General features: G+C 39.5%; 2 protein-coding genes across 3 annotated transcripts; both read left to right on the forward strand.

The window, feature by feature from the left end:
* The first annotated feature begins 715 nt into the window (after nucleotides 1-715).
* On the forward strand, nucleotides 716-9,851 carry LOC139638452 (cordon-bleu protein-like 1). The gene is made up of 11 exons (XM_071512590.1): nucleotides 716-1,109; nucleotides 1,220-1,445; nucleotides 1,607-1,651; nucleotides 1,741-1,835; nucleotides 2,048-2,284; nucleotides 2,412-2,541; nucleotides 4,980-5,202; nucleotides 5,299-5,387; nucleotides 5,569-7,037; nucleotides 8,998-9,147; nucleotides 9,313-9,851. Exons 1-11 carry the CDS (start codon nucleotides 882-884, stop codon nucleotides 9,361-9,363), a joined length of 2,943 nt encoding a protein of 980 aa, XP_071368691.1. The 5' UTR covers nucleotides 716-881; the 3' UTR covers nucleotides 9,364-9,851.
* Nucleotides 9,852-10,808: 957 nt separating this feature from the next.
* Nucleotides 10,809-42,193, forward strand: grb14 (growth factor receptor-bound protein 14). 2 transcript variants are annotated; one of them, XM_071512588.1, is made up of 15 exons: nucleotides 10,809-10,869; nucleotides 17,193-17,407; nucleotides 18,824-18,953; nucleotides 31,101-31,257; nucleotides 33,883-34,004; nucleotides 34,185-34,259; nucleotides 34,419-34,556; nucleotides 36,100-36,210; nucleotides 36,418-36,513; nucleotides 37,188-37,250; nucleotides 38,479-38,595; nucleotides 39,241-39,310; nucleotides 39,405-39,492; nucleotides 40,434-40,527; nucleotides 40,718-42,193. In XM_071512588.1, exons 2-15 carry the CDS (start codon nucleotides 17,220-17,222, stop codon nucleotides 40,862-40,864), a joined length of 1,596 nt encoding a protein of 531 aa, XP_071368689.1. In that variant the 5' UTR covers nucleotides 10,809-10,869; nucleotides 17,193-17,219; the 3' UTR covers nucleotides 40,865-42,193. The 2 variants fall into 2 exon arrangements, with proteins under 2 accessions (XP_071368689.1, XP_071368690.1); XM_071512589.1 differs by lacking the exons at nucleotides 10,809-10,869; nucleotides 17,193-17,407; nucleotides 18,824-18,953 and adding an exon at nucleotides 25,574-25,636.
* The last annotated feature ends 28,178 nt before the right edge of the window (nucleotides 42,194-70,371 follow it).

A 70,371-nucleotide genomic window follows, 5' to 3' on the forward strand; every position in this document is an offset into this window, starting at 1 on the left:
TGCACCATTTAATGTCAGATTTCATGGTTTATCTTGTGAATACATGTAAATTGTTAGGATATTCAATGCGGACACATGTAAGTGGAAATCTTACGGTTGAAGTTTTCAACTGTGACTACACCACCTAATCAGATCAACATGTGTCAACATATCTCCACGTCAATGAAGTTTTTCAGTACAAGGTCTTTGTGTCCTTCTACGAGTCTCACTCTCTCACACAGCTCAGACTTTCCATCAGCAGAGTTTACTTAAGATATCATTATCCCTTTCTCACAATGCACACAATTTACAAACATTCCTTCATAGGTATCTTTTGCCCCTTGGCCTCTTGAGAAATGCCTCAGACCAATTCAATATAAAGGGATTAAGCATCAAATTCTTCACCTTCTTTTCTCCTTCTGATTTTGTTCAAAGGGCCCGCACAGCACAGTGAATGCATTATTATAAAGATTAGATTCATGGCATTATATTTCAACAGCTCTCTCAGTGTCAGGATTTTTTGAACTGGAGGCAAGCTTCATGCGGTTACTGTTGCTACTGTACTGTTAAATTACTGTATGGTATAGTATTAGCACACATTCTGCACATGACTTCTTTAAGCTGAACTTTTATTACAAATACACTGAAATCAGCTATCTTTTTAACTCAAAGCATTCACATAATTATTGCTAATACAAAGCATGTAATGAATGACTAGACACAACTGCTTCCAGGTCCTTTTTTTCCACTGTGACATCAAGCATGTCAAATCATATTTTTCATCAGTCCCCTAATTGGTTTAACGAGGAAGTCCTATTTTGCATTGTGGAACTGGCCCCTAACCGGATTTCACCACCCTTCCTCCCTTTGATGGCCAACATTCATTTTGGTTTTGTTTTGTCATGTCTGCTGTGTCTTTCAGCAAACCCCTAATGGATCTGTTAGTGATGCTTTGCGCAAAGTATCACCTGAACCCATCCAGCCACACCTTAGAGCTGGTCACCGCCAATAGAAACCACATCAAGTTCAAGCCCAACGCTCTGATAGGAACTTTGGAGGCAGAGAAGATCCTAGTTAAACCTAAAGGAGTGGAGGATAAGAATAAGAAGACAGGCCCTCAGATGCCTGAGGTACTGTACACGCTTGAGACATTTTCCTGTCGGATAAATATTTGCTATTAATGCTCTTAAACTTTATATGTATTACAGTACATCAAAGTGGCATTTTCTGTATTCTCCAGGCAACTGTTCGGATGGTGATAAACTATAAAAAGACTCAGAAAACAATACTACGAGTCAATCCTCGAGTTCCGCTGGCTGAACTCTTACCAGCCATCTGTGAGAAATGCGAGTTTGACGTGGAGACGACAGTGCTGTTGAGAGATGTCCAATCCCTGGGCCCTATGGATTTGTCCAGTTCTCTTAATGATTATGCGATAAGGGAGGTTTATGCAAGAGACACAAAAGGTAAGTACTGATCTATTAAAAGATCAAGTCTGCTGCATATTCTTGCGTGACATTTTGTGCTTTAGCATATTGACTATGCACTGTTCTTTTATAGCTCTTCAGCTTATTCATTGTGCGTTGTATTTGCTCTGCTCCCAATCTCACACTTGTTGACTCTGCAGACCAGCCTGCCTGTCCTGTGTGTCCAGCCTCACCGACTCATGCAGGTAGTTCAATCTGTGTGCTATATGAAATATATATCACCAGCACTATCAGAATTCTGACTAAGGTCATCTCACAATGTTATTCCTTGCAGGTACAGTTACACCGAGCAAAGATAAAAACCAGAAAGAGAAAGAAAACAAAGGCCTCTTCAGCATGTTTAGAAAAAGCAAAAAAAAACCTGAACAGGTAGGTGTTTTTCAATAATGCAACAGTGTTTAATTTTTGCCTATCTTAAGATTTACTGTGTCATTATGTACAGATACTGCTGTATTGGCAAATCAGTTTTAGTGTACAGAGGGAGGGTTGTTTGCTTAGGTTTGCCATTGGTTGACATGCACTGTGCTTTTTCGGGAAACAGGCCTCTTATCATGTTCTGATTGGATGTTTGTTTTTTAAAGGCAATGACAGCCAGTGCCCCAGCTTCTCCAGTCCTCGTGAGCAAGCCTCGACCCCTCAGCATGGCCTTGCCCAGCTCGAACTCTTCTCCGTTCATCTCCCCCACGATGCCCACCGATGTGCCAAAGAAGAGACGAGCACCCCAGCCCCCGATCCTTGTGTCCCAGAGCTGCCCTTCGGACCTCAGCACTCGCCAGAGACTCAGCTCTGAACCTGAGGCCCAACTGGACAGCGACCAGGTGAGTGGACCGATTATTGACAAGACTCCTCTCCAAACATTTATCTGTATGAATGTTCATTCCGTGAACGATTTCTGTGTTTAGATGTGTTGATTATATTACTCAGTAACATCTTGTTGTCATGTAGATGTCTGGTTTAAGTCGCGGCTCCTCAGCAGAGTCTTCGCTGAAGAGAACCAAACGCAAGGCTCCTCCACCCCCCACATCCCCTAGTGTTGCTGTCCAAGACAAAGCTCCTCTAGATGGGAATTTGCAAGGTTTGTCTTTGTTTACATTTCTCCCTATGTTTATTAGTGTTTGATATTAGAGTCATGATCACTCTGCATTCTGCTAGCCTGATGTCTGTCTTTATTTAGATTGTTTCACTGCCGGGAAGAAAATTTAATATTTCTCAATGTGTGATATTTAGACATGTACTTTGGTCTCAATGTCAACAACTAAACACCATAGCAAAGCAATGCCTTTGCAAACATTGCAGCTTAATGCTAGTCTTTTAATTTCATTTGGCTCTTGTGCCACCTAGTGGTCATTATAAAACAGTAACCATTTGAAACTGAAGGAATACAGAACATTTGCGCTTTTAGGACTTTATGTTAGAGTGAACAGTTATGATCTTTTGGAAACTGCATGCTAGTCAGAGAATGGAACACGATTTCATTAAGTAGGCTCTTTGCTTAATCTTACAGACTCTGAATCATCAGTGGAAAGTGAATAAGAATCTGTACTGCACTGCTCCTGCTGCCATCTTCCTCTACCTGTCCTGTGCTGCCTCTCTCATTCCTTCAAACCTCAAGCATGTCAACTCCTGTCTGTGATTGCCTACTTCTTCACTTGCTCCTCCACCTGCTCTTTACCTTTTGTGTCTACATGTATTGACTTTCTTCAGGCAGACTTTCTTTTTTCTTTGTGTATCTCCTCTTTCAGTAAACAGACTCATGCCATCTAGCTGGAAATGCTTAAGCAATTCATGCTTATACAAATACTGTAAAATGTCTTGTCTCACAGCCATCAAACCATCAAATGTACATTTTAAACTTGAGAAAAAAATACTGTTTCAATATAAGCTCAAACACTCAAAGGCTCAGTGTTCGCACATTCCAAATTACTGTTTACCTAAATTCCTCAGTATTCCTCTAAATATCTACCTTTTATTATAGTTGTTGAATGTAAAATTCTTATTTGTGTGTTCAAGGTTATCTTATTTATTTATTTTTTTTACATTTTGACCAGAAAGTTTGCGAAATTGTGCTCCTACTATGAAATTGAGTGTGTGTAGTTCTGGCTGTTGCTCAACTGTTCAACTGTTTGTCTTAACTTGTTTGGAGTATTAAATGGGTGTGGTCTGTCATATCAGTACTATTTAGATACTGTTGGTTCAATATATTAATTTCACTTTCATAGACTTTGCTGTGATTGTCTAATCACGTCTGGCACTCATTGTATTGTCTCATGTGGTAAACCTCACTAATCCTGTACACTCAGAAGTGTAATACAAAAACAAAGTATCTACAAATACTCTTAGTAATCTTACTCTGATAATCAGACATACCATTTTATTTTGGGATTACATTATTGAAGTGATAAACATAGGAGCTAGATTATCTAGAGCACTAGTGCACTTACAGCCTTAAATAATGTTTTTTTTTTTTTTTTTTTTTTTTTTTTATAAATTTGATATATTTTATATATATATGTTTTTTTTTTTAACAAAGTGCATTCTAATCAGCATTCAATCAATCTAATCATTGCAAAAAACATAGTGTATCTCCCACAGATGACCCCTAAAGATGGCAGCTTTCTTGTGAACTATTCTTTTTATTTTTAAATCATTGGAAGATGTTTTTACTTCATCTCTGTCTCTTATCATATGCCTCTGTCTTTCAGTTTCTTGCATTCTTTACATGTTTGTACAGTGTTATTGCGTCATGCACAGTATCACACAGCTCCTCTGTTAGCTATTCTGTAAGAGGGTCCAGTCCACCCACTAGCAGCATGTCTCCCAGTTCTCGTTAATAAAAAGTGTCGGCATAGAAATTTGACTGCTCTCTGCATCTATACACCAGCATCTCCCTCCACTCCCATTGCTCCTGATTTTTCAGCTCACAGAGAACGATCACTGGCTCTTGCTGTTCCCCCAACATCCCAATGCTGCTCAGCTGATATAGAGATCACAGGCTGAAGCTCTAGCTTTGTTTAAGTAGCCTTGAATATTCCTTCTGCTCTCTGCTCCTCTGTGTCACTCTCCCTTGAAGTGCTGAATGAAGAGCTAGACATGGGAGAATGAGATGTTAAAAGTTACTAAAAAAAAGTTAAATGTTACTTCATTAAGCGGAATTCAATCGCAAGAAGTATTTATTGGAAAAGATGGAAGTGTTTACCCATGAGTAGGGAAATTAATATTTAGGATACTAACCAACAGCTTTCAATATCAAAGTTTCCTGCTAACAGGGGTGAGGGACGGCTATACAATAATTTGATTCTATTGAAGGAATTAGAGTTAAATTAGAGTTAAACAGAGAGTATACGTTTATGTTCAGTTATTTATACATTACTGGCAACAGTCTGACCTTACCAATGTGAATTTAATGTGATTTTGAATAGTCCACTGATCACCTAGCAACATTTCACCTGTAACGCCTGTTTGAGTCAATGGACAATGCCTTCACCTGAGCTTCTCTTTGCTGTTGTTTTACAGAGGGTGCAGCTACTAACACACTGGAGGAGATTATGGAGCAAGAGGAGACAACTGCCTCCGTAATCTCTGGAACTGTGAGTGACACCCAGGGAGAGGACAGCAGTCTCAACTTGTCAGCTGATGTCTCATTGCACTCCCCGTCCCCAGACACTGAGATACTGAGCACGCCGTCCATCGAGGGCAGCGGGGAAGATCAGTCTGGTGATCTGTCCTCAGATGGCAAGTACGAACTCTCGTAAGATTTCCCATAGCTAAGCCATGTTTTTTTCGATGGTATTTGCAATGCTTTGAATGCACCCTGTTTGTCTGCATCCTATAGTCAAATGCAGAGTGCAGTGAATGATTCTGCAGAGCACAATGATCCGAGGACAACTGCTGAGACGGACTCATCTCAACTGCAAGATATTGGTGGGTTTACACTTGGATTATACTCGCATTCGTCATGTCTGTTCAAATATTTCAAACATGACTACAAATATATTTTTTGGAATTTGCCATAATGTGCTTTTTAAGTTTATGTGTGTTGTTGTTCCTCAAAGTAAATGAAAACAAGTTTGTCTTAAATCACAAATGCTTTTGGTCTACACAGATAGTGGTCCATGTCAAGTTGAAGATGTGAGTCAGCAGCCCACATGTGAAGAGTCCGCAACTGAAAGTGTCAAAGGTGAAAGCAGTACTGTATGTAGCGCCCCTCGCTTACTGGCCCAGCCTGTAATGCAGGATGCAGAAGCACAGGTCTCTGTTCAGGCAAACACTGAAACCCCCTGGGAGGAGACTGACAGGTTGGAGAGCCTAATGGCCACCAGCACATCATGCCCCACTGGAGAGGATGCTCAAGTGCAAACTGATTTCACACTCCCTATGCCTTCACAACAACACAGGGACAAAGTTCCTTCCTCAGCTAAGCCACCTGGCTTTGGATCTGTCGGGGAGAAGAGAGATATGGCCACTTTCACGGAGGAGCTGAACCCCCCTGACCTCAAACCTGCCTTATCTCACACCTCAGAGACCTCATCATGCCAAGAGTCAACACCGTGTGCCCCTGCTATAACAAAGGCAGCTTCTGTTTATGCCACAGACTCTGAGCCAAAGCCCAAGCCTTCCAACGAGCTGACAAGGGACTACATTCCCAAAGTGGGGATGACAACATACACTATCGTGCCTCAGAAATCTCTGGAGAAACTGAGATACTATGAAGTTGAGCTGACACTGGAGTCCCCTGCTGCGGCTCTAGAAAAGGAAATAGATATTGTTTCTCTTCAGCTGGAGGAGTGCAGCATGGCACAGAAGGAACAGCCGGAGCCGGAGGTCTCAGTGGAACAACCAGAGCTGCAGTCTACAACACCCAGGGACGACTCATTGACGTCTAATAGCACTACTACTACCCAGAGCACTGTTAACGGAAGTATACCAGAATCCACTCATTCCCCGTTGACACCAACAGGTTTACCTGCAGCAGATGACAAGATCTCATTACCATCTAATGGGGGATCCCAAGCAGGTTCACCAGCAGAGGTCAAGGAGATGAAAATTCCACCCGCAACTAAACCCAAGCCTGGTTCTTTCCGCTTGGCACAGCACAAAAGAACACCTGGGTATTATGTAACTTCAGCGGCAGTCAAGAGTGCCAGTGCCAGTCCTGGAGTTGGCCAGAGGGAGGCTCAAGGAAGTCTAGAGAGAGCAAAGCTGCCACCTCCTCCTCATCCACCTCCTGTGCAGTGTCAAGAGGAGACAACAGGGGGCACTCACGTTGAGCCGAGCCGGAAAGAGGATGACAACAAGAATGTACCCGTCATGCGAGTGACTAGGCAAAGCAGTTTGCCATCTAAAGAGCCAGCTTTAGGGTTAAGCTTGGACAAACTGAGGAGCTTTGCAGCCCCTAGACCCTATTCTCCCACCACCCCGTCCCGCTTTGCCCAGGCGGTGTCCTCTGCTGTCAAAAGGACCCAGTCCTTATCCCATGGGCCAAAGTCACCTGCCTCACCAGGGTCACCTCCCTTCTCTCCAGTTGCAGGTCACTTTTCAATCAAAGAGTCAAAAGGATTTTCTAAGTCCAAGGTGAGTTCTGTTGCACGTACATGTTATATAGCATAGCATTTTTATATTTAAATATCTAACACAAGATGGAAGCAGCAAAGGACTGGTCTCCACTCTAATCTCCACTGTAACTGCAAATCGATTTTTTACATTTATTCATAATAGTTCCTGTGACCCTTTGACTTGAAACAGTTAGGGCTTTAAGATGAACTGTCTGCTATGTTCCCAAGTCCACTTGGGTCAGCACTGACAATGACACAAATTATTAATATTATTACACAGTTTTTTGTTTTGTTTTGTTATTCTAATGCATTAGCCAATTTAACCTGTATTTATCCTGGTTAATCCCTTTGGAATCAAGTATCTCTTTTACAAAGGAGATCTGGTGTAGCAGTATATCAGTTATTAATAATAATTCATAGACAATCTCAGAAAAGAATGAAAGAGAAACAGAAGGGGAGAGATGGAGAGCTTAGAGAAAGAGGAGATAAGTGGCACAATCCTAAATAAACTTAAAAGTATTGACAGTGTTTGATTGATTGATTGATTGATTTTATTTTGACAGATTTTAAAATACACATAGGTTTGAAGGCCCTTAGGCCACAACCATACACATATAAAATTGTCAAGGAATTCAACACACAATAAAATCAAGAAGGCTTATTTCCATTGTGGTCTTCGTAAGTCCTCGTAACAGTGTCCACTACATTTATCTTTCATAGTCCAAACAACTATTTTAAATTCAGTAAGAGTAACCACTTCCTTAACTTAATTCTTTCTGCAGGCTGTTCCACGCAGAAGGGACAGAGATCATGAAGGCTTTATTACAAATCTCTATCTGAGCTTTAGCGATCAGCAGAAATTACTCTTGGGATTTAAGACTATACTGTAATCCACATTTTCGTGTAAAGTAAATACAGAAGTAGCTTTTCCATTATGCCCTTTTGAATTATGGTATAACTATGACTGCACCTAAAGATGGCCAATCAGCCCTGGCATGCAATGTACAATGATGAGTGTTTTTAACACGTCTCAATTCAGTCTGCTGAACATATCCAGCATGTGCAGACACTGACTTGATATATTCAATACACAAAACAGACTTTGAATGAAATACAGGTAAAAAAATGTGTTTCTTAAATATAACCTACCTTCACGCTCATGCCTTTACTGACATCTAATAACAAACCAAAGTACATCCTGATCTAATAGACCAATAGTGATCAACTTGACCTTCATTGTATTCTGTTCAACAGTATTGAATGCCTTAGATCAGGGATAAGCAACCATGTGCTATGGAGGGCCCAGAGTCTCCAGGTATTCATTCCAACCAAAGACCATGGCTTTCTTTCATTGAAATACAAGTTTTTGTTATAGGGACAACAGTGAGGCTGACTACATGGCCTGAATTGTAACTTAATGGAATAATGCGTGGATGCACATCCAAAGTATGTTTCACAATTGGTGCTGGTGAGAAAAAAAAAAAAAAATCTGTCAAAAAAAAAGGATTGTCTGATGGCATGATCGCATGATGTAATGCAAACCCATGCATTATTATTATTATATACTAAAGAGACATTTCCCTTCACACAGGAGGTTTTGCGTCTAGCCTACATTTTGCATTATATTGTGCAGACAATCCGTCTCTTTTCTCTGCCAAAGAACTGTGTCTACAGCTCATCCCTCCTCTTAAACACCTTGACCTGTGGCACTGTCTGCTTCCTGAGAGCCATACGTAGTCTAAGATGAAGCTGTAGAAACACTGTAGCTTCATGATGATAGAATCTATAGAGCTCTCTTGCCATGTTTAATCTTGAAGGACTCTGTATTAGTATACAATGTTGTTCTGCAGGTGCTTAAAATACCTGTAAAATAGGTACGGCAGGGTGTTCTTTCTTTTTGCTGCTTTATGTTGACTGGCACACTCAGAACTCAGTCTTCAGTGATTGCACGGTTTGTGTCTCTTCTCTGCCATACACAGGAGAGTGACAACAGAGAGGTGGATGGAGACAAAGGCCCCACACTACAGGGAGGAGTGGTTGAACCAGCATCTCCTGGTGGGATTGTTCAAATGGAAGGAGAGAGCAATCCGCAGCAGTGCCTTAATCCTTCTGAAAATATATCATCTACTGTAAGCAAAATACAACATATTGATGTGTGATTGTTTGAAGATGTTGTGATGGTTCCTTGTGGAAAATAGCAACAGTCTGATATATTACTGTATACATGCTTGGACAATACAAATGCACACTGAAAAAGAAAAAAATGAACATTATTGTATCTTGTTTCCTTCCAGGAAGAGCCCGTCCTGTCTTCTATGTGTTTGCCAGAGCCCATTAGCCCATGACACACAAGTAGAAGCTGGCTTTTGTTTTACCTCTTTTGGTCGTCTCAGCAACAGTGTACATATGAAAAGAGGATGTGTTTTGATGATTATTAATTGCTGTAATTTGATTTTATTTTCTCACACCATATGTTATCAAGTAACGTTATTCTTGGCTGAACTGCATATTTTAATGCTTCTATTTTATTTTGTGTGATGACTGTCATGCATTTAATGCATCACTGGTGTGAATGGACAAGACATATTAATTAAGAACCATTCTATAAATTATTAGACTGAATTACTGAGTTGTAATATTATTGAGTTTATCCAGAAAATTCACTATCTTAATAATACTGGATATGTGGTACTTAACTTTCTTAGATTACTTCAAATCTATATTTAAGTATTACACACTTGGTTTTGATGAAACTATGTGCAGACACACACTGACATGTACAGTAGGACAAGTAGTGTTGTTATGAATAAAGGTTTTATCATTAAAGATGCCTCACAACCATTGCTCTCATTGCCTGCATTTTATACATAGACCTTACAGACTGTCTTTCGTGCATCAACTGCCGAAAACAGATCCTTTGGTGTTGTAGCCTGCTGAATATTGTACTCTCGGCAACAGGCACGTGCTGGGGGGGGTTGGGCTGCTGCTAACTTTCTTAGCCCAGTAGCTCGGATTCTCTCATTCGCTAACATTATTTTTTCATTACAAAATAGAAACAGGTGCGCTTCTTCCAAAAGGCTACTTTATAGCTGGGTGCTGGACTTCAATGATCAGAGTTCAAGTTGGAAAAAAAGCAGCACACCAATATTATAATGGAAAAGACAAAACAAACAGACGTTTATTTTTTGGCCATGACTGCTAACACGTTTCGGTAGTACACCTTCATCAGAGCATCCTTTTATTGTCATTATTTTTTCATTATACATATTATATAGCGAGTGGCTGCAAGATGCCAAAGAGAAGGTAAATCAGAAGGCAGCTAGAGGGACTCAAGACAACAGAGAGGCAGACTGGGGAGTCAGACAGTGGCAAGGAAAGCTAACTTAACTTCATATTCATCATGCAAGGGAAAAAAATAAATGAACAGGCATAGAAAGTATAGTATTGTTGCTGAATGACACGAAATAAACTGAATTAGACTTATTACCCAGGTTTGAGTGTGTGTGTGTATGTTTTATATTTTAATTAATATTCACTCCAACCCAGTTGGGGGGCTATATCAGCATGCACTTATGCCCCCCAAACCTAGGTGGCTTCAGGTTGATGCGGGCAAAAGAGGTGCCCCCTTTTCATTTTTTGCCCCTGCCCCTTAGAGTGTCTGTGTACGCCACTGCTCGGCAAGGTACACAGGTAAGACGTGATGTCTGTGTGTGACGCAAAGCACGTCGCCTCAGTAGACTGTAACACCTGTCCCACACGTGTAGACAAGGAGTGCCATTCCTGACAAGACCAGCGATATGAAGACCAGGGTGCGAGGCTCAAAAAGGCAGTTGCACTTAAGCAGGCATGAGGTAAGAATTATATCAACTCTAGTAGGTTATGCTAATCAAAAAGTCCACAGAGCCTAGTTGCCTTTCATTTCGAGCAGACATTGAGTCTGTATTCAAAAAATAGCTGTAATCTATTATAATGATTGTGGGAAGGAGAGTGCAGAAAGGGGAACAGTCAGCATTCTCACTGTTACATCCTTTTTGCTGCAGTTAGACAATTTTTTTAATAGCATCTGGGAAATGAAAACTAGCCATGCTAAGAAACACACTCTCTAGACGGTTGTACATCTCCAGCCTCATCAACATAGTTGTTTGACCTATAAGGTCCTGAGGAGTGGGACACCCGGACTTAACTTTGGCATCTTATAACTGGAAATATTTCGACGCTGTTTATAATTATTACTAATAGCCTTAATATGTGCACTTGTTGAAATTCATTAAAGGTCATGTTTCTCCAACACAGCCATGCACGTTTATAAACAATGGATAGCCTACGTAGGCAAACCTCGTTGATGTTCAATATAGGCAATTCCTCCTAGCGTTTACTCGATAAGGAGGGATCTGGTTTATAAAAATAAACGCAACTCATTTCACGTTAACACAGCCTGCATTTGTCCGGTTTACTATAACTATGAAATTTCAGTGGCTTACAAAATTGTCAGCGTTAATTTAACTCTGAGGGGTTAAATTAACGCTCTCAGGGACTGACAGTGTGTCTCACAGTGTGTCTTACTTAATAGTGAGTTTATAGTGACCTTATCATACTTAATGGTGTTTCTTTTAAATCATACAGTATCACTATAACATCACTATACTATCCATATAGGGACTTATAGTTTTGGCGTGGCATTTGTATAGTATCTTTCTGAAATTATAATGGAATTACTATTTTTCTTTTTCATTAGGGCTGAATGTTCAGCTTATCTAGTACTGTGCAATTTATTTAAAGTGCATTATCACAAGTACCAACACACTTTACAAAAGAGCATATCACATATAATACTAAATAATATCATATGAGATAGTATAAAACAAGGATGAAACAATGCAAAGGAAATAAAACAGTACATAAGGAAGACAAATGTTACATGATATCGGATATTGGACCAGCTAGACTATTTAGGTTACACCATAGCATTTAGAGAATAAGTATGTTTTAAATAAACAATAAATAAACATAATGATGACAACATGCATTAAATACAGTACATAATAGCTGTGTTATTTAACATTAAATGCTCCAGGGAATAGTACTTTAAAGTACAGTATTTTTCTGTACTTTAAAGCCAAGACACTTGCAGGATGGAGTTTCAGTAAAAGTGCTGAGTAACATTGACCTGTTTTGTCACAAGGCTTTGCCTATTACTGTAATCCAGCAGCATGAGTTGTTTTGGTTGTGCAGTCATGCACACAAAACCATACACAACCATACAAGCTCTGATGCAGCATAACAGCATCAGAACTTTATTTCAATGAAACTTCATAGATTTATTTAGCAACATACAGCTGTATACTAGTTCCCCATACATGTTATCAAGTATTAAGTATTACTATTGCTATTCTTTGAGGTTTCTCGAGGCAGCTGGTGTGAGGCCAGCTGAGGCAGGACAAGTGGTCAGACTGCAGAGTAAGTTGTGCTGTAAAGGTCAAATAAGTGAGACAGTGTGTAATGTGTTCAGTGTTTCTAATGTGCAATTATGTTTCTACGTGACAGTCTAAGAATAACTGTTTCTAGCATGTCCATAAGTGAGCCCCACTTGAATGTGTGGCTTAAAATATATTTAGGGAGTGTGCGCTAATGACAGCATTTAGCAAAGGATGTTTGCCTGATTTAAAAAACAAAAAAACAAAACATGATCATATATTGACCGTAAGCATGATGTCAATGAAAAACGATGTTGGCACAAAATCCCACAGGCAAATGTTGATGCCAGCCATCTCCTCATAAATTCATGTTAGTGCCACAGCCATGTTACAGTACCTGCTGAACTTGGGAGGGGTTCTCATATAAGAACTTGAGCTTATTGAATTCAGGTCTCACATGTCACTCATAGCAAAGACAGAGGAGAGCACTGTTGTAGATTTGTTTATAAAAGAGGACTGTTCATCCTCCTGCATGTGAAGTGACTCAAAGTAAGCTATCAGAATGAAGTCCAAGTTTTACAGTTTACCGTCTACATTTCTGAAATGAGAAAAGTTAATATTCTTGCATATGATCAATAACATTCGTGGTGAACTTAGTACAACTAGGCTTAACTCCTGGTTCTGAAGGACTGAGCACATTTTCCTACATTTTTAAGTTCACCACTAGGTGGAGAGCTTCTATCTTGGTGTGTAAGGAGGACATATTTTGGGGACAGTGTTCATTGACTTCCATTCATTTTGGATACTCATTCACTTTCATTCACTTATATCTGTGGCAGTTACCTCAATCTCAATAGCATTTAGCATATTTCAGGTTGCTTTTCAGATCTTCAAAATGGATCGACTGTTGTGTTTTTAGTGCTTGAGACCGGCTATTGTCGTGGTTGTTGGTCGCTTGGCTGTCATGCCTATCATGTTGTGCCATCAGTTGTAGTAACTATGTCAGAATTGTCTAATTCATTTCTCCATTTCTATCTGGATCCATTGTTTTTTTCACCTGTGTCACTATTGAATGGAATTTTTGAATCCTGTTTGCCAATCGTTTTGTTTTTAAAATGAAGAAATGGTGAAATAATGTACGTACAAATAACATATAATGAAGCTATTACATATTTGTATCCATTATTGAATTTTTAACAAATATTTTGCTAACAACCATCACACATTCTGAAATGTGTTAAGTGTTTCCCATCGGTTGGTGATGTCAGTGAAGAACCTAATAGTTTTCGGATCATCTATATCTATTTATCCCAAATTTGCATTGAGATCAGTGATGGCTCGTCAGACTCGTCAGAGAGAGTTCGCTGCTACTGGTGATGTCATTAATGATCCTCCATCTTTCCTGATTGGCTGGTTTGATATCTGTTGATCCCACAGTTGCATTAATGATAACAAATGATGAACCCAGTATGCAGGACTTCACTGATAAATGTATCCTCACACTGTATGAAAAATGTAAGAGCTAACAGGTATGTAATGGGTGCAGGATGTAACCAATGAGCTGTATGTATTAGGCTTTTGTTTTTGTTTTCATAGAGCCAAGTAGGTCACGGCTTATCACAAAAAATATGTGCTTGTTAACAGTAGCCTTTGCTAAACAGGAATCTCAAAACATGTAGGTTTCCAGTTTAAAATGTAACTTTTCACTCTTATTTTGCTGAGCAGGGGATTTGCAGTTTGATCCCCAGTGGAGGTGAAGGCATTGATGCAATGTAGCTGACTGCATGTAAGTGATGCCTGAATCAACTTTGACTTTGTAAAAACTCTTTATAGTCGGCCACATTGTACACATATGAGATACATCTTAGTTGTGTTTATTTTATTTGTTAGAATTATCACTTTTACACTTTCTTTTCAAACATAGAAAAGTGGAGCAGAGCTCAGTCTCTCTCTCTCTCTCTCTCTCTCTCTCTCTCTCTCTGATTGTTTGTTTGTATCTTTCTAAAGGGAGTTAGTCTTTTGACACTAGTGCCAACTAACTGTCACGGTTGACGAGTGTGTATGTCCTCAGTAATATGGGAGTTTTTATGCCTCCGCGCCGGCGATAGCCGTGGCTGGAGGCATTATGTTTTCGGGTTGTCCTCAGATGACGTACGTCCCATTCTCGTGAACGCGATATCTCAGGAACGCCTGGAGAGAATTTCATTACATCTGGCACAAATGTCCACTTGGACTCAAGGATGAACTGATTTGGTGGTCAAAGGTCAAGGTCACTGTGACCTCACAAAAGACATTTTTGGCCATAACTCAAGAATTCATACGCTAATTATGACAACATTTCACACAAATGTCTAATAGGATAAAATGATGAAGTGTTGACATTTTATATCCAAAAGTTCAAAGGTCAACTTCACTGTGACGTCATAATGTTTTGCTTACCACTGTAGCTGAGAAAACGATCTTGGGTCATTCTACAAAAACGGCGGAAGTGCTGTTACTTACTTTTGCAGACACCAAAATCCTTTAAGTTGACCTAATAATAAAATAAATAAGTTTATTGGCGGAGGCATACAACTGCGAGGCAGTTACTTCTAGTTTTTTCTGTTGTGTGGGTAGCTTTGAAATAACTATGGAGAGACATTCAAGGCGAGGGGGCAGTGTGGATGTCATGCACTTTAGGCCTAACCAGGTTGGCTTGGGTCTTCTTGATTTTTGCTGTGTGTGTGATGTTGTCATCAGCTTACCCTAGATGTTGGGAATTATTGGAAACTTTGAATGTACAATTGATATATTTGGGTTTGATACTTGAACCTGTTATTGGTCAGCTTCACAGACAAAACAGGTGGTGAGCATGAAACTAGCACTAAGCTCGTTTTCTCTTGTTTTTTGATCTCTCCATCTTGTTTATCTATATATATTTAAAGAAAGAAAAAACAGAAAATACTATACCACTATACCTAAGAGCTCTTGAGCCCATATTTTAATGCATAGGTGAGATAATAAGACTTATGACAGACATTACCTTTTTTCTTCACAAAAACTCTGTGCAACCATTCTCATACATTATAAACACAGAAATACTATCTCCCCGACATGTTGTCCAGTGTTGGGGTCGTCATTGTGGCTATGTGAGACACTGTAGCATTAACTCCCTAAAATAGATTTGGCTTTCATCTTATACTAATGTAATTAGCATTTGCATTGACTGATACCACAAGAATGTGTTCCAGGCTAGGGGTTATTTCTGGCGCTCTCATGCTGCCCGGTCTTAGTGTCCTTGTATCAGTCTACTGTAGGACTTCAGCTGAACCATTTGTCTGCCCCCATCCCCCTACCACTCTCTGCTCTCCCAACATCGACCTCTACCATTGCTTTAACAGCCTAATATTGACAGTGTTGGTTTAATCTCTCAACCTGCAGCATGGAGGCAAAGATTTGTCTGCTGTTCAATTGTTTCTCATGTGTCTGTGCCATGCTTTGTATGTGCATTTGTCTCCCTAGAGAAAGGCCTTTTTTATATGACAGTGCTTAGGTGAAAAGGTAACCCAAGCCAGGTGGAGCTGCGTTATTGTGACAGGCCAGGTAGGAGCCAGGTACATGTCATGGAGAGTGCATTAATGGAGACAGACAGACCCAGCTCATACAGTTCAGTCTGATTTCCATCTCTCTTCTAGAGATTCCTCAATAACAACAGAGACACAGAGGCTTTTTTTATTCTGTGAATAAAGCCACATCCTATGAATGAATGCTCTCCATATTTAGGAAGCTGTTTTGTCTTTTATATACAATTTAAGTCGTTTTACATTCTGAGATGCAACATGACACTATTTTCTGAATTCTGTCTATCTCATTTTGAAAGATAATACAACTGGGTTTTGACCACTGCATCAGCTTGTCATTTTACCAAAGTAAACAGGTCAGTACTGGAGATAAGCAAAGGCTGTCATATGTTAATGAAGTCAGCCTTGTCCAGCCTTAACCCTCTGCTGCCTGCCAGTCCATATCTCCAGTAGCCTGTCAGCCCCTGGTCAGACTCTGTTACACATTACCTCTCAGATAGATGTTATCATCTCAACCATCCCCCACATGGAGCCTATCACTGAATGACACAGCCCACAACACAACCCAACCACTCTGCCTGGGCTGGCTTCTCTCTACAACCACATGCCTTCTACAGAGTTCTAAGTTTAAAGTGCAATTGGGATCCCAGTGCGAAGTCCGTGACAAAGGAACAGTTGGTTTTATAGTACTGGCGGCCCTCCCGGACTCATTACTGAGCTAAGTTGCAAACAGCACCAACAAAGACGAACCTTTTGTGTAAGTGTGCTTCCTGCCTTCCAGGTTGCAAAGGGAACAATACCTAAGAACAAAAAACAAAAGGAGGGAAAATTAAAAGCAAGAACATAGAGCAAAAACAGGCTTGAAGATTTCTAAAACTAGAGGGGGCCGAACAAATTTGTGGATTATAATACGCCACTGTGTCAGAGCAAGGAGGACTCTTTTGGGAGTCATTGCGTTAAAAATATCTTTATTGTGGTGGATCATGTTTGGGTAGGAGGGATCGTTTTGCCCCACTGGGCCAGCCTCGTGGGCAGCAGATGAGCAGGAGAGGCTTGTGTGTGTGTGTGTGTGTGTGTGTGTGTGCTGTGCTGTGCTGTGCTGTGCTGAGCTGTGAGCAGAGGAGCCCCGCCAGCCAGCTTGCTCTAAATGTGCTCTGCACACACTCCAGTCCAACAGCTCGTCTCTTCTCTCTGCTCCAGATGATGCCTTGGATTTAGCTGGCCCACATGAGTGATATGAATAACACACTGGACGATATACACACTTCTGGAAGCCTCGGAGAGAAAGCAGAGATTTTTCAGAGTGGTAAGGGTAATGTGAGTGGCTTTCCCAGCCCAGCCCTCATCCCTTTACGTGCTCCTTTACTACCACCAAATGCCCAGAAGACCAGGACTACTCTCTGCAAGGGGAATAGGTATGACTCATTTTTCATTTGGACTTGGCATGAATGACAGAGATCTGTTTCTCTGATTGAATTAACTTGAACCAAAACTTAAACCGTTGTTTTCTACTACAGCCTTAAACAGGATATATGTATATACTGTATATAAGTTGATACTGTAACTCACTACTTTAAGGTTAATGTTTAACATATGTAATTAGAGAGCACATACAATGTGAGCTCTCCTGCAGAAGAATAGTACACCCTTTGTAATTACAGGAGCAGGGCACAGCAGGTCTAATCGAAAGCTGTAGACTTTGTACCTGTAAACACTATTGGCTTGATCCATACACAACTGTCAGAGAGTTGTGATGCATTATTTCAACAGTACAGTTAAAGAACTGGAATCAAATCAAGCACCTGTTACTTTGTGGGAGATAATTAGTAACTCAGTAACTGCTGTGTTTACAGAGCAGTAAAGAAAATGTCTGTCTGAGAGCGACTACCTTGTGGAGCTTGAGGCCTTCTCATCTGCAAGTGTGCTAAAGCTAAATCTGAAAACATTTCTCATCTTCTTATGATATCACTGGAAAATGTGACTTTAGGTGCTTTTGTCAGCCTTTCTAGTCCCACAGCTTTTCTTTTGCTTGATTTTGATGTGAACGGATTAAATGGACATGCTCGATGCGTTTTAGAAGTAAAGAACAAAACATGCATCATGGCTGCTCCCTCATGTCAAGCACCTGTAGATAAGAGGGATAAGACACAACATCCCAAGTCACAGGAGGGGAATGGCCATAGTTATGATATAATTATAAAAATTATAATCTTTTGAGAGTATAACAAAACATCTCCTTTACCAATTGATTATGATATGGCTCGGTTGAGATATGGCTTACTTTCAGCCTGCCAGCAGCCCAAGAGCTCTCTGTGTGTCAGTCAGCTCCTATATTATAGTGTTGAGGTGAAGGGCAGCTCTCATGTGCATTATCTACCATCTTATCAAATGTCTGTTTGTCAGTGAGTGGGGTGTGTCGTCTGATCTGAGAGCAGGAGGGGGCCATGCTGAGATGGCCTTGTGTTTCTGTCAGGTCTGTCTGAGGCTATCACCTGCTCCATTATACTGCACCGCTCTCATGCACACGGGACACGTATTCTCCACAACAAAAGTACCAACAATATCTTGGATCTGCAAAGCTTTGCTCTCAAGCTACAGCAAGGGTATAGGCTGTGAAATCTGATGTCTCAGGTAGACACTAAAGATCCCATGACTTGCTGCAGGCCCCCTCAGCTGCAGACAGTCCAGACTCAAGTCTAATACGTCGTTACAATGACACGGTCTGGACTGACTTTTGCAGGCGAGATAGGGAGACAGGGAGTCATATTGTTTGTATTAAGCAGACAGTTTCTCTCTTTCTCTCTCAGTCTGTCTCTTTTTTTGTCCTCCAGGAGCAATAAAGAGGGAGAGGAGTCACTGGCTTCCCCTGTTCCAAACCCTTTTCCTGAACTCATTCCCTCAACCGTCTCCCCCCTCGTCTCTGAATGTTTATTACCATGGACCAAAAGCAGTGGAACTCAGGTGAGCGTTTGTTCCATTTACTACAGGGGTGTTTCTGACATAAAGAGGCGTATTATTTGAGAAAATAAGGCCTCTGTGTATCCTTTTCCATATACAACCCCAGTTAGAATAGTCATGTAACTCTAACTGCCAGAAAAACAGCCACAGGACATGTGTAAATTCATGCATAGCTGCATCGTGTTTGGCTTGCGATTTGTCTGAAACTTCAGGGCATATGGAGGTGGAACCAGTTGTGTGAGTATGGAAATGAGGTGCAGTGAGGGGATGAAAATGCCATGTCAGCATACTCAAACGATCCACGCACACTGTGCTGCTTGTTGCTGTGAGATCCCAACTTTGTACCTGCATGCTCTAGTTTCTAAACAGCGTCAAAATGGGCAGTGCATGTGGCCTGGACTGGAACCAGCAGTAGATACTACATTTGTAATGTGCCACTTTCTGTGATTATGACTTGTGATATCCATGAAATACCTGGCTCAGTTGTCCCACAGCCACCCTTGCAAGTTTGTTTTAGGGTGTGTGATCTGAAAGGCGTCAAATGCGGGGGCGTACCTGCTAGCACTGGATAAGCTTTCACTCCAATCTGGATCCTGAGCCAATTCAGGTAGCTCTCTGTACCTGGAATTCCTGCCTTCACAGGACTTCAGGGGGCGAATAGTTGAAATCTTTTTTCTCTTGTGCCATAAAACTTGACTTTGTTCACCAAGAACCACTGACAAAACTGAGTAGGTCTCTGATCCTTTGATCAGAATTTTCATTAGAAAGAAAATGTCAAAACTATATTTTGTGATTTTCCTTGTTATGAAAGAATTTATTTTCTGATTTTGAGCATTTTTGTTAATGCCATACTGTCTGCGTTCTCCATTCATAACTGTTGTCACTCGCCCCTGCAATCTGATTTTGATTCAATCTACGATAACCTGCATTAATGCAAAACCAAAACACAGGTGAGGCAGAAATGATGATGGAGGATTGTTTACTTTATTTCCACTTTTTTAACTAAGTGCAACTCAGGGGCAAATGCATAATTCTGTGCAACAAATTCGATTAGGTTTGTCCCCATGTGTGATCTGTAGTTTATGATTTATGAGTTTATACAGAACTCACTGCCTCATGCTAAAAAGGGAGCACATTCATTATGTTGGAAAGCTAACAATTATGGGTATGCTTCAAAAGTGCATGGGTTTCAAAATGGAATCTTTTCTATACATTTTCCCAGGGCTGTTAAGTCAGTCTGGTTTGTCGACCACTGAATATTCCCTGGAGGTGGATCCTATACGCCAAAGTTGATTTCAATTACTCAGTATGTTTTTGTGTGTGTGTGTGTGTGTGTGTGTGTGTGTGTGTCTGTGTGTTCTTGCGTGCACGCGTGTGTGGTAGCAGCAGGGGGCAGCTCAAACCTATGACTCATAGGAAAGGTTGAAATTACAGAGCTCAGCACTAACCAAGGACTATCAGTGGCATTAGACTTCCCTTTGCTTTTAATGTTTGGCTTTCAGGCTGAGAATGAGAAATACATACTGAAAGTTTCAGCATCTACTTTCTCACTCAAATGATCTGCTTTTTTCCAGAGCCTTCCATTGTGTTGCATTGCATGCGGTGTGATTTGCGATAGGAGGGTAATCAAATTGTTACTTGTTCTTCTGTATGTAGCCTGATAAGATGCCCAGGAGCGGTTGATTATCTCTCAACACTGGAGTGTCTCCACTTGATATACAAAGTCTCAAATGAGCCCTTGTACTCTGTTCCCTCCTCACTCAACTTGGGATTCACATCAGAAAATTAGTGAGTGATTGCCAATTCTCCAATGCTCTTGCCAGTCTATTGTTCAGACAGGTCAGGGATTTGCACGGATTTGGCATTTTCTTTGATAGGTGCGAGATAAATCCTCCAGCTTCTCAGTGAAGGAGCAAAATGACACCCAGGTGACCTCGGTCTTCAACAGCGGAGCTTCCTTGTTCGCAAATCTCAATGTGATCCTTATGTAACTCACTGATGAGGCCTGTGCCTGCACCTCATGGGCCTGACAGCCTCTCACTTAGCCCTTTCAGCAGCAGTATTGGGAAGACAAAGGGAATATGTCAGACTGAACAGCTGTTTTTATGTCACAATCCTCATGTCACAGGGTTATGACCTCCCTTCAGTGGCACTCAAGAAACCAATGACATCATTGTTCCAGCCACGCAGCACCCAACCCCCTCAGCCACCCTTCAGTCTTCCCTATAAAGGAAACTTATCCATTGAGTTTCCCAGTGTGTGTTTGAGGGTAGTAATTTTCTCATCAGTTCCAATTTGGCTCTGTAGTCTTTGTGTGTTCAGCTCTGCATTTTCTTCAAAAATATTTTTAAGTTATTTCCTTGTGAAAATAAAACCTTGTGAAAAGGACAGACTTAGATTATAAATTGTGTAGGCTAGGCAAATGGCAGTGGCTTCCATAGTTGTGGTAATTCAAACAACTCAGTGTCTGGCTGACCAGGTTTTGGTTTTACTGGGGTTGATTTGAATGCCTCCTCTGAATTGTGGCAAGGCCCTTTGCTTGACATTGCTTTGTTTTACACAGGCTTAAAAGCTATTCCAGTCGTGAGAAACCCGTTTGCCTGAGCCCCCTGTCAGCCTTGCATTTGCAGTGTCATGGTACATTTCCATAACAAAGCCGCCAAGTCATGACTGCCACATACATCTGTGGGCAAGTAGACTCCAGATTTGCTGTCAGCACAGCAGCTTCACAGGCTCTCTCATTAGAAATAACCACTTCTAAGATTACTGCGCAATCAGTTTCTATTATGCATACTGCATTATGATTCAAGCCATGGTATTATTTTCAGTTCCTTAAGCACAGCTGAGTTGCACCTTCCCCATTGTAAGTTTTTAAGTATAAATCTGTAATGGCATCTGATATATGGAAAAATATATCCTCAAAACATACATGCAGCCAGTGTATAGTCAGGTCAACTACTTTTTGACTACTACTGATTTATAGTTATATAGGATTTTTGTGTAAATTAGGACAACTGTAATTGTTAGGACAGATCTGTTGACATGGTGAGTAAATCAGTATGTGTCTTATACTACCCCAACCGTCTCCGCCATATAACAGCCACTTATGTGTTTACCTTGTGAAATAGAATCCTCCTGCACTTTCGAGTATGACCTCAGGAAAGTTCCCATTGGCAATGCCAAGGGCTCAGCTTCGTCGGCTATAAGCCCAGCCGCAGCACCGTGTCATCGCAGATCTAACACAAACTCCAGCATCACAGTGTTTGTAAGATAAGGAAACCTGTCATGCTGCCAGGTTGTCACCGTGCAGATGATTAGGTGGTAATGCTATTCATATGGGCAGTATATTGCCCTTGTTTAAAGAGTGCAATGTCCTGAAACTATTGGCATGTCTTCATGGTGCAATACCAAAATAGACTGTAGACTGTTTTAGGTGAGGTCTAAGTAGCTGGCACAGTCTCCTCGCTCCAGGAGTGTAGTGGGGCAGTCATGCTTGGACTCTTACCAGACACCAGACACACACCCAGACAGACAATCTGCGTCCAGACGATGTTGGTGTTCAGTTCTGCCATATGACTCAGAGGGAAAGCCTGCCCCTCTAGCGCTGTCACTGTCATTTCAGATGCAACATATACTTGCTCTAGTTATGTCTAGGCAGATAATTGATGATGTCAAGATCAAATCACCACAACTTCCCCAGAGAGAATGGCAACAGGCATCGTGTTTATTGAATCCTTTGATTGAAATTTCATTAGACTTATGTATGTTTCAATTAATGTTTTTTTTTTTCTATGATTTTGCATAGCAGTTTCACAGTGATGTGATTGTGTTTTAAATCATCTAGACTCAAAATACAAAGTGATATGATAAGAGAATGGTAGCAGCAATAGTTTATTGAAAGAATAGGTGGAGTCATGCTCCGATACCTCCACACAAGGCATTCATTCATTTGTGCCTGCCAGAGTGTGTGTGTGTATGTGTGTGTGTGTGTGTGTGTGTGTGTGTGCCTTCCTGACTGTATCTCTGCCTGATGCCATTAGTTTTTATACCTTCAGTTCTTGATAATTCCTTCCACGCGATTTCTCAAAGTGTAATTGTGAGGCTGATAAATTGTCTGGGAAGCTAGTAGCTGAAGTATTTTAAGCCATTTTCAAATAATTATGCCCAGGTCTGGTGTGTTCGTGATCCCTGCATACTGGCGGGTCTCAGGCTTGTGGCTTTGACAGGGCCTGTTAGGGGTCTTGTTTGAATCAAACCCCGGTCAAGGACAGTGCGTTTGGAGCTGGCTTTGTTATGGGAGTTGTGGAGACTCTGTTATCAATCTGGCTCCATTAATTCCAATTCATTTTAGCTGTGTGATAAGTAGCAGCGTCTGCTTGTCTGTGCTCTCACAAGTCAGTGTGTTGGGTTTCCAGATAAACATGAAGTCTGCAAAGGGAGGGACTTCTTGTCTGTTCTCATGAGTGGAAAGAGAGGACAACAATTGGTGCCAAACCTCCTGGTCTAATGCTGTGAATGAGGATAATGGCAAGAGAATAATGCGTGTAATTCCTCTCACACCCAGCTGTATAGAAAATGACATGTACTCTATTTGCTCATAAGGAGAGAAGATAAAGCAGTATAGACTCAGGGATATTCTACAATGCATTGTACTGTAATAAACCGCTCTGCCTTGCTAGCTTACTAAGGCTGTATTTTGGTGGCAGAGAGCAGTTCAGTGATAACTTCAGGAACTGTTGCAGTATAACTAGTTTAGCCCGAGTAGTTTTGTAGTTTTTTTTCACATACAGATAGCTTACACACTATGACTAATATAGAAGCTACATTAATAATGGCATGCATATTATCTGGACAGGATGGTTGCCGCGATCACGTCATGTTGGATTTACCGTAAATACGAGCTGCCAACTAGGAAAAACTGTTCACATCAGCCTCCAAGTAGTAATTACAAGTAGGAAATGTGGGATTCTTTTGTAGGCTACAATATCTCCTGTCACAAATTGCCAAATTGTGTCAACACAGGCAGCAAACACTGCAGCGAATCCACCAATGTCGGCAAACCAAGATAACAAAAATCAACTTAACTTATGAAAAGCGAGTAATGTCTGCTGCAGTTAGTTTCTGTCACCCCGTTCATTCACATATGACCTGAATGCGACATTAAATTCAGCAAGCCCGAAATATTCACCAGAACAGGGCCAAATGAGACTGTATGTGTGTGGTCCACATCAGTCAATGCATTTCAGGCTCCTTGGGGACTGTGACCATTTGTTGCTTCTAAATGCATTAATAGGTTTTATGAAAGGGCTTCTGTCATTCACAGAGCTTCTGGCATCTTGAGTACAGACGCTTCTCCGTAACTGTGCTGCAACTGAACTCACTAATATAGTATTGTTCCATACAGTTCCATATTGTTACAATAGAAAGTTATGTATGTACTATACTGACATGTTTAAATAGTGGTAAGCAGTACAAAAGCATGCATATTTGACCTAGAGCCATTATATCGCTGACCACTCTTTTAAAAGTTAGTTTTATTTGACATTCATCTCTTATCTTTAATAACTACTTATGATATCCACAATGTCTCAAGCTTGAAAATGGGCGTGTCCTATAAAGACAGCACCCACATTTTCACAAGGCCTCTTTGTCTCGTCTTACAGTAAAACAGATGTGGATTGTGAATTGTGGCTATTGTGGCTGGGGGAGCAAGAGCTATTTTGGACCCCCGATTCTGTCTCTCTCTCTCTCTCTCTCTCTCTCTCTCTCTCTCTCTCTCTCTCTCTATCACATGCACACATACACACACACACACACACAAATACACACACACACAGAAACTCCTAACCCCCATCCTTCCAGCGTTTCCATATATAGCTAGTAATATCAAGCAGATGATTCTCTGGGAACATCTTCAATTAATAAAAAGAATAATCATCTCTGTGCCAATATCCTTGTCTAAGATCAGCCCACATACATTATACAACTATACTACTATACTGTATTATATAACATCGATGTGAAATTTCTATGCATATGGCCGTTTGGTTTGGGAAATGATTCAGTATTGTATACTCATGACTAACTGTAGTTACATATGTCTGGCTACAAAGTCAGTGAAAACAATCTTTACTGGTACATACTTCTCCAAGTGTCTAAAAATGAGCTCCTTTGCTATAGATTTTACATTATCATTGGGCAGAATTGACGGCCTTGATACCAAGTATTTTAGCCTTCTCTGGCCTTGTCTATTATTACTCTTTTCACCATGAGAACTATTTTTATCTGGCCTTGTTTATTACAAGTGTCTTTCTAAAAAGGAGAGAATAGGAAAAAAAGTTTTTACATTTCCAAGGACAAAGGAGGAGTTTGTGTTCTGGGGAAACAACTTATCTTAGTTTCTCACACTTTCACTGTGCGGGATCTCAATTTAGTGCAAGACATGTTATGAAGGGGTATTTATAGGTTACAGTAGCATCTCCTAACGCGAAGAAGTCTTTAGTGTAAATTAGGATTTACCATAGTGTTTTGTTATCATCAAAACCGTAATTTCTAGACCAGTATTTGCAGTTATAATATATGGATATTTGTCACGTAATTTGTTGTGAACTCAAGGGAGAAGCATGAATTTCCATGCAAGAAGAGTCACCTTGCCTGCCATCACACCTCTTTGTCTGCAAAAGCGGGTAGGAAATATATATGGAACTTCTCTTTCTCTTTCTTTGACATATTAATGTTTTTTTCTCCGCTTTCGGGAAGTATCGTTTACTGTTTCCCAATCATTCTGAATTTAAATAATTCAGAAATTGACGTACATTTGGCTGGATGACTGTTTCCTATGAGATCCTTTGAACTCTGTTTACTCGCTGTGTGTGAAACGGACCAAAATGTTGTGTCTTTAGCTTCCTGAATACTTTCACAGTCTGTTTATGATCTGCCTATGTCCTTTCATCTTAATTTCCTGATTTACACTTCCATGATTTTTGGGTACACGGTTAGTGGAATTTTACTTCACTATAAGGCACATCCATCAGATCATTGTGACACAGATTTAACACAACAGTTGAAAGATGGTGTTTTAAACTAAAAAAGTAGACATTCGTCATCAACTGGGCATGCTCCCATTCGAGTCTTGAAATGTGAGGTGATCTCTCATAACCTGACCACATAAACACTCTTATTTAAAGGGTAGCACCACTGCATTATACAAATAAGCCAGACAGTTTCTCATGTATTGTCTGTGGAGCAGCCCCTGGCTATACATTGGTATAAGACTTAACAGAATAGAGTCTTGGTTTTGTGATTTCTAACTCTGGGCAAGTTCATGTTCACAAATACTGGTTGATCTGTCTGATGCCATGAAAATGTAAATTCCTAAACTGAGGAGTCTTCCCCTTTAAAACTGCTCAGTCATGGTTTAGTGATTTATATATTTTCATATTTCATATTTGTCATTTTTTTTCTTCCTTCTATTTATTCTCTTCTGGTTTGCTGTTACTCTTTACTTTGACACAGGGATGTTAACACTAATATCACTCTAACAATGAAATCACTGTTACTGACAGTGGTGACATGGAATGTAAACCATCTGACAAGTTGAAATATGTGTCTATAATGGAGTCCAAACCTGTGTGACAAATACGACACCTTCTTGTGAACCGTGTATAGGTTATATGTGAGAAACGTGATACTCTACAGGGCCACAGTTGTAACGCTGCAATTTTTGAATGTTTCTTTGTGTATCTAACACACATTGATTAATGGACCACGTTATAACCCCCCCATAAATCCTCATAAATCCAATCCCAACAAAATCCACAGAATAAAAAGAATCAGAGGGATTTACTAATGCCAAAGGGAAGATAGAATAAAGTGTTAAATTACTCTAATTTATATGTTTATTCTAATAAACCCTCTAGCAGGTCAATTCTAAAAGCTGTGGTTCAGTTTGTTGTTTGAGGAAGAGTTATTTTTACTGTGTAAAGCTTTCCAGCACGCTTATCAGGTTAGCTTGATATCATTTGGCTACTGTTGTAAACATTCAAACACTGTGCTTCACCTCCTCCTCAGTCCAGAGTGTTCAGAGTGCACTCTGAATGCTCTGTATATGCAAATGGTATTTCGGACAGCGCTTTGTATTTACAAATGGTCCAATTCTGTTCCAGCACTCAGAGTGCCAGTTATATATAAACTCCCTTGATTTTTAGAAGCTGCCTGCTGTAACCTACCATTAATACAACTGCAACTGTTAAGGCCTAGATAGTTGCTTGGTATGAGCATACGAAAGACGGTTCCATATGGAGCCATGACTCTTAGCTTATCCAGTGTTGTTGCAGGGAAGGGCATGGAGGAAGCTTGGTGGTTTGTCAGATAGACGAGGCCGGAGGCCACCTCTCCACCACTCAGTGATAGAGCTGCAGCTGTGGGAGTGCAGTTCAAGGTAAAACCAGAGCAGTCTAATTGGCAAAATGGCCCGCACAATCCTGTCCTTGAGATAAGAAGGACTTATAGAGGAGTTTAATATGCTCAACCAAGCTATATTTAGTGCTGCATACTCAATGTCTGGTTTTCTTCTCCCTTGTTCTGACTTTATTTTGCAGTTCATTGAAAGGCCATTGAAACACAGCACATTATGTTCTGTCCCCCTATCCCCTCCCTCCCACCCTCACCTCTGTGAGTGTGTTATAGCTCTGACATTCAACAGTTTGGTCTGTACAGGAATGGGTTGAATGTGGCTTGCAGTTACATACTATTGTTTTATAAAACATCCCAAAACATTCTAGATCCTTTTATTTGCGGAAAAAAATTAAGCGCTTAAGGCAGTTAATAAAGTAACATCAGTAATATTCCACAATGAGTACCAGCAATCATTTGGTCAGTGCATTTGCCACATTTTTCAAAAGGCGCATATCTCATTTTGGAATGAATTTCCTCAACTCTTGCTGGCTTGGCTCTGTCATCGCTGTTATCATTGTTGCTGTCCCCGCATCTTATTTTCCCTCAAGCCCTCATTGGTCAGATCCTGCACAGTGTATGTCATTGTTTTAAGTCTCTTCAGTTCCACAACCCCCATGATTATCTGAAGTTAATCACAGGCACACATGACATTTGCCTGTACTGAAGCAACTCCTGTTTTTAGTTCAACAGTCAGAATGCAGTCACTTGGATATTTCACCCTTAAACTGAAGAAAAACAATCTGACAGATGAGGTCAAAATACGTGGCTCCATAGACAACACTCTGTAAAGTATATGGCAACATAAAAGGTGCATTTGATTGACATACTGTAGTTGGACATGAAGGCTGTTCAAATAAAAGCAAGTCTACAGTTGGATCAGAGCTACTTGCTGATGAATGCAGCTCTTTGTGTTCACTGATAAAGACAGCAACAGTTCACTGCAGCACATTACCTAGCCTGGCCATTCATTAGAAACTCTTTACCAATGATTAACAGTACCATGCACTGTATGCTGTCAGTTTACCCAGTTTGAAAAATGATAATGATACATTTTGGTATGTTTGTGTCAAACTGATTACAATGTAACTGCGGGCTGCAACTGCAATACTTACGCCCATCTGTTGAAATATAATAATATACTGTATATAAGAGTAGTAGCAGTTGTAGTAGTAATAGTAGTCGATTGCTGATTGCTGTTTTGTCTTTTATTTACTTTGATCAAATAGATTCTGCATATTTTTACCCCAGGGTGTTTAATTGAAAATTATTTGTATTTGTATTTGTATACTTTATTAAATACAAATACAAAGTTAACTGAAAATTATGTGACATAAATAAACTTAGTACTATTTTGCACAAAAGAGGATCATTTTTGTGTTTGCACACAAAAGCTCATTAGAGTAAAGTATGTCGCTAGGCCTCCTGTTATCTTGAAATGTCTTTCTTTTGAAAAAGAAAGTAATTCCCTCAAGGATGCCAAATAGATTTTATTGTATTGTAATCATTCCCATATTTTCGAGCACACTTTACATCCTTAAAGCATAGCATCAAATATTTCTACAAAATCTTTCTCAAGGATGTTACCAGATTAAACTCAGGGTCGATCCAGAACTTTAAAATACAATAACATGTTTTATTACATAAAGACTGCAGTGTAACACATGCGCTGTATAGTCTCCCTGTCACTCCCTCTCATGAAATAGTCATTATGCAGTCCAATATACAGGCCATGGTCTGTGCGTTTGATTGGATTAGTCTCATGGTTCAAATTAAATTTCACCTTCAAAGGACTTTGACTGTCCTTGTGTATCTACTAGACATCCAAATGAAACCTTGCATGAAATAGACATATTTTCGGTTGATTTGTGCTGAGTAATGTAAGCATAAGTCTGCAAGTCTAATGCAGCAAAAGGCTTCTTCACCTTCTGACAAACCCTACCCTGTTCCTGGTGAAATGTGATCCCCGAATGATTTGATTTGGTCAATTCTCAGGAAGTGAGTTCCTTGCAGCGAAGCAACTGGAATCCACTTTAGATGCATTTTCCACAGGCAGTGCAGTGAATACACATATTTCCTTCTGCTTGGTTTGTTTATTTTAAATGAATATGCCATTTTGCGTGGTTGGGTAAATGGCTATTATTTTTAGATTGCTATTTGTTGCGGTCCTGCGGTCAAATTTGACTGAACCGGTGCAAAAATATTTCAGATAATCAACATGCAGCATTATGATCCAGTATTAACCCCGCAGAAGAACACTGGCTCCTAAAGTAATCTCTGTGATGCAGGCCTTTGTCTTTGTTAGGTGTCTGCAAAATGAGATCCTTGGCTGTTTTGTCTTGTAAATCTCCACATGGACTGATTAAACACTAGATGGTTTACTTCATTGAGCGGTGATGTCATAGCTGGAGGCTCCCATTCGCTGATGGTTCCTTAAGGGCTCTAACCTCGGCCCTGTTGGAGTGCTCTGACCTCCTTTTTCTCCACAAAAGAGGGCAGGCTTGTCCTGCCCAGCCGATCCGCCTTAAACTACCAATAGAGCTCAGTGAGAGAAAAGAGGCAGCCAGTTGGTCTTTACTGTGCCTCTCTCCCTGCCCCCCTCTCCCCACCCACCTCTGTCAACTTTAGACAGAGTTGACCCAACTAGCATTACATTTAACCAGCACCTTTGTAATTGCTCTCTGGGCTCTTGCAGGGCTTTATGCTGGGAGCTCTGCTTGCCAAGGGTGTGTGAATGTGAATAGGGAGGGGGTGGGAGCCTTGTGACACTCTCTCTCTCCTCTCTCTCTCTCTCTCTCTCTCTCTCTCTCTCTCTCTCTCTCTCTCTCTCTCTCTCTCTCTCTCTCTCTCTCTCTCTCTCTCTCTCTCTCTCTCTCTCTCTCTCTCTCTCTCTCTCTCTCTCTCTCTCTCTCTCTCTCTCTCTCTCTCTCTCTCTCTCTCTCTCAGAATGATCCCTGGCTTCTTGACTCTTGGTGGTGGGGAAAGGTAGCAGGTGATTGGGTATTGAGCCCCAGTGACACAGATCTGTGGAGTCAGGAAAACGGTTTGCTAAGAGGCAGCTTCGTCTAATTACCTCATTTCAGCTCCACTGCAGCACAGAGCAAGAGAGGGAGAGGAAGAGAGGGAGCGAGAGAGTGAGGGAGAGAGGGAGAGAGAGAGACTCATCGCTTCCCAGCTGACACTCGCTGTGCTGTCTGATGCATGTTTTTATGTTTCTCACAAAAGCCCTCTTTTGCAATGCTGTGCACTCAGCCCTATATAGGCTGCAGAGCTTGCCCAAATTCACAACTCTGCCTGGCTCCAAATAGGGGGTAAGTTGTACTTTTAGATGGATTGATTAGTTAAGTCTTTGATGTCTGAATGTGGTATTGCAAGATTACCGTAACTGCATTATTTCTCCACAGACTCAAGTATATATAACCTGTAACTTGATTTGCACATTGTTCAGTACTTTGTAGGGCTTTGATCAACTCTGTGACTGAATATTTTGCTGGAATCTGCCGCTATAGAAAATAGGGGCTACATGATTATGTGGGTCTATCAAACTGATTAATTTGTATGATACTTTGCCATACATTTTAAACTTAAAAAACAACACTTTGCTTTTACTCCTTACAATTCATATTTGTTAAAAAGCAAAACTGTGTCCTGTCCTACTTTATAGTAAATTGTTAATTTGATTTAATTTGAATGCAGGTAATCAAAGTGTACAATGAGGACAACACCAGCAGAGCAGTAGAGGTTCCCAGTGACATCACTGCCCGGGACATATGCCAACTGTTTGTCTTGAAGAACCATTGCATTGATGACCATAGCTGGACTCTTTTCGAACACCTCTCCCATCTGGGCATAGGTAAGGTTTATTCAATGTTGCCGTCTTTATTTTGCATACACTGGTCTGTGACTGTTGTTGCATTGAGAGAAAAATGTCAAATCCCATCTATCACCACGGTCATAATGACATCTCAGAACATTGAAGTGGTAGTTATATAAAATATTCTCACCGCAACCCCATGTATCTGGGGCTTAGACCCACAGGAGTCTAACTAACTTCCAAGAAGAGCCAAAATACTCATACCCTTCTCAATGACATCCAGTTTACATTGTTGATGCTTTGTTGTCTAACTCTAGCATTTGGCAAAATAAAGTTCACATTAAAGGCTTCAATTCAATGTATAAATCACTGTAACTCAAAGTGTGTCTCATGGATTTCTGGCCCCAGGCTAGAATGTCCTGTGACGCATGTGAGAGTCACAGATCATCGTTTAGTTGAATGATTTTTGTCTAAATGCACATTAAATGAATACCTCCTTAAAATTTGACATATTGGTATTAATCATGTGATGCTGATGTTTTCAGTGGGAGGGGTTTGCTTGGTTTGACGGGTGAGTGGTGGTGGGCGGTGGTGTGGGGAGATGGGCAGACCAACATGCAAAGTGGAACAGAGCGCTGTCTTCAGGTGATCTACTGAATCCTAAACCAATCCATTTCACAGTTGTATCATCCAGAAGAGGAGGGGAGCTTATTTAAAAGCCTGAGGGGGATCTTTAAACTTATAGATCTCAACTTGCATACTGTGATAATACACATCCTCCATCAGCATTAATTCATCTGTAGAGGGCTAGTCCAGTGAAACCTGTTCGACAGCACAATAGTCTCATTCTCTGGCTCTCTTGATGTATATAAAGACATTACTGTCTACATTAAAGTGTTATAGGGATTGTCTCTCATCTCTGTAGTTTCTAACCCGTTGAATGAATAAAGGTTGTCGATGCATACAGGTTGTCTTGAGATCTGTAATTCTAAGTGACATTAGCTGCTGCTGCTCACAGGATCCCATTTAGTTTAAAACTCCATCAAATATCCAATTGACTGATACTGTTGTCAATTTAAAGCAACTATTCACCAATCTTTACTGAGGGCTTAGATTTTATTATAGCTCCCTCTCTACTTTTAGGCAATGGCTTTGATAAATGGCAGCAAGTTCCCTACTGTAGATAAGGAGCATTTGATTCCATGCACAGAACAGCATCAAATAGTTTGCTATTGGAATTGATAGCTGTAAACTTCTATTGAACACATACTGTCAACAATATTTGTGAATGAAAGGGACATTCCCTCCATTTGCATTGGAAAATGGCCTATGGATGATGTAAAATACAGTTGCAGTCAAGCAGACAGTGACAAACACACATAGTTGTCATTGATATATATTAGAGAACACTCCTCTGGTGGAGGGTGATGTGTCTGCATAGAGGAAGATTTCTCAGCAGCATCTTCACACTGTGGCATGCATTGCATAATTCATCCATCTGTTCTGTTCCAGTCATTAAGCATCCCTTTTTTCTAAAGCTATATACAGCTCTCACCGGAATAGTATTTAGGCTGCAGGCTGTAGTTTGCTTCTTTGAATACTGCTTATGATTGCAGATGATATGAAAAGTGCATTACTATAAATGTTTCTAAAATGGAATGATTGCAATCAAGCTGTACTGCAGATTATTTTCATTTCTCATAGTTTACATTGGTGATTTACCAGACGCTCTTATACAGAACAACTTAAAATGACTGTAAAAGTAGAATAAGCTTAACTTTAGAGATGACACACCCATGACAATGTGATAATTCATATTGTGGCCTTTGCATGGCCTTTTGGGCATGCTTGATTAAATAAAAGGTACATGAAAAATGGAAACTGTGATGACAAAGTAAATAGGCTCAGACTGCTGAATTCTTTTTCTTTCATACAGATGAAGTCCTGCTGAAATTCTACCATCAATTGTTCACTCATGACTAGTTGCTTGTGGTCTGTTGACTGCTTTGCTCTGATTGTTGCAATCATGCTCATACTGCTGCGGGTATATAATGGGAATTAATCAACTTCATAGTTCAACACTGTTCCAGGTGGCTGCCTGCAGAAAGAAATATTTTCAATTAATTCAGTGCTCATTTTGAGTTCAAGGGATTAAGTAATGTTTGATTAGTGAAGTGAAGTGAAGTAATACCTCTTGGAAGTCATCCTGCCATCCACAGGTTACACATTGAAATAATGTTAATAATCAAACTTCCTGCCCTGAAGTTGTTAACTGTCATTCACTCATTGTTATGAAATCTAATGCAGAAAAGCATTCCATTCTGATTTTTAGAACATATAAACTTATTTTTTAACCTTGTTTTTGGTTGCACCATTCTAATTATATTATAAACTCAATAACTGATTTATTGTGATACTGTGTATCTGTATATTCAAATTTTACCTTTCAGGTTTATTCCTGTTCTGTAAACTATAAGCCAAGTTAGCCAAAGTGTGTCCCTGTTTTAATCTTAATCTTCTACAAACAATTTGGTATCTTTGGCTACTTCCAGTTCCTGGAACCAAATGGTACCACTTCACAGTTAATCTCCATGCCTTATCCATATTTCATTGGAAGGAAAAGGTTAACCATTCATTAATTTCCTTCCCTCCTACTCTCACCAGAGAGAACCATTGAAGACCACGAGTCTGTTATGGAGGTGCTATCAGGCTGGAGGATGGACACAGACAGCCGACTGTATTTTAGGAAGAACTATGCTAAATATGAATTCTTCAAGAAACCCCTGGTGAGTCTATGATGAAATAAGACTGATGGGTTGATTGACCTCATTTGGTTTATTTACTCATCTGGTTTGTATGCATTACGATTCTGTAGGTCAACATTATTCCCTCAGATGCACAAATTTTACTGGCAGTGTACTGTTGCCTGAGTGTTGTTATAACAGGTGTTGCTTTCATATTGGTAGGATTTTTTCCCCGATCACATGGTCTCCATATCCAGTGAAACCAATGGGATGATGAATCACTCTCAGCTTATACAGGTATCAAATTATTTCTATTTACACTGCACTCTATTTGTCCTTGAGTGTTGAGTTGAGATAGGCATTGTGAGTTACTCAATTTTGTCTCAATATATTTTATAGCTTGAGAATGTACTGTACGCATCCATCCATGGACAATTATTTCTCTACCCGACACAGACCTTTCTAAACTCCAGCACTTGTCCAGAGATCCACGGACACCTCCATGCCAAAGAGCAAGGCAGGAAGTCCTGGAAGAAGTTCTACTTTGTCTTGAGGAGGTCAGGGCTCTATTTCTCCAATAAGGGAACTTCCAAGGTCAGTAAACAAAACTGACTGATCTGCATATTGTTATGGCTTATTCAAATGAGTTGTTTTGAATAACTAGGTCTCAGTAAAGCAAAAGCAGGTAACTACAAGGGTTATCTGTTGCATACAAACTGGTTTATTTGTTGCATACATAACCTATATTGATATCTTATTGCCTATTGCATATTGCATTTTGCTGCTGTCACTTTTTTACTCTTTTTTTTTTTCTTGTTTTTTTTCCCACACTTGAATTAAGTGTACATGGTCCAAATACCTAGGATACAAAAAATCTATGCAAAACACATTTTTTTAATTCAGAAATTGCATGAGCAGCAGTTGGAAAATAAAAAATTCTTGACTTAATCCCTGATACCTTCTAGTCCTTCTCTGTTTGTACAGTAAGTGGGGTCATCAGTTCATCCTCTGTAAATATCTCAGTCAGGGTGCGAGAGGGGAGAACACTGTGGAACAGGTTGAGCTTGATTTTCCTTAGGTCAGCTGGCATGCCAACCAGGCAGAAACAGCGCTCTCTGTGCTGCTGACAGGTGAAGCTTATACCTAGGCATAAGCCATGCCAAGGCAACCACTTTTCAACTGCTTTCATTCCCCACAACAGAAGAGCTTTTGTTTTAGAGCACAGGAAGGCTTTGGTGTGGAACCTAACTTTGCTCTAGTTGGGTTACCATTCATTTGTGGTCTTGGTCAGACACATTGCTAGTCAGTCAGCACAGATACTAACTGCTGTACCTTTACTTTAAATAAGGAAGTGGGAACATTGTGTCACATGAAGGCAGAACAATGGTAGTCTTTGTGCTATTCTGCTTGGGAAATCTATCTTTGGCTCAGTGACTGTTCATATTGTCTCAATAAAGCCTCTATCAGTGTGTCATATAATTTTGGCCTTATCTCTTTCATTACATTAACATACTAACCACACCTGCAATGTAACTGATAAAGGTGTGATATATAGATAAATGTGCATTGTTTGAATTTATGTGTGCCAACCTCCACTTCTTTGCCCTGCATGAAATGAGCCGTTCTGTTCCCTGCACCCGGAAGATTAGACTGAAAGTGTGGTTTGACTCAAACAGGGATGGGATTTTTCAAGTGTTTGTTTCTTTCAGGATTTCAGGTTTCTACTACATGCCACTCCCATTTGTTTCTAATAGAAGATTACTGTTTTTTTCTGCTTTTTTCCCTCCCTGCTTTTTGTGCTCCTCATCACATCCGAGTGGCTACACTGTAAAATGTCATCCTTATCCCTTCACTGAATCAAGAACCCAGACAAGCAAACTCAGATGCTCACACACACACACACACACACACACACACACACACACACACACACACACAGAGCTCGCATGTGTCTCCATCCCTCACATAGCTGGATTTGTAGGGGCATTCGGATCTGTTCCAGAGACAAATACTTGAGACCCAACCCCTTTATACAGAATTTGACAGGGGCAGGAACTGGATGTGGCATGAAGGGGCATATCACACTGTATACAGAGAGTTTTTTGTCTTTTTATTAAGGCCTTTCTTTGTTTTACAGGAACCGAGGCATCTCCAGTTTATTGCCGAGTTCAGTGACAGTGATGTCTACACCCTGTTGTCAGCCAAAAAATTACACGGAGTGCCTACAGATTATGGCTTCTGTATCAAGGTACCATTGCTTTCTTTTAACTAACATGCATTATTGCAATAACACTGATTAGTTATAACTTCAAAATCTGTCTTTATGTATTGTTGTTTACAACTTGGATACTGGTAAGACAATAGACCTGTAAAAAAGGAGCAGCAGTACAGTATCGATTCCTAGGATGTTGGAACTAACTCCTGCTGTGTCCTTATCACATTTTTTTTCTTCCAGTCAACAAAGTGTAATTCAGCCCGAGACCTGAAACTGCTTTGTGCAGATGATGAGCAGACCAGGACCTGTTGGGTCACTGCCATGCGCCTGTTAAAGGTTGGCTCACTGATCACCTATCACTGACTCACTGCATGATGCCTACTAAGTGTCTAAGAGGAGGAATGCTGAATCAGTGCTAGAATCAGTTTTAGCTATAAAGTTTTAAACAGTAAGGTGGTCAAGAGAGCCTAAAGACTGATCCTAGATTAGCACTCACACTCTTGATAGATGCAGTTCAGTCAGACAATTCATGTAAACAGATTATTGAGAATTAATGGAAATACGGATACAGAGTTCAGTATGGCGTCTAGGCAATAACTGAGCAGCAGTGATCAGCAGTCTGAGCAGCATAGTAAGCAATGTGAGAGAGAGTGAGCAAGTGCATTTGGTAGTTTAAATAGGCCGCCTTATTGCAAGGGGGGGGGGTGGACATGACTTGCGATGAGTAGTGTGTGTATCACGTGTCTTGCAGCGCAACTCAAGTTGTCTGCCTGAACTAGCTTCATAGGCTTTGCTTCATTAAGTGTTCATTGTCTGGATATCTACCACATCGTTTAAAGCATTAGTCACTCTCCTTTCAGTCTATGTGTAGTATGCCGTATATTGTATTAATGAAAACGAATAAAAACAATATGCTCCACAACATAGTACTGTAATTTATGTGTATCTTTAGATGAATTAATACATTTCCAGCTGTTGAATTTGTAATTCTCTCATGATTTGTGTTTCAGTATGGGATGCAACTGTACCAAAACTTCATTCAGCCACACCAGAAACAGAAAGCTTCACCAATGGTAGGCTGAATGTCTTGCTCATTTTCTATCTTATAACTTATAACACCCAAGTGGATGCATCATCATTTTAAAGCAACATCCTTGTTTTAAAATGTGGTGGCAGCATGTTGGAACTAACACAGATGCTAAGACATACCAATTCACTGTAGTAATAAAGTAATATAATATAACAGTGTAGGACAAATTAGGCGCAGTCTATGCGTTGACACTGGATTCACGTCAGAGTGGAGTTTTCTGTCGGAGCGAACACAATCTATTTATGGGTTTCAGACATGTTCACGGATCCTCTACTTTCTAAAAATACACAACGATCAGCTGCTCTCAGATTTAACAACTCATCACCTCTACTCTGCTGTCGGAGGGGCACATGCGACGAACAGCCCTGCCAAGAGCCATTCTGTGGGCACAAAGGCTTGACTGGCTTATAGGGAAAGATAGCGGAGTAGATGAAGCTCGATGTAGTGAGGGGTCAGACTGCTGGATCTGAGCTGAGCATGCTACCTACAGCGTACTACTATAGGATCACATTAAAAAGCGAATGAAAGCCGAACTGAATCACAGTATGAAGTAAGTATGTTTAAACAGCGATACCTCATAGTTCATAGGTATCTTTACATCATCCGAATGGGGGCAGAGAGGATAAGAGGGACTGGAATGTCTCTATCCTCAAAGTAAACACTACTTACTTTGTTTTAACCACTCTTTTGAATACCGAGCTTAGTAGGTGGTAGAGGAACGAATGTGGCAATTTAAAAGCTTCCTGGTAATCCTGATAAGAAGCATTTTCTTGAGTGTGTGCGGTTATTTAGAGCCACTCACTATAACAGCTTAAAGGACTACAATGTGTCCATGTGTCATTCTTTTCAAACCCTCTCTAATCCCTTTTCAATGGACTACATTCTGCCTGGAATCATCTAGAAATTATATGGAGTCACGTTACTCAGACACTAGATGGCAATACAATACCACAACACACCAAAAGTCAATCTGCTCCCTCACAGTACACAAAGGAAATTAGAAGAAAGAAGAAAAACCTGTGGCTTTTTTATAGTGTACAATACTCACTGTAAGACAATAGATCTTTCCATAAACATAAACACAATCAAGTGTCATAAATAAATATAGCAAAAATGGATGCATAGATTAAAGAAACATAATTATTCAACTCATGCAGCCAATTCAAAATAGCATTTATGTGTTTTCAGTAGCATCAACTGTGTTTTTTCAGAGAAGCATCTCAGAGAACTCACTGGTGGCCATGGACTTTTCTGGCCAAAAGAGCCGGGTGATTGAGAACCCGTCTGAGGCGCTGTCTGTGGCTGTGGAGGAGGGCCTGTCATGGAGGGTAATAATGACATCATATTAACAATAAAGACATCAGATTAACAATCAGAAAAACAACAGAAAGTAAGCAGGTAGGTCAGGGGTGAATGCAAGTGAATGCCAGGTAACACTTTACTTTACAGTGGCCTTATTCCAGTGTTTTAACCAGTGTTTCAAGTATTATAAGTGCACAATCACACTTTCTCTGTATTTCACCAAGTCAAATTCCTAGTATGTAAAAATGTACCTGGTGAAAATACATCTGATTCTGATTCTGATTCTGATTAAGGAAAATCTCCCTAATAATAGCATACTTACAAGGGCGTGGCAACAGTAAGACTGTAAGAACAAATTGTACAAACGGAATTGTTTGCACTTACATTAGGCTGTCACACACTTGTAATATATATGAGTGTTAAGTATTTACATAGTTTTATTGTGTACTTAAAATACTTCTGCATATGTTCATACATTAACACACTGAAATATGGCTCCTGTGTTGTTAAGTGTTACCGAATGTCCTTCTTGGGTTGTAAACACCTTGTAACTTATTACCTTAACAATAATCAGACATTAGAATTAAGCTGTAGAGATAACGTGAGGTGTGTCATCGCATCATGTGCATCACTTCAACTACGATTGTGACTATAACTCATTTCTCCCTCAGAGGAAAAGCTGCCACCGTCTGAGCTCCCATGGGAGCCCCTCCACATCACAGAGCTCAATGTCAAACATAGGTTTGTGAGACACTCCTTATTATTCTGATTTGCTGTATGTACACACCAGGAAGACTCGTAAAATTGTGACATATTGTCTCTCTGTCTGCTCCAGCTCTCCACTTGGCCCAGCCCTGGTTCCATAGCAAACTGTCTCGGGATGAGGCTCACCGCCTAATCACTCAGCAGGGTCTAATTGATGGGTAACTAGCTGTCTCTTTTCTTTTTGTTTGCTTTGTGTCATTAAAGACATTCTCATTGTAGGTAGGCCACTGCACTCACCACAATTGGTGGTGATCCTTACACAGAATGTCTATTCAAAAGAATAGGGGTACACTCAACACAAGGGTATTTTACATATTTAATTCGCTTTCATGATGGACAATCATGGCCCTCATCAGTGTCTGTGGATAAAACATCCCTTCCGTCTTAAATAGCATCCATGTGGGTCACAGGTGAATTCCAGTTAGTTCAATCAGATCATTTTCACATCAAATAGGTTCACATCCAGTCATAACAACAATCTACATTTAAGAAATCACATAAGTTATAAACATATACAGTATATATATACTATATATATCAGAACTATAAGGACTGTACTGTAAAGATCGCCCACATAGTGTTCCTGTCTCTGGTAGAGATAGTTGCAAAGAAAACAATAAATTCTGGTATCATACCCAGCTATCGTTATGTCTGGAGGTATCTTGACACATGCTGAGATGTCTTTAAGGTAAAATCCGCCCTTAAACAGAATCCAAATGCATTATCCCCATGATTCAAACACTTCAGTATAGTTTTGTGACCATAAACAAGTCTCCTAACAGCAAAAACAAGTGAGCCAAGACTGTAATCTCTAGTGTCATCGAGATACACATTCTGGAGTGGCTCCATTGACAGCGCATGTTCAGCATGTGCTAGAAAAACGGAACAGTTGCAGTAGGTGTTGCAAATGTCAATTCTGATTGAAGACATATAGAACCATAAGAGACAGTTGTGCCGTCACTAAGATACAAATAAATGGGTTTTTTTTAATCTTTGTCTTAGAGGTATTGTTTCAATAATATTTTAAGACATCTCACAATATTTTAAGGTAAAAGTGATGGCTTGGGACTTCAGCAAAGACTTTTCCTTTTGTTTTCAGAGTATTTCTTCTGAGGGACAGCCAAAGCAACCCTAAGACATTCGTACTGTCACTGTGCCACATGCAGAGAATCAAACACTTTCAGATCTTACCTGTGAGTACAATCCATTGTTTTGATTTTCCACAGCCATGTGTTGGTTTACTTCGCACGTTCCAGACACCACCTCACAATACCAGCTTCATGTTCAATCATTCGCCTGTCTCTTGTATGTGATTGCTTTGTGTGTGTGTTGCGTGCGTGCATTAAATGTTGTGTGCGGACGTGCATGTGTGCTATATCGTAGGTGGATGATGAAGGGGAGTTGTTCTACAGCCTGGACGATGGTCACACTCGGTTCACTGACTTGATCCAGCTGGTGGAGTTTTACCAGCTAAACCGTGGGGTGCTGCCCTGCAAGCTCAAACACCACTGTGCCCGGATCGCCCTATGAACAAGAGCCCCGAGGGACCCAGGGGCCCGCATGCACCTTAACTACAGGGCCTTTCTGGACAAGCACTCCCAGTGTTCCCGTGCCTTGAAGGAGAAGGACACACAAACTAACTCAACAGCCATGCTAACTGAAACCACTGTTATCACCCACTAGAGTTCCATAAAGTGGTAACTGGTCCTCTCTCTATTTTTTTTTTTTTTAAATTGACTAGCGCAGTACAATACTATATAATAACTGACCACAGGTGATGCAGGAGTTTGTGCTGAAGATAATGTGTGTTTGGTACTGTAGGTTTGTCTGGTGAACACTTTTCATCGGCCCTGTTGTCCCGGATGTGGCAGCAGATCCCAAATATACAGACCCCCTGTGGTGTGAAGTCCAAACTTGAGTTATTGTACTGTATATATTGTAGAGCCGAATGCTTATTGTAAGCAGCTCGCGTGATTCGTTACAGCATCTCGACATGAATGAATGCGAACTGTTTTTTTCCTGGCAAACGACACGGCTGATATTTGACAGTTTTCATTCATAACGTTTCAATAGAATGTCTACTGTATGTATGTAAAGCTGTGGATCTTGTCAGTTATCGGCTGTCAAAGCTGATGTTTTTGAATCTGGACGAGGACATCATTGTCTGTTGCTGGGAATTGTAGTACACAACACCTCTGTCCTTTTTTCATTTGAGTAAAACTAAGCTATCTTGCTTTTTATTGTCATCGTATCTCTAAGTATTCAGGTATTTTTTAAGAAAATTATTGTTGTTTTCTATTTGAGAGATAAAATGACCTCTGAGGAAGTGTCACTGTGCATGCGCTATAAGCTGGACTGAGACTGCTGTAGAAAGAGAAAGAGGTAGAGAGAGAGAGAACTTGCACACAACCTCACTAGCCTGCACTGTACATTCATTTGAAATGTATGCATTACATTTAATTAGTTGTGAGCTTGCTCTATAGAAAGAGCAGTGAAATATATTTGACAAATTTCAGATTCAAACCATTAAGATGGAAATCGTATTTGACTGATTTTGATCATATCTCAAATCAATGTATAATGAAATTTGTGTTTTATAATATCTTTTCCAAGATTCAGGTATACAATGCGCAACATTTGGGTTGGTTGTATTTTGATGTTATTACCACTACCGTGGGCATACAGTGTCCCATATTGTTGCTTCATTTTTGAAAAGCCAATAATGCATCAGCTTTTAGAAACAAGTTATTCTGAAACAAATTTTAACATACATTGACATGAGTGAAATTACCAAACTGTGTTAGTGAGTTGTTTCATTTGTTTCAGCTGGACAACAGTGCATTGAACAATGAATGTCATCGACTGCAAAGTTTTATAAAAAAACAAAAGAAAAACAAAGAAAGTCTGTTTGCACTGTATGATTTTTTGTAATTGTTACATTTTAGAATAAGCTGCAAGGTGAAAACAGCATTATATAAATTCTTGAAAATATTTTGTATGAGCTTTGATTGATATGTTCATTGCAGTTGGCTTCACATGTTTAATCTCCAGCAACGTTTCATTTCACGGTAGTTGCTGTAGTTCAGTACACAGCATTGTAAACGCTGAGCCCTGCGAGCCAGATGAGATCTCACACGTTACAATGTAAATCATTGGATTGCTAGGCTAATAAACTCTGCCTTCATTTACAGATCTAACATATAAAACCACAGAATACATTACAATCTTCATATAGTATACGGAGCGTCCTGGGTCCATGCGTTTGAATCTCTTTGTTTTTTTCTCTGCTCTTTTCTCACTCTCTTTAATTGTCCAAAACCTTAAAAAAATACATTACTTCAGATGGGTTCACTCTTCTTAAAACCACCTTCATATCCATTCAAATGTAATGGTATACATTAGATATAACTGTAAAATTAAATTTCTGTGTATCACTGTTCAGTATTGCACACAATATAAGAAACATTTTTATAGTAGTTACATAAGTAATGATTTTCTTGTGTGATTCTGCACACACAAATTTAGTCATAATGCACTAATGTCAGTGAACATACTAGCTTAACATAGAATATTTACACATACACATATAATTTACTGAATTAAATGTTATCTTTGTGTGTTCTCTCCACAGCATCACCACTGAAACTGAATGACATTGTGACCACTAGATGGCACTAGAAGCATTTTGGTTTTCCTTCTCCCATTTCATGTTTGAAATCATAATGTGTTGTACAATTTAAATTACATAATAGATATAAATGTGTTGTAGATTGTATTAGATAATGTTACTTTTCATTTTCACTTCAATTATAACTTAAAAAAAACATAGTTATGAACAAAAACTGCTAGTTTATGCTATCCTACAACCCGAAATAGTGGTACTGATTATCAGTAACATTTTAAGAGTAAAGATTGGTCTGAGAATGCACTTACATAGGAATAAGTAAATGTATTTTCCACTGACACCAACAACAATCCAGCAACGCCTACTGTTACTCTATAGATGTTTAAATCAATATTACTGGATGCAAGTAATGAATTTGACCTGATCAAATTTGTTTTCATTTACAGCTGATCTTCAGAGCTGTCTGACACTTAAGCAGAAATTTCCTATTATGGATTATGAATAACTTTGATAAGTGAAAACATTGCGATTCTCTACACTGCAAATGGCAGAATGTCTTGTCTTGAGGCATCTGTGTTAAACAATCCTCTCTGTTGTGATACAAGCGCATTGCCCCTATACTTCTCTCGACTTCAATACCACACTTTGAAACAGCGCTCACATCCAGGGGAGATGTGCGCACACAGAGAAGTCTTAAATGCACCCCTGCTTCCGAGGTCTTGTGCTAAATGTTGTTTTGGATGTATTCCTGCCATTGATCGGTGTCTGGCTGCAGGGAGAGAGATGGCAGCTGGGAGAGACTGCGCTTCCTTTAATGAATTCATCCAGCTCTATCCAGCCCAAACGGCCTGTGGATACAGTATTTCTCCCAGCAATGGAAGGGTCTCTCTGCTCTGTCTTGGCCCTCATGAACAACCACCACCATCCCTCACACTTTACCACACCACTCTACACTGGATTTACGCCTGCCTGCACTCTCACTCTCAGGTCTTCAGCTTTTGTACTCGAGAGTTGTCTCTCTCTATTCTTGAATGCCCCTCTTGTATTCCACTAGTCTGCATCTAGCTCTGCTGTTACTGATGATGTCCAATGAAGTGAAGACCTTGCTGTGCGCTCTCCTCTTGATCCACATGCAGTAAGGGCGCTGTCTAGGCTGGGGTCTGAGTCTAGGTCCGAGTCCGAGTGTATGAGTAAGTGAGGCTAGGTTTGTGTAGGGATGCATTGCACTGTAGGTTACAGGCTTGAGGCTTCCACTGTTCCTCAGCAGCAGAAGCCAAAGCTGGAGGTGAGTCCAACAGCTCTTTACTGATGCTGCTACGGCTTCAGTGGACTGGAGCAAAGATAAACACAGGCTAATTGGAAGGAATGACCAAATGAGTGGTAGATAAGCCACTGTTTTCAGCTTTTTCTTATTTCATACATAACAATTCACACATAATGCAAATAAAGGATGAAATGTACACTACCAGTCAAGTTTGGACACACGCACCTGACTGAATGTACTGTTTTTCATTATCTTAAAGCCATTTTGATCTAAAGGCTTATGCTTAAATGCTTGAAATTTGTTTTTTAGACAAATATAAATAATAAGCCTTTGTCTTTCCATCAAGGCAAAGGGCGGCTACTTTAAAGAATCTAAAATATAAGATAGTTTTGATTTGTTTAACACTTTTTTGGCATAATTCCATTTGTGTTATTTCATAGTTTTGATGTCTTTACTATTATTCTAAAATGTGTTAACTAGTAAAAATAAAGAAAAATGCATCTCCAAACTTTTGACTGGTAGTGTATATCAAACAATGGTGAAGTAATGCTTGTATCTGTGTTGAGATATCACATTATATACAGTAAATGCCTCAGAATATCTAATAATAGGTCATCTGTGAACTATGCGTCACTTGGTAAAAGCCTGCACTCAGAGCATTTTAAAGGGGAACACTGTGCAGTTTCAGTACCACAGGGAATTCCTCTTTTTGCTTCCCTTTTATTTTCATTTTAATGAACACTTACTGTTTGCGTACACATCGGCCAAACAACATAACATTGTGACATCAAAATACATTTGGCTGAATATCATGAGATGGATAAGAAGCTGCGAACAGGGGCGGGTCGTGTGCACGGATAGCATGTTTTTGTTCATTTAGCCAGAATTAATGGACAATTCCAAGTTTTTAGTCATTCTTTTTTTTTTTACATTTTCCAGCATCAGAATGCTAATAACAAGCTATAATCTTTTACATTTTCATATATTTTTCATATATTAACGTGAACATTCGAGAGAGCTGAGACGAGACAGAAGGGGGCGTCTTGCTTTTGCTTTCTCCTCTGATTTCCACATTTTTCTCCCCCAAAATAAAATTTTTAGGCAATAGCTAACATTCTCTGCGGTTATGTTAGGGCTCGCCCTCTGTCAATCACAACCCGTTTAAGGCAACAGATAAACCAAAGAAAGACACCAGCTATAGTAAAATGAAACGGAAAATAAAGCTTAATTTCACACAAATACAGCTTAAAATCGCTGCCCTCTTCTTTACTGTGGAGTGCAATATTTAGACAGCATTTCTTTCAAACCATTTACTTTAAAAAACAACTAAGGAAAAATAGCAAATATGTCATAATGTGATAAAAGCACTGCGACCTACAATGGTGTAAAACAATGAGAGAATGTAGGAAATGAGCAAAAACTCCAATCACACTGGAATTATCCTTTAAGAGGGGAAGCTTTCCTCCTGCCCTTCAGTCAGTGATGCCACACCAATTTACAGCTTCACTGAGAATTAATTTGTTAGAGATGAGTTGTATAACATCGATGAACAGAAAAGCAGGGATTGAGCTGATTGTTTTTTGTGTACTAAATAAATCTGTATTAAGTTGCTAATATGATAAGTGGAAAAAGAGCAGAAGAACAGTTGCACATTACTTGGAGCCCAGAGCTTTCATCCACACTATGGTGCCAGGAAATGTTTAGTGTTTATTTGTAGCATGGAGACATTATAAAAGCCCGTTCCAACTTATTCTACATATTCAATCAGTTTAAGAATCCACCAGCGATTTTGAATTTCATACATTCTTTTTTAGTTGTTAAAAAAAATATTAAAAAGAGAAGTGTGGGGAAAGCTTGAAATTTAGACTTTTTTGATGAATAAAAAAAATACTTTAAAAGCAGTTGCAAATTTCATTATATTCAGGATTTATTGTTACTTTTTTTTTAAATAAGAATATGTGTAACCACTTAGAACAACGTTTTCAAGGTTTGAAATCTCTAGGCCAAAGATAAGTGGCAAAAACACTTCTAGGGTCTATAGTTGAGGGTTAACAATCTGCAAGAGGAAATGGTTTATAAAGGTATTCTGCATTTACATGAAAAAAGATTAGATTAATAAAATTATATTTACAAAAATAATAATTACATATTTTCTAAAGATTCTATATTTTCTATAGAAACACCTTCATATCATATTCTTCATCTTTGAATATTTAACTTGGTGTTAATGCTAAAACTAATCGACAGCTACTGTATAGGTGTAAGTCTTTTATACCTTGAGTTAGCACACTGTTCTAGATTTTTATAAAGGTGATTTTCTTGGTATATTGAGCATCTTTTGTGATGTATTGTGTCTCAGATAATTGCCCAGACAGTGCTTGCTCTTTAAGTCTCCTTTCTAACCCCTGAAATATTTTTCTAGGGGTCTTGGAACTGGCGAACGGCGAATGCCAAGCTTTGTTAATTACAAGGATAACACATTCACTCGTCAAATAATGGATGTGGTTTGCAATTTCAAGTTTTAATAATCAATTACTGGCAGTAATTCTCTGTGGAGTCACAGGAGAGTCATTAAATCTCAAAAGGCGAGACACACGTAATGTAGCTTTTTCCAAAGCCCTATTTTTAAATACATAAGGGAACAAGGTCTGCTTTAATCCTATGCATTTTGTTGCCTTATTACAATGTAAAGTAGCTCAATTAGACCTAGCCAGTTCAGCTTGTAAAATAACTGTTTAAGACAGTGGGTGATGAATACAATGGTCATATTAAAACTAATTCCTACAGGAACAGAGCCAACAAGGACAAGAACATAAAGATGCTCAGCTAAAACAGTAGATCAGCTCAATCATGTGGTAGGAAACCACATGATTAAACCGCTGATGGTGTAGTATCTAGAAGAGCACTTAAAACAACACCAGACACTGTATGATTTCACATTAAACAGACGTGTTTGTCTTTTGTTGGTCAGCCTGCAACAGTTTTGCGACTGGCCTCCTTGAACTTTGCAAACAGGTGAATGTAGTGGTATCTTATATCAAATCACAATGTTCTTTTTCCCTACAGCAGGGTTCCTGTTATTGTCTTTTTCAGTCCGCCTTCAAAGCTGAAACATTACAGAGGTTTTTCTTGACCTTGAGAAATTAACATGGGAGGACTGGCTTTGCTCTGAGGGAGCCCTATGAGAGGCCACATCCCCTCCTAATCCCCAGTTGAAAGGCATACCTTTACTGCTCAGAAGAAACAGTAACATCCCAGCAGGCCAAGTGTTTATATGATATCAACTGACATGTGTAAATAATGACGGTATGTATGAGAGCAAAACAGATACTGTACAAATGTTAATAGGTTTTAAGATCATTCATTGAACAAGACAGCAACCAAATAGCATATTTTACATGTCTGGAGGGTTTTTCATTGGCTGCCTTCAGTCGTCCTGCCATGTGAACTGGACAGGTTCTTTCTGAGAGGGATATAGATTGTGAGAGTGTGTATGTGTGTGTGTGTGTGTGTGTGTATGTGTGTGTGTGTGTGTGTGTGAGAGAGGGGAAGTTAGAGAGGGGAAGAAGGAGCTTCAGCCCTATACAGATGAACAAACAGTGAATCTGAAGTGCAGCGCCCTGTGTGGCTGCCCACCAACTGAGGAACATTAAGGCAGTCCTCCATGTAAAACCTGCTCACTTCTTCCACAAACACTTGAGTTTGGCAAACGGGCAGCAGCCCAGCAGGGAGGAGCTCTCACTGGAAGGCAGACAGTGAGCTATGGACAGCGGGGAGACACAAACCACAGCTTCTAGTAGTGATGGACTGATGTTTTAGGTGATCAAAAGGATGGATAAGAAAGGGAAAACGACAGGGGTAAAAACAGGAGGGGGTCTCGGAGAGGAAAACATTTTGCAGGTAGGAAAGACATGAAAAGCAAAGTAAAGCTGAGATGTTTGACAGTGCAGTACTTGGGGTATATATTATTGTACACAGACTGTATAACAAAGTAGGCCCAAACTCTTAGATACACTTTCCAGCATTCCCTATCATTCATACCATAACATGTACTTGGGCAAAGAAGAGTGGAGAAAATTGAAAACAACATGATATATATCATGGGGCAATTTACTTCAAGGTTACAGTGCAGAACTTAGGATGATATATCTCCCTTGCATTTTTCTGCAAAATAGGTCAAAATGTTCACAGTGGTACACACAGATACACATGCGCGCATGTGCACAAGCACATTTACACACGTATTGGATCAATTTACATTCCTGCCTACTTTTTTCTCTCATTTACATGGTGTGCGGGTGACTCCTGAACGGGGTAGGAAGCCTTGTGGAAGAACTAGGAAATGGTCCATTTCTCAGAACACAGTGGAATAGAAGCAGAGCAGCATATGTTGGGATTTGAATGGTCAATCGATGAATAACCCAGAGCGGTGTTTTTCTGGACAGATTGGCAGGCATTGTGCGGTGGTGTGTGTGTGTATGTGTGTGTGTGTGTGTGTGTGTATGTGAGAGTGAGAGATGGGGGCATGCGGGAGTGGGGATTCATCCTTCCCCAAAGTATTAGGCTGTAGTCAAAAATATTTGCAATGCCAGGAGGTATTTTGAAAAATATTCGAAAAAATTCAATACCACGCTGACCTTTCACTGGGCATTTGTGAACGGTTTCTCTCCCTATCTAATCTTGTTCAGAGTCTGGGAGGATCTGTATCTCTGTACCATTTAACTGATTCTAAATCACATTCATCTATTCTGCGTTTTGATTCATTAAAAACTTTTTTTTTTAAATTGTGGGTTTAGGATGATGTACTTTACATTTAGAAATAAATAGAAATAAAAAATGAAATTGATGTACACATGACTAAAAGATGGCATGCTGTAAAACTCATTGTTATCTCTTTAATAAATTGAGAAAACAAGTTTTATCTGATCTGTATATAGATCAAATTGTTTTCCACGTAGATTTTAAAATATGAAATGTTACATGTCGAAAAATCCTATTTGTTTCATAAAATGACAACAAAGAAGAGTGATGAAAAGATAATATAGAAAGAAAATATTTATCTTTATGCTAGATATCTTTATATTTACCTATACATCTAATGCAAAATCAATTCAATTCTGGTCGGTTGGACTGTTCATCTCCTTACTGATGAAGATGTGAGATGTGTCTCTCACGCTATACAGCAGCACCACAAGAGGGCAGGAAGTATCCAACCAGTCAACTTCTCTTTGAGGAACCACAGACTTACCAGAACCTGCACCTGAGCATAGCATGTTTCCCCTATGCTGTTAGCCACACTTTGATTTGTGATTTTCTTATATTATGTGATGCATGATGGGATACAGACCTAAACACTCACAGTAAACTGACAGTGACAGACTTTGTTTGCTTTTTGTGCTGTAGGACACAGAGAACACACAATAGTCAGCCAATCTATTATATGCATTATAGAAATGACAATAATTAGCCATTCATTAGATGAAATATATATTTATAGGTCTTATTTTGTCAAGATGCTGCGGTTCTAGTCTGTTGGAGGAAATGTCCTTCATCCCTCACCAGAAAAGGTAGACAGCAAACAGGAGTAATCAATATCCAATATCAGTGCTTCACGTTGTTTAATGGTTATATATAAATAACAAATAACATGTGAATAACATGTGAACAAACAGTTGTATGCATCTCAATTACCCAAGAATTACAGTTTGTTTCATTTTTTTTTTTAATCAAATGTTTCATCACATATTGTTTATATTACATAAAATCTAAAATGACAGTTTATCTTTTAAATTAGTAAAGATGAAAAGAGGATTTTGTCACTGATTTATGCAGAAAACAATTCCCATCTTCAATCATTTCCAAACAGCGGTGCTGACAACATTTAAGTGACTACTCCTGTTTAAGCACAGGCATAAACATGCTGTCAGTTGTAATAGCGGCACACAGGCTTCTGTCCTCACTGTAGCAGAGCTGAGACTTTGCTGACTAATCAGCCCCCTAATAGTGATCGATGCTTGCTGGGGCAGGTACTGTCCCACAAGTTCTACAGCAAAATGGAGGAATGAGCGGCACACCCATACATTACACCACCCCATTGATTTACTATTATTTTCCTCCCAATGACACACTAATGACACAGTCCTGGACAGCAACGATGCTGACTGATTGGCTGGCTTGCTGTTAAAGGTGAGGGTGTGTGGTTATACAGTATCTATACACTTTAGATGCTGAACTTGAGGAGTGTTGTCCTGTATAGTTCCACTATACAGTGATACTGACACATGCAATATTGTCGTTATAACAATGATAATTAAAAATCAAATTAAATTGCTCAAAAGCACACTGGCGATACAGGTCTGCTGCCCTGTTAGAAAAGTTTGAATGTAATGTTGCTTTTTCACAAGGCGCGAACATGATCATAACATCAGTGTTTTTCTCTTCAATTTGGCAGCTATCATTTTGCAGTTTATAGCAGATGTACGTCTCTCAAACATGACCAGCACCAAAAACAGGAGGGGGCCTTGGAGAGGAAAACATTTTGCAGGTAGGAAAGACATGAAAAGTAAAGTAAAGCTGAGATGTTTGACAGTGCAGTTCTTGGGGTATATATTATTGCACACAGACTGTGTAACAAAGTAGGCCCAAACTCTTAGATACACTTTCCAGCATTCCCTATCATTCATACCATAACATGTACTTGGGCAAAGAAGAGTGGAGAAAATTGAAAACAACATGATTATAGCAGATGTACGTCTCTCAAACATGACCAGCACCAGAACAACAAGACTAATATATTCTGTGGCTGTGTGGGGAAAGAGAAAGACTGTGAAATGTGCAGTGAAGTGAAACATAAAAGGTTTGAGACAGGATCTGACACTGTGTCATTCAGCCACACAGATAAAAACCCATTCGTCACTGAAACCCCCTGCAACTCATTTTCTAAGAACTATGAGAACTGAGAATGTACAATGCCACTGAGCATGCCCACCATGATCAAACAGTATTTGTTGCCATTTTGATATAAATAAAAAAAAATAAAAAAAACCTAAAGACAACAAAGAAAAAGCTATATGGTAATATCAATGTAAACAATTGATACTCATAAGAAAATTTAGACTTCTACTGTTGAAATTACCAAACTTTATTGTCCCCTATTCTTATCCATCGTTAAAGATGCCCGGAGGATTTTTCTTCCTTCAGATGGAGGGCAATGTGAGATATAGTGTTTGTCCTTCATCTCGGAGATTTACAGCATAGCTCATGGACTTATTCAATTCATCAGCCAGGCACAATACCTACCCATCTCAGCACTGATCTCAGCAATGGCACTACAGTACTTTATGATCAAACATAATTTTGTGTTACCAAAAAATATGGGTTGATTCCTTGAAAAAGTGTCTTGGACATGTGCCATTGGTTACACGGAGAATGTTTTGAGAGCATGCTATTTGTTTACTTAGCTCTTCCTTTCATGCTGAGGTTGAATGGAGGCTAACGTCAATCATACCTCTGGACCTTAGTTGTGCGCTGCTAACTCCCAGTCTTTGCCCCTTATTATAAGACAAGTTAATTGAATCTGAGTCCAGTACCGCCTTCCAGATGCTTCTGTGTGTATAAAGGTACAAAAGTGATAGAACGGGTGTACCAATGTTTGCACTTACAGTATTTCCATTGAATATCAGTTTGCTCTGGTCAGACATTTAAGAGAATAGTTCTAGCTTTGTAAATACCTTTCATTTAATACTGGGCAGTATTCCTATCATCCTGTTTTCAAAAGATTCCTCTTTGACCCACATATACCAACAACAGAGAAAGGCCTCAGTCTGAGCTTCAACACACGGTTTGCTTGGCTTGCTAAAGATACACCAAGAAATGGGATATGGGCAAAATGGCCATGACCCCAGACGCCACTGCACACTAAAAGGAAGGGAATGCATCTTGGTCCATAACAGACTGTTGAACACAGAGATCACAACACATTTACGTGTAATGGTTTGCAGAGGTGGTCAACTCACATAGTGGTAGAGTAATTGCTGTCATATTTCTCCGACGATAGAAACATAGCAATAAGAATTTACTAGCTATGGTCTGTATGTGTGTGAGCATGTGCATGTGTGTACCCGTGTGTATGTGTGTGAGCACATACATGTGTTCATGTGTGTGTGCATGTGTACTGTATTGCCTTGGCCACTGTATATTGATCATTTTCCATTGAGAAGGGAATTACATTCTTGAACAAACCATTTTTTTTTTTAAATGTCAATGATGTAATGTTGACACAGCTGTAGCTCCTTTTATTACAACTTCTTGAATATGATCAAAGCTCTCATTAAAATTGTAAATGGGTCATAAGATATACATTAAAGTGATAATTGCAACTTTTTTTTTTTTTTTTACTTTGGCAACATCTTTGGTGATAAGCGATCATTGCTGTGGGGTTTTGCACAGCAATGTATTTGGCATTCACTGCAATCATTTTGCAACAGTGTCGCCAGTACTTTGATGTCACTGGACTGACAGCAGCTGCCACTCCCCTAAATAAACAAGCATGGGCTGCTGAGCTGTACTGAGACTGCCGAAATAGAACGAAAATCAACATAAAGAAACATAAAGAAAATCAGTCACATCTGAATTATTCCTCAGTTCCTTCTCATCTTTCTCTTTCATCTTGGAAAGGCTTTTCTTTCAGCTTGGACACAGTTGCTGCATGCTTGCCCCTTTCTGAGCAATTAATCTGTTGATTTTATTAGGTCATGTGAACCACAGAGTTCCACTATTTATTCCAAACAAGCCACTTTTGCTGCTAAAACACATCACTTCCTGTGAAGCAGAGGATTTCTCCTGGGAAGGAGGTATCTGCTCACAGGTGTTTAGGACAGCAAATGTAAAAGCTTTCAAGAACTGAGTATAGGTTGAACCACTCCTGTGCTGCATCAACTGGCAATAGAGAGTATCAAAATGAAAATTAATTTCTATTATAAATGTCACAGATTATTACTTTAATATGGGAATTAGTGAATAGTTTTTGATGAACAAGGAATGCTAAATGCTAAGCTGAAATTCTTCCTAAATATCAATATTGTGTACGTATATGATATTTCTTATTGCCATCTGCAGTTATTGAAATACCTAGGAATTTGGAGTGGAGAACCATGCAATAAACTATAAAACATCAACTCAATCAATATTTATGACCAACAACAAATGTGCAAATGTGGAAATAGTGCACATCTATATCAAAAGCGGGAGACAAAAGGTGTAGAGTATATTATTGCTGTCAGTGTACTGCTGTTATAGATGTCCACTGTCAATGGATAGACTATGTTCTCCCTGCTGCATTGCAGGGAATGATCTATGGCTGCTCAGGCATGAGGTTTCTTTATGCTGCACCAATATCCTTCTCCTACTGTATACATCTCATACCAGGTTGACTTCATCAAAATGTGCTTTTATAGATGTCATGGTACAGAACATTGACAATTTTTCACTAGGTCAACCTTTGGCTAGAGGAGGCACCATTCATGTCTAAGATCATTTATCAGGTGATCTGGCACTGAACATGGGCTATGGAGTGTAATCACGTCTTATGCTTCTACAATTCCTTCTTGAGATTATGGAGTGAAAATGTGTTATCTCTAATGTGTATTTGTGTGTACATTGTTGTTTTTCCAGCTAGTACACTTTGAGGCTGTGACAAATTTGCATTAACTTGTATCTTCCTCTTGAATCTAAGTACTGTATGGGCACTTCAAAAACAGCCCCCTGTTTCCCAAGGATTGAAGAGCCCTGTCATTGGAAATGAAATTACAAAACATTGACATCATTTTCACAAAGCAGGACACTCCTCATATCTGTGAAGCAGTACTTGAGATAAGGATAGCACAATTTCAGCACAATTGGCAGAGGACCATTTCCCCAAAGTACGAGCATGCACTTCCCTTACCAGTGCACCTACATGGGTATTGAGCACAGATTTCTGCCACTTCGGAAACTTTTTTGCCATGTTCAATTGCCTAGATTCTTCATCAAGTCTTGATATTCAAAAAAATATTTTTTTGGAATGTGCACATTTGACCATAATGATGAGGAGTCTGTGTTTTCATAGATTTTGGTTACTATTTTCATCCTTTCAAGGATCCTTTCAACACTATGTCTATGGAAATTAAATGGTGTATTTTGTAATATTTGTTTGAGGGAAAAGGTCTGCAATTGATTTGTAACAATATACTTTAGAGACAAAATTCTTCTCAGAGTCAGGTTGTTAGACTGAGTTAGGATCAGTCACCTTAATGGCCAAGTACAATAAATGTAGGGGAATTTGTCATGGTGACATTGATGCAGAGACATATTGACAACTTGTAATTTCACAGCAACATGCTGACAAACATGGTGCAAGGACAACAAGACCTCACATACAGTGGAAATAGGCAGTGAAAAACATATGATGGACAGTAGATATTAGTATAGTCAACACCACAAACATATACACACATACAGTATATGTATGTGTGTTCAGTATTTAAATGCAGAGTGTTTTTGTGCAGTGGCGTACTGCAGTTACACTGAATAGAATGAAAAGTAAGAAAAACTATAAGCCTCTCAGAACATAGATTTTTGAAGCTGCAAAGTATCATAGTGTGTTATGTCTAGACTCAGAGTACACAGGTTTGCTCAAAGATTGCTCCAAGATTGTACAAAAAACACTTGGGTAATAATAAATTGCATAGGCTGTAATGTTTTGGTGAACTGGAGTGCTGGAGGTAGTGGAGGTTGGCAGGAGGTGACTGTGGAGAGCTGCTTGAGGTGGGTGACAGCTCTTGGGAAGAATCTGTCGAGGTAACGGGTGGTTTTGGTCTTTTACCTATGTAGTGCTACTGTACTTAAAGGCAATCTATGTAAGATTTTCACTTTAATCTAGCCTTCAATTTTCACAGTAAGTCAACAGATAGGGTAGAGGGATGGACTTCTAATCAATTTATTCCCCATTTGGTTTGTTGTTGCCCGCTACATTCAGCTCAGTGTATTTTTGTGGGCCATAAAAAAGCTCCTTCCCCATCGCTGGAGCCCCTCCCACCCCGGGATGATGTGGAAGTAACAGGGCTATTTGAGTTGATTTTGTGGCAGGGTGAGGTGTGTTCTACCTGTCAGCTCTGTAGTATTGATGCAGAACTCGTTGTTTGCTGAGGACATCACTGTCAATTAAATACTGCTTAGACCTCGATATTTGAGATATGATCACTCATTTGAATAAGATTGATCAAGGACCATGGCCGGACACAAGTACTGTTAATCAATGACACTCCAAGGCAGATGGGATTCAAAGTTGTATTCAAATCTGCATCTCACTAACTTTTTATTTCAGCTATATGTCCCTAAATCACAAGGTGTTAAAAGGCGTGGGTATATATCGATACCCATAAAGCAGTTTTAAGCCATTAAATGTCATATCCCACCCATGCTAAAAATCTATGCACTCATGGTACTCATGGCTTTTGGATAAAATGCTACCAAAAGGCATCTATTATGTTAAGAATAGAGACACTAGTTGAGCAATGACACTTGTCAATTTCTTTACAGCTATCACATGACCATACCAACCTGACCATGAACCTGCCCCAAAATCGGCCTCCTGCTTTAATTTTTTAACACATTTTAATTTTTAATTTGACATGAGACAAAGGGAATGAACAAGCAAATCTAGCTTTCTGAAGACATACATTTTTAAAATGTAGTTTGGAAATAAATGATACATGTACTTAAATTATATGTATTTACTGCCTGTATATATACAAATAAGTCCAAAAGGAGTACTTGTACCAAAACACATTTTGATTGTATTTTTTTCCTGTTCGACTCACTGCAAATTCACCAAGAACACTCAAATAAAATCCTCCAATATAATCCAGCAAGGATATCTCAACAAAAGGATTCTAAACATCCCTCTTTACCAAACACGTCATATTTTCAAATGAAATAATATGACAACTCAATGAAAATAAAAATGGGACGAAGGAATGTTACGGATGAATGAATGAATGACGTGGATACAGTGCCACACTCAAATTATATCCAGCACTCAGCCACACTGATATCGCTCATACCAATCTCATCCAGAGGATCCCAGGTGTGGCTCTCTCAGCTCTCTGGGTCCCCTGATGTTGAGAGAATGGAAATACACACCATCAGGATTCAACACATGGGGTCTCTATGATCTAAATTCAGGACCATAGAGGTGACTGAATAATAACATTAATGAAATTTTTACATTGACTAAAAGTCAGAGTTCCCCCTTCATTAATTTTGCACTCACTCTTTAGGACTTGGAAATGCAGTGCAAAATCGCTGGTCCTCAGCCTGCAGTGGCAAGAGAGGTGGTTCTGTCCACATTCTATATTTTTAACCAATTAAGCAAAGTTATAACTACTAGACTGGGATTATGGTAATATTGGATGAATGAACACTCATGATAAGGTAAATTAGAGCTCATAAATGCAATCAGTGCTTTTGAAATAAAGATGACAAACCTGCAGGAAGACACAGAACATTGATTATCTCACAAAATTGCCTTTGGCTGTACAGCAAACTGCTTGCTAGTTAATCTTTTTACAATTGATGGCTGTGTATTTGGTATTCAATAAAATATTTAGTTAAATAAATAATAGCTTTATCTTCTATTCCCTCTCTGTGCCTGAATGGAAGATGTGGGTTTTCGTTTCTCTAGTCAGGGTTGCATTGTTCTGGTTTGATTAGGCTTCTGGATAAAGTTGGACTTGATCTGCCCATGAGAGGGAAAGACCACAAGCAGTGTGGCCACAGTTTATAGGATTTCCTTCCGGCCTATCAGAGTACATAGATGTAATTGGAAATGTATGATATACACATCAGTAGATACATATCAAGGTAACGCAATGGATTTACATGAATCAGGACTTGCATGATGCTACTGATGCAATAAGCGGATCATTCTGATATTGCTTTTTCTTTCTGTAAAAAGCAAACTTCTTTACTTCTCCAAGGGACACAGGGTTACCATCCAAACCTGAGACCTCCTTATTTGACCATGAATAGTGCTTTTCTCAGGAGCCTTAGAATGTTATTGTACAGGATGGCCTTATTCCTCTTAAAGGCCTGGAGCCCAACCTGGGACGTCGCTCCTTTAAATCAGCTTTGGGATCTCATAGACTGCACTGATTTCCTTGTAGGCCTTTGTGATCTTAAGAAGTGATCACCCTCCTTCAATGCCCCATGGATTAAACAGGGCAGGCTGGTTCACTTCTCTCTCTCTCTGCTTCGCAACGACTCTACCTTTGTAGTCAATAAAAGACTAACTAGAAAAGAATGAAGCGATGGGAGAATCAATCTACTGGAAGCCTCCCCACAGTTTTCTCATCATTTCTCGTGTCGTATGTCATCTTGGATTGTAACACGAAAAGCAAAACTCAGTATGTGGGATGGTTTCTCAGCTATTCAATGTTCAGAGAAGCCAGAGCGTGAAAGGGGTTTGGATTCAGCAGAAGTGTGTGATAAGTTGCGGTTTAGGAGTTAAGTGGAGTGTGTTGTTATATTATGGGCAGTCCTGTTTATGAATCAAAAATAACAAGAATATCTTTTACTTACTCCTACCTATTACATCTGTATTATTGCTGAATCTTTGTCCAAAAACAGATTTTTTTTTTTGTTTTATTATTCATGCTATCATACGGATGTGTTTGTTATCCAGATTCTTCATTGGGAATGTGCTGATAAGTAGATTGGACATAGGGCACTAAAACCCTCTCAGCATTATCAATGCTTAGGCTCAGTGCTGAATAAGTTCTGTAGTATGTCAGTCAAATTCTATGCTCTTAAAAGACATGTCATTCAACTATATATAATATCATACTTTAATTAATTCCTCTACTTATGGCATACAAAACATGTGACAATTCATGTATGTCACTGAGTGATTTGGAAACAAATGTGACAGGAATGTTACCATGGCATTAAAACCTACTTTAATTGAGTTTACTTTTATTTAGATAATTCTTGAGACATTGGATAAGAAAACTGCTGTTGTACATATCCTTTTATTCTTATGAGTATATATTAATAAAGGTGCATATTTGGTCCTTCATCCCTCTCAGAAACACTGCAAATGATTACTGCATATTTCCATATGTTACAGATATGGGACTAGATTTGGTTTTGAACTTATATAGGAGGAGAAAAAAAAAAATGTTGTATGATGTATGAATATATAATGACTATGTTTACATGGCATAGATTCATCTATTTGCTGATGAACTCATTTACTTAAAAACACAAGTCAAGATTGTTAACATAATATGGTTTGGAAGTAAATAAATGCAGATTATTGGAGATGTGTTTCTCAAACAGCACTTTGCCTGCACTTCTCCATTGTCTACTTCTTTGATTAAACCCATAGGCTTTGAAAAAGTGCATGAAAAGTCAAGAATGAAATTATAACTGTCAGTTTTTGGTATAGGTACTTAGGAGTAACTCTGTTGGAGTTTATATTTAATTATATACATTTGTATTCACAACACCATGTCTGTAAAATTAAGTTTTAAAGTACACATGCAGCATGAACAGCTTAACGTTTACAGGCTGATCGTTTGTGAAAAATTTCCGAAATCCACACTTTGGTTCTAAGAAGCGTCTGTGGAAAAATAAATCATTCATCATTGAGACATTATATCACATTTTGATTCCAGTCTTTACGACTGTGTAAGGGTTAGCAATGTAAATGTGAACAAAACTGAATTAAAAAGGTATTAATTCTCATCCATCTGGCATTAAAGAGCTTTTTTTGAATATTATTTTCCATATGTGACTGTTACTGTAAAGCACCATTGTATTGCCTTTGGTCTGCTAGGTTCTACTGTGTGACTATTCCATATCAGGGGATGAAGCTGTCTGTTCGGGTGATTGACACAAGCCCACATTAAGAGGTGGTTTTGGAAATTAGTCCGTGGAGACCCTTTGGAGCTGAGCTGGAGAAGGAGAGCTGTCTCTGAGAGGAGCCGTGCCTTTTTAACCCCACTCATTGGTATGCCGATGTGCGAGTGGCAAGCTGCTCTCTAAATGGCTGAGGCATCCAGGCTGGTACCCCCTCGACACGTTCCTGCACAGACAGACCCCGTGGAGAGCTGCCAACAATATGCAGCCCAGAATCCTCAAATTACAATGGGCCCAATTAATAATCACATAGTTAGTTCATATTTCATACCTTATACAGAGTTGCAGTGGAACAAAGTTTGCATCAGAAATTTATAGACTGTTTTTTTTCCTAACCATGACCAAGCTTTACCTTAACATTGTGAACTTTTTGTGTTTTCTTTTCCTCTGAATACTTGAATTTGGGATTTTTTAATGATGTGGGAGCTTGACCATTCTTTCACCCTCCCTTTAATTCACTATTATGGACAGATGTGTAAAAAATACATAATAATGGGACCACTAAGGGATGGTCATGAAATTTGAATGAGTCTGTCTTTTTGGAGGAATACACTATGAAATAAGATGTATCCATAAATCAGTAAGGGATTGCTTTATCCAAATGGTTCCTCTGCCCTAATAATTTCTGATATACTGGGTAACTATCCAACACTATCGAATGTCGGTGGCAGTAGCTTTAATGTTGGAGAAACAAGCTTATAACTGGTAGGTTACTGGTTTTTATAATCCTGGTTTAGAAAATGTGGCCAGAGAAAGTGAGTATTGTTCTGCCATTCATTAAAAACTACTGCTGACATACCCCTGAGCAAGGCACATAACTTCCAACTCTCAATACTATCCTTATTATTATATGTACAACACAATTTTCATAATTCTTTTTATCTTAAAAATGTAATTAACAATACATGTTAATATATCTCTACTCAGCATTAACATGTGTTATGCCATATCATGTAATTCTAATCACAGTTTGTGTTTAGCATTTTGTAACATTATATTATATGGTGCAGAATCAGTGTGGTCTTCTCTATGTCACTGATGAACAATTTTCAGATTTTGACATGTTCATTTAAAGTTGCTAATCAGATGTAAATATGCAAAGCAGTTTCCCATGGGCTCCCTTTGAAATGCAAATAGAGAGTGCAAACAAAGGTGGGGTGGATATAGGTTCTGATGCAGCAAAATCATGGAGGTGTAATACTGTTCATATCTCATTAAAATATGAAAGAAATCAGCGATGTTCCCTCAGCCCTTTATTAATGGACTTGTGTTTTTTTTCTAATTTGTTCATGAGATTTGACATTTTTGTCCATTTCCATCAAGTACAGGAGGCCTGTGTCGATGTGTGTTGATTTTTTTTTACTTAAAACCACTCTTTTCATTAGCAATGGTAGCAGAACGTTACTCTGGTCAACGGGTCAAATTCGGGTATGCATATCATTTATCTACAATTATTACGAACAGTATAGAACATAAATGTGTAAAAATAAATAATTTTAAATTATAAACAGATATTTTTTGTTTACTGAACCATGATCCATGTTTATGCATAAAAGTCTAATATATCTTGCTAGTGATATGACTCGTGGCAGTTAGCACATAATGAATCAAGAGATCAAATGTGACATAGATTAATTGTCTCCTCCAGTCACATTTATTTTTAACTATATATATATATATACTGTAGGAAACAATGTGCTTTATAGGACTAGAGGGATTTAAGCCACTGTTTAGCTAATAAAATCCTTTTTGTGATGCCTAATGTTCAGGTAACGCTTACCTCACTTGAAAAAAAAGTTTTTTTTAATAGTAGATCTTGTAAAAAATGATCATGTGAGAGTTTGGTGGGAGGCTTTAAGTGATTGTTTGAAGGCTATCTATGAAAACACAAAAATCGCCCCACTATATGCTGTGTATTATATTAACTTGTTTTTACTGGGTGAATAGTTTAATTTCTACAGTTGAGTATATGTTCATACGTTAATCTGCTGTAAATAAATACCTTGTTTTAAACAATATTGCAATCTTACAATCTGATTTTACATAGTCTATTCCCATGTCAGTTGTAGAGTTTAGTATATGTAGCGGATTAGCCATGTCTGAAGTCTTGTAAGCCTAAATATCTCACTTGAGAGAGGATTCCCCTTTTGCTGGACTGATCGATTTTTGGTTTGCTGCATTGGTCACTTGGGTATAAATGTTATAGGTGTCATTCTTGCTATAGCCTTTTTTCACAGTGAGCCTTTCCCAGTCTTGAACCTATTAGTCATGCACTTGCCAGCATGATAGATGGCCACCCTATCACTTGAGCTAATTCAAAAGTGTTTTCTTGAATGGGGCTGCTGCATAAAGATGGCAGCCTCCCTGAATGATATCATTCCTCCTGGACCGTCCCACAAGACAACATGCATCTAGTGTTTCCAAGCGTTTCTGATGTAAAGAGCAGCAAATCAGAAGACTTTAATGTACCTGTGCCACTAGACAAAGGGTGTTTGAGACAAGGGAGTTTTCAACTCTGTTACACATGCATAACCACATACAGTATATAGAAAATGACAGTATGTGGCAGAATTTGTGTCATAGAGGTAGACTGGAATATGCGGACAGTTCAATCTAGCAGGGCAGCCTGCCACTGGTCAGCCAAAATGCTGTTGACTTTATTTGCACCACACTCTCATGTCTACACATTTCCAATTTCAGGAGGCAAATTGGGATTCCTGAGTGTCTGAAGTACCATTTTCTGACTCTATGGAGTGGAAAATAGGATTCAATTCCTGTTCAACACCTCTTCATTAACTAACTACCAAATGCCAACCACAAAAAGTGCTTGTATCAAAGAACTTTGATAACTGTATTTCCATGCTTCTTAATAACGTTTTCGGGATATTTCACAGGTGTTTTAACGCTTTGTAAAAAAGTGCACCGAAACACTAGAGAAGTCAAGTTTTGCGTAATTATTCATTGTGGCTTTGCAGAGCTGGTGAAAGCAATTTTGTTAAAACAGAGCAGCCCTGACCAATCCCTCTAGAGAGGCGTTCCAGCTCCCGGTGTGTACAGCCACTTAACCAGACTCACAGACATTAGCCACCCATGACTTTACTGCCAATCCAGATCTGACACCCACTGTACTCCCTATTAAAATTTTACAGGTCAAAAATTTAAAAGGCAGTTAAAGAAATGTTCTTTTTCATTACAAGTGACAAAAAATGAGTAGGTCAGCCTGTGGCATAATAGCACAGTAATTAGAGCCTCTCGGCTTGATAAAGTGTGACTGTAAATCAATGTAAGACTAATTAATCAATATTTTAATTATTAGACCTTTTAACGAGCGTTTTGTTGAATTCCCCTGGATCTTGCTGCCATATTGGCCTCCTCTGTCATCATTAGCAAGTACACTGAGGTTTTACTGTGTTGTGAACGTGCCATCGTCTTACAATTCATAGTGACATCAAAGAGCCTTGATTCTTGGCCTGCTTAAGCATCACATTGCTGGATGCCTTGATCCTGTGGATTCCAATTTATGACATAATAATTATTTTTTCTCCCGCAATGTCTATCTCAAATCAACACAACAATTGTTACATTCTATTTGTGTCATCACCCACTCAAGTAATTGTATAAAAAGATATTGACATTGGTCACACATTCCCCATTCTTTCTTTATGGTATCTACTTGAGACAAACTCACAAAGGTAGGGTACCTGTCAGGTTGAGTTAATTTGGAGCACAGTAGTGACAGCATGTTGTTGGATATAGACTCAGGAAGTCTCCTTTACGTGAGGCCCTCAGTGACCAGGCAGAAAGTCTATACACCTGCCTGCATAAAGAGAAATATGACAGAAAATAACAGCGTTCAATGAGTTGGACTTTCACTGCAACGTGAGGTAAAACATTAAATGAAATTCACTTCACTGTACTACCTTGTTGTTGCTGATGTGAGGTCTCAGAGGCTGAACCAAACACCTGAACAAAGCAAAATATAGAGAAACAGAAATTGATTTTAATGCTTTAGATTGTATGTTCTTTATGGATGAGTACAAGATCTTCAGCTTTAGGTACACAGACACATCTTGCAGGAACAAGATCAAACAAAAGGTTAAATTGGGTCACAATCTTGCAAATCATCAATGGCCAGAAAGAGCAGTTCCTAAGAACACATTAAAAAGGTGCTGCACCAATGGAGATGTGCCATGGCAAGAGGACTGCAGGTCAAAGATTCCTGGCTGAAAAAGTTGAAACCCTTGGCGTAGACCAAGCAGGCCCAGTCCTTAATTGTTAAGTGCTAGTGGTAAAGTCAGCTTGTTTCCATGCATAAGCCATTCCACCTTGTTATATGTGTCAAAGATGTCCAGTGTTGAAACAGTTTATTGTAACAAGCCTTTATTTTTAAAGAGAAAAGACATTGGATTCCTGTAATAACAATGATGAATTTGAATTCATATGGCAGAGAGGCAGAGAGGAAAGGTTAGGGGACAGACAGGTGAGAAGGTCTTTCTTCTGTTCCAGCAGTGGCTCCAGGGTTGTGATGGGGTCCTGACCACTACACCATTTCTGTGACAACTCTCATTGTGAGACAAGACTGCATAACAAGTCTCATGTCATCATGTCTGTTATGGAAAATAATTGTAATAATAATTAAAGCCCAATTTACAAGCCATCAGCAATGTTACACTTCATTGTAAAATCAAACTTGTGGAAAGCTTTTCCTTTCAGTCACACTCAGAAAAACACAAATCATGTTAAGCGCTTCTCTTTCTAGAGGCATAGGAATACGCCATACATCTGTTATTTCAGGCATCTGATGCCTTATCACGAAGTAAATCTATAAATGAAGTTAAGTCATTGAATCTAAAAAAAAAAAAAAAAAATCACATAGCCTACTGGGTGAACACAGCCAAAAATAGATTAAATGGGAAAAGACAATCTTAAAGGGGTTAATTATAATGACAGTGCCCAGGTCTAGCTTGTATGGTTGCTATAGTAACAAACAGATGAGTTTATCATGGACTCTGATAGACACCTAGATATGAAAGTGGTAATCTGCAAGATTATGTTTTTCTTTTTTTGTTTGTTTCTTACATCATATTTGGTGCTCAGCGGTCATTGCTGTAGTGTTTTTACACCGCACTTCCCAGAGATCACCTGTCAATCAAAGTGTGGGCAGTACTGTGACGTCTTTTTCCTTGGGTTTTCTGTTGATCAAGTTCGGGTTTCTGTAGGTACAGGCCTTTTCTTTGTCTCTTCAGCCATGGTGGCTATCGCTGCTCAGGCTAACTACCCAGTTCTTCTTCTATTTATTTCAATCAAACTGCTGTTGCTGCTGCTGGAAACATAGAACACATGACCTCCTGTGCGCCAAAGGATTTTTCTCAGGAAAGACCTGATTTGCTGTTTAGAACAGCAAATGTAACGTTTTCGTGGATATAGATTGAATAGGTTGAACTATTGTGTTATATCAATCAGTGATACAGAGTAAATAATAACAAAAAAACAAACATAGATGGATAAATGTAATGGTCTTGTGCAAAGAGATGCAGTGTGGCAATACTAATATTAGTGTCAAAATAGCTAGTGTTAATGATGATGATGATGATGTTGATAATGATTTTGGTTTGTCTATTTTATTTTATTTTATTTAACAAGGCAGGCCAATTAAAAACTATTTTTTATTTACAATAACAACCTGGAAAACGCAAAAGACCACTTAGGGATTAAATGAGGATGACAACAACAATGATGATGATGATGCTGATGTGAGGATGATATCACATTACAACACAAAGCACTATGATGACAGATTACAGCTTCTAAATTAATTTTAGTGCACACATTTTACACTCTACTTTTATAAACACTTAAGTTTGAACTTAAGTTGGCCTGAGGTTGCCTCACTCAGTTTAACTCACTTTCATTTTTGAAAGTGATTTGTGCTGGAAGCCAATCGCTGCACAGTTACATTACAATAACTACCTCCTTCCCCTCGGTTATTCAAGGGGATTCAGAGTCTTCTAAGAGTGGGAGGGGGCATATTAGGAGGGCTATGAAGTGGAAGAACAAGCAAGGTTAATGAGCAAGAGTAGACAGAGCAGTGCTGACATTGGTGAAAAAAGAACACAAAGAGAGGTGAAAAGGGACTGCCTTTGTTTTCTGATGGTTGAAACAGAGATAAGAGATGGTATTACTGATGTGCTTCCTCAAGGAAAAAAAAAAGAAAAAAGACAGAATCACCAATTCACTTACTGCATGTGTAAAATGTAATGGCTCTGTGTGAAATTGCATTCATCAAAAAAAGCAAATCAAGTTCCTACTGAAAAAATATACATATATATTCAAACATGTTGATAAAAGTTAATATCAGTTTTGGGAATTATGACTTGCCTGTGGGATGTGCCTCTCTAAATGGGATTATACAACTCATCTGAGTGTGGCCAGTGAGTGTCAAGCTACATCTTAACCACGACTGACAAAACTGTGTGGAGCTCATCTCCGCTGAGGCAGAACTAAAATCTGGAAATAATCAGCTAGTGGGGAACATGAGAAATTCTCCAGAAAACACTTTAACGCCACTGGAGCCCACTGCTCCTCAAGATTGGATTCAGGTACCTAATCCCAGGCGGCAGCTGGCCCCCCTCCCCCTCGCCTTTCTTTCATACGGTGGAGCAGAGCAGCCATGGGGTGTCGGAGGGGGCAGAGAGACCACTGTGGCTGACACCTGCTGGGCGCTATAAATATAAAAAACTGGAGCTGCCATTGTTAGTTTGTAGTTCTCTCTCCCAGACCACTCTCTCTCTTAGGCTGATGTGTACTTTAATACTGGCTGAAGGTTTCTGCCATCACCAAACCATTAGATAAGCAAGGCATCCAAATGACTCAACTGATTCTCCCCAACAGGAAAGATCTCAGCCTAGATCACAGAGGAAAGCTGCTGCTGGAACTGGTGTTCCACAAGCCATGGAGAATTAAAACAGAGACAACAGTCATTTCACACATGTTGCAATCCAATTATATGTCTACATCTACATTGAAAAAAAAGGCTTTATTGAAATACTGTGGTTCAGATTCATGACGCTTGCTTTATCAGTCAATGCAGAAGAATATTGTTGTGCTCTCAGGACTCAGTGTTGTTGCAGATGCATGGAACAAACTTCAGGTGAAGTAGGCTAAAAAAGTAAAAAAGTCAAATACATATTCCACACACTGCCAAAAATTTGTTGGACAAAACTTTACTTAAGAATGCTTTGAGATATTCATTGTAAGGGGGCAGGACTGTATAGTCATTGACTGATCTTCGCCTCTGGTTGATGAGCTAGGTTGATCTATTGCTGCATTCCACTCAAAGTCGGAGGTTGGAAATTCAAACTTCCTACTAGGAAAAATGCAGTGGAACATGTCTTCAAATCAGAATTCCAAGTAAGAAACTGAAATGCTGTTATCTGACGTCACGTCAGTATGGCAGCATACACTGTAGATGCTGCACAGCATTACCTTTAGCATGTTTATAATCCGTTAAAGTTGCACTTACAGTTGCTAACTTTCTATATTGACTAGCTAGCTAAATGCAATCGACATAGCATTAGCTGTTGCATGGGGAACAGGATTTACATTGGGCAAATTTAAATCTCTAGGGCATCCATGTTTCTTCCCTGTTTTTTCTGAATTGAAACACTGAAACACATGGAGGTCTAGAGAGAGTCTAGAGAAGGAGCAACTAATCAGTGAAATCACCTGGTGTAGTGTTTGGTTGGAAGAAAAACCTGCACATGGTTGGACACATGGTTGGACTCCACTGCCACAGAGCATTGATGAAAGCATAAGCTGAAACGTCTGCTCCTCTAGCCTGTTTTTCTTCCTTTTTTTGTTTTTTCTTAATACACTTCCACCTTTAAGTTTGTCACTATGCACTATGTCAGTGTGTGGAATATATTTTTGACTTTTTTACTTTATCAGTCATGGGTTTGCTGGTCAAGCTGACCTTGCCCATTTCAAATGTTTAGATTAATTACCATGCTAAAATTGCGAGAAGAGAGATTTTTAGTATTTCATTTTAGTAGAAAATTTTCACTTTTTAGAACACCATACCAGTTGGCAAGTGGGTCATTGTTTTTAGCTACTGGCATCTGTAGCCACCACTGAAGTTCCTTTCATTTGCATCATTTTGATAATCTAGTGTAACAATTCTTATAAATATGCATCTCTGACCATGTGGAACCCAGTGATTGCAGCCATAATGCTGTTGTATGTATTACCGAACCATGAAAAAGTGACCCTTTTGGTCACCATTATCCATATGCCCAACACATTATATAAAAGCTGATATCGGTGGTTGATGGCATAAACTCATGAGGAGGTATTCCTGTTAAGAAGCCAATATGTTCTACCAAAGCAAAGTATTACTTTAATACATGTTGTTAATCTTTGCATCTGACCTGGTCAAATTCCTTTAGGTAATGCAATTTGCCCCACATGTTCTAATAAATACTCAGGGATCCTGGTAAAACTCAACATCCAAGCAGATGTCAGAGGGATGGAGGGGTTTTGTTTGAAGATTTGCCTAGATGGGAACCACACGCTCCTGACGAAAAGCGGAATGGTCCATGTATCCACACATGACACAACATATTACCTGTTCCATGTTGCATTCTTTGGGTAGCATGTCTTATGGGAAAATTGTTAGCAGAATCTCTTGCTGATTGGTATTTAGTTGTAGAGTTTGGTTGGTTATATTTTGCTGCTGTTAGAATTACTGGAATGCTTTCATTCATTTTATGCTAGCCTGTTTGCTTTCTGGCTTTTCTCTCCCTCTCTCCGGCTCAGTTGTATCCTACACCAGCAGCGGACTTGTTCTTTTACAGATGATCTCCTCTGGATTTCCAATTTGCAGCGCTCTGACTGTTACAGGCAGCAGCGATGCTTTAGCAGGGCCGTCAAAGCCGCGCTGCCCCCTCCACTGTCTGCAGTGTGACACCTCCATTCCATGCTCTTGTCAGTCTACAGAAGAAAAAGTGGATTAATGTCAGTTTCGAGGAGCCTCACAAAGCAAAGTGTAGCTTCAAACATGGGAGTGATTTCTTCTTGAGACGGTCATCTGCAGCATCTGTTGGAGGGGAGGGAGGGAGAGAGAGAGAGAGAGGGAGAGAGAGAGAGAGAGAGAGAGAGAGAGAGAGAGAGAGAGAGAATTGGCACTACAACAAATCAGGGACACACACACCAGCAGGGTCATCAGACGTAGCCTGTTTAGAAGCCAAGGCTTAATCACATGTAAGCAGCATCAGACACCCGACATCTCAAAGTGTTTTGTAGATGTGATGCCTGTGTGTGTTTTCTGCCAGACCCTCCCCCCATTGCCTTCCCCTCCCCTTGATTTTCCCAAGAGACATCCTGCTGAGAAAACGACAGGGCAGCAAAAATGTACAAAACCAGCTCTCTGTTGGCTTACACCACCTTTCTCCTCTCACAGAGAAAACGTCTGCACTGAGCTACAAGAATAAAGAACTGACAAGCAACGCTCATGACTCTCATGCAAACATTTTGAGCTGTAATGCCCCAAAACATGATAATCCGCTCATTTAACCTTTTGTTGAATGTTGCTGTGAGCATCCGTTTAAGGATTGTTAAATTGTTTTCAATGATTAGTCATTGCTTTTTCATTTCATGATAAATCATTTCAAATTAATGTACATTTTGTATTATTTTCAGAGGGCAAAATACTAAATAATGACCGAACATTCAGTAACTGACTTTTATTTTCTGACATAATGATAAATGATGACAAAAAAAAGTTTTTTGGTGGATGCATTTGGATTTATTTGAAAAAATAAAAAAATAAAAAACACAGACAAATCAAAACATACTCTTTGTCCAACAGTGTAGCCTTAACTGAATCAAGGTTTTACATATCCGCAGAATTGAAATTACCATTTAAAGTTCACTCTAGTTGGCTGTCAGCAAGACTGGAGGTGAAACGTGCCAATAAATATGTATTAGACTTTAAATTGCTGCTCTCTAATAGGTCATACGTGCACTTGTGTTTAGGCCCTCTCCTTGATAGTGCACCACATATGGCCAGGCTATTTATATCCTGACACTGAGGTCTGGATGACATCAGCAACAGCTGTGTAAAAATGGGTATTAATCTGTAATTGATATAACATCCATTCAGGCTAACGTAAGCGAGGATTTCTAGGCTGCTTGACATGAACGTGACATCTAAGATCGCCTCACAATGTGTGTAGCGCTCTGCTGTATGCATTTCTTCTCCGTTTCGCTATTTGTGTATTTCATAATAAAAGCTTATGTACAGTATATGCTAATATGCTTTTGGTGTATTTGGTATTTTTGTAAATACTAAATTTGATGATGGCATGCTCCATGTGTGAGATATGTGGAATGTTTACTTCAGGGTCCTAGCATGTCATTTCCTTTCCCAATTCCTGTTGCAATTGCCATTTAGAAATGAGTGTATTATTGAACCGCCCCTTTACAGACTGAAGTGACCTCGTTTCATCGACATCAAGGTCCTGGAACACACCCTCCACTGACATGTCTGGCCATTAGGACAAAGCTGCAATTGTTCATTTGCTGTTTTCTTTTCTCACAACAACAAATGAATAGGAAACAATTAGAGAGATGTGTTGTTTTTAATACATAAGATGCTATTGTTTCAAAGCCAGACGGAAAGCCAGGTGGAGAGTCCTCCATAATGATCACCCCACAGTGTATGAAACCATTAGAAGTGCTCGATTTAGAGTTGTGACAGTTCAAGGGAACCTGCAGCCATAACATATTCAGAATGGTCCATAGCAAGGTCAGTGTTTCAGTACCTCTCCATGTCTATGCACTGAAGCAGACAAGGATGCTGCACATTTCATTTGGGACTGCCAGGGAAGACAATGTAGAGCCATGACTTGTCTAGACGGCTGACACTCGTCCTTAGCACGACAGCGCAGTAACAGCCCCATGCTGGAATAAATCTATGCCCCAGTCTGTGTCTAAATCAAAACCCAGCGGATTCTTTGCAAGCCTGGCTAGGCAATGGACTTCACCTGCCGTGTAATGCATACACTTTGTATACATCGGGATGTATAACATTGGCTCGGACTTTCCTGATTGACCTGCATTCCAGAGCCAGCCCCCTCTCTGCTCACCACACCTGGGGCCCGGGGCTGGCGTGTGGCTGTCACCGGCCATCGC

This window comes from Centroberyx affinis, unplaced genomic scaffold (genome assembly GCF_046629955.1).
Source record: "Centroberyx affinis isolate AG114_WGS23_722 - 3 ecotype Tasmania unplaced genomic scaffold, CSIRO-AGI_Caff_v1 ptg006362l_1, whole genome shotgun sequence".
Classification (NCBI taxonomy): domain Eukaryota; kingdom Metazoa; phylum Chordata; class Actinopteri; order Beryciformes; family Berycidae; genus Centroberyx; species Centroberyx affinis.

Bases quoted from the DNA above. Each gene is read 5' to 3' on its own strand.
- grb14 (XM_071512588.1), top strand. From the start codon at position 17,220: ATGAGTGATATGAATAACACACTGGACGATATACACACTTCTGGAAGC. The intron at 39,311-39,404 runs GTTTGTGAGACA...TGTCTGCTCCAG, and splicing joins GAGCTCAATGTCAAACATAG to CTCTCCACTTGGCCCAGCCC. The intron at 40,528-40,717 runs GTGAGTACAATC...GCTATATCGTAG, and splicing joins AACACTTTCAGATCTTACCT to GTGGATGATGAAGGGGAGTT.
- LOC139638452 (XM_071512590.1), top strand. From the start codon at position 882: ATGTCTGCTGTGTCTTTCAGCAAACCCCTAATGGATCTGTTAGTGATG. The intron at 1,110-1,219 runs GTACTGTACACG...TGTATTCTCCAG, and splicing joins CAGGCCCTCAGATGCCTGAG to GCAACTGTTCGGATGGTGAT. The intron at 9,148-9,312 runs GTAAGCAAAATA...GTTTCCTTCCAG, and splicing joins CTGAAAATATATCATCTACT to GAAGAGCCCGTCCTGTCTTC.